The 72,089-nt window shown below is 42.2% G+C and overlaps 1 pseudogene; it reads left to right on the forward strand.

Annotated features, from left to right (window-relative positions):
- The first annotated feature begins 19,399 nt into the window (after window positions 1-19,399).
- LOC138911690 (uncharacterized) lies at window positions 19,400-26,314 on the forward strand (annotated as a pseudogene).
- The last annotated feature ends 45,775 nt before the right edge of the window (window positions 26,315-72,089 follow it).

Here is a 72,089-nt window from a genome sequence, read left to right on the forward strand (position 1 = left end):
CCGGCGGTTAAATTTAAATTCGCTCTTATAACTTTCGTGGCTCCTTGCCTCTTGTATAACTAATACAATTGCTACTTGTAGCATTGGCGGTTTCTAGCCTCTTATATAACTAATACCATCAAGACATAAACACATTGTTGGGTTGTCCCGCAAGCGGCTCCTCGCCAAGAAAACTTTGGGGCGGCGGACCTTAGTAGTCACCTCACAATATTAAATTAGCATTTGCAAGAATAAACAATAAACTGAAAAAAACATTTTTTCTGTTTATTTCAAAAATACATACAACGTATAAACATTATGTATAATGTATGTATAATTTTAAGTAAAAATAACTTCTGTAAATTACGTTATTTTTTCAAAGAAGGGAGATGTGGTATGCGCACATATCGAATGCTCACTGTACTCAAGTACAGGACAATATATTAGACAAATCTACAACTCATAACATACAAACACACTGTAGCATGTATTATAAATGCATAGTCAGCGATCCCACGCTAACCGCCTAGCCATATACATGCATATGTGCTCATTTCATACTCTCTCTCTCTCTCTCTCTCTCTCTCTCTCTCTCTCTCTCTCTCTCTCTCTCTCTCTCTCTCTCTCTCTCTCTAAGCGCTGTAACATTACTATATAGGAGATACATATTGCAGCCGCTCCACTGCTGGCATTACCGGCAGCGCAGCTACGCGGTTTTAGCAAAGTTAACGTCAAGAGAACAAATTAAAAATCACTGAAATAAATGCCAACAACTGAAGCAGACGAGTTTTTTATTAAATAATTTGGCTGGTGGAACAATGGAACCTAGGAATGGGGTATTAACAACTAAGTAATGGATTAGCTAACGATAAAGTTAAATTTCAACGGATGAGGATTCCTGCAGCGGGGATACCGAACCTTTCCCCGGGCCCAGCGCTTGAGGCCTCCAACGCGACTCCCGCCAAGGGCTATGTTTTTATAAGAGGAGACATCGTGGACTTGTTCGATAAAATTGAGGGGTGGGACACGAGCCAGGAAACGGTGCTCGACGAGGCAGTGGACCCGAGCTTGCAAGCATTCTAGTCTTGCTAGTTTTAAGCAGCATAAGTTTTAGTAATAGGAAAGGCAAGATTCATAGTTTCTTTGTTCTGTTATCGAGATCAGACAGTGGGTACGAAGGGCAAGGAGCCATGCAGCCATCAAGAGCATAATATGAAGTTTGAATATATTCGCCGGCCGTCGCAGGCGAAGTTGAGCAACCGAGGCAAGCGCACGGCTCGCTAACGAGCGTGCCGGCACTTTTGCGGTGACGATCAAAGTGAGTATACGTGTGTCGAAAACAACAAAGTGGTAAACATAATCCTATGTGGGTAGCGGAGTGCTGGGGTTTTAGACAGTGCGGCAAGATTTTATAAAGAATGCCTGTTAATCTTTGTCATCTTGTCTTCTTGTCGGGTACCGTGGCCGAACCTAAAATATAGTATATCGAGAAACGAAGCTTCATTACGTCGCTCGTAATAAGAGCCCCTTTCCTAACCTAAAGTGTAGGGTATCGGGGAGGCGACACTTTTTTACGTCAATCATGGTAATTATCCCATGTGGTTGAAGCAAACAATGGAAGTAGAAAAGAAAAAGTCATATCTCGATTATCTATAATTTTTCCACTACAGCTTAAAGCAAAATAAACTGTTAAATAAGTGCATAATTCAAAGATATATGGACTAGAATCCGAATCCATTTCAACGGAAAATTTTTATAAACACAAGCTTAGATTGAAAGACGAATAGCCCGAACCTTCTGTATCAGGATATAATAGCCCGCTTTTGCTAGTTCCGAAAAAATCTTTTCCAGATTTCGAAAAGAAAAATGGCGATTAGTTATCGTTAGCTGTTAGCCGAGAGATCAACAACTAGGTAGAGCGAAATATTTTTCATATCTTGACTTAGTGTCGGGTTTGCACCTCATTAAGCAATGGCTCCTATCGCTTTATGCAATTACCATTTGGCTTAAAAATAGCGCCGAATTCATTTCAAAGACTGTAGCATTCTCTGGACTTGAACCTTCGCAAGCAGTCCTTTATTTGGATGACCTAATAGTAATTAGTAGTTCCGAAAAGCATATGGTTAGAAACCTAACTTATGTTTTTGAAAAATGCAGAAAATACAACTTAAAGCTACATTCTGAAAAAACTTATTTTTTATGCATAAAGTCACATTTCTGGGATACAATCATACCAGACAACAATAAATACGATGTCAATTATATATATGCAAAGTCCTATTAAGATCGGACCACTATATCATATAGCTGCCATAGGAACGATCGGTCGAAAATTAAGTTTTTGTATAAAAAACATTTTGTTTTTCAAGATATATTGACCAAACTCAGCACTTATTAGTTTTACTTTACTCCTCATATATATGCAAAATCCTATTAAGATCGGACCACTATATCATATAGCTGCCATAGGAATGATCGGTCGAAAATTAAGTTTTTGGATGTAAAAACATTTTGTTTTTTAAGATTTCCGATCAAACTCGGCATTTATTAGTTTTACTATGCTCCTCATATATATGCAAAATCCTATTAAGATCGGACCACTCTATCATATAGCTGCCATAGGAACAATCGGTCGAAAATTAAGTCGTATGAAAAAACATTTTGATTATCAAGATATCTTGACCAAACTCGGCATATACTATTTTCCCGGTACTTCTTAGATAGGGGCAAAGCACTATGAGCATTATGAAAAGGTTGGGTCTGCAAGGGTATTAGATCTTTGGCGTGCCGAAGATAGCCCTTCTTTCTCGTTTTTATATTAGTCTCTGTCGCTGAGTACAGCGGCAGAGCGGGAGCATCTATATATGCATACGCATATACATTGAGCATATATATATTGCAAGACAAAGGAATGGAATTCGGCAGAATATGCAGACGTTGCATAGTTATTTAAAGATTATAGTTATTAGAGGGTTCATTTTTTGATTACGATAATGAATTTAAAAACTTTGTTTATTTTTTTTTTAAGCAAATTGAAGTTACAATAATTGGATAGATTTTTTTACTCATTAAAAAATTTTAACCTCTCTTGATGTACTGTTTGTTTTTGTTTTAATTTTTCTTTATAACTATGTTATCGTTAGGTTCTATTTCTATGACCTTAAATGGTCCTATATATGCTGGATCTAACTTATGGCCTGTTTCATTTATTAATAGTACGTTATCTTCTATATTCTTTACTTTACTATCGTATATAAGTTTATTCTTTTGCTTGTTTTGTTCAAGCATTATTCCAGCTGTTTAATATGCTATTTCCAATCTTTATTTTGATTCTCTAGCATAATGCTCTGCATTATATAAAGGTTCAATTTGTTCATTAACATTATTAAATGACTTAATGTATTGGTTTTTGCGAAAATTTAGTTAATATTGGCAGTAGTTGCGCATTGTGGAAGGTGTTGTATTGAAACAGTAAACAAAATATTGAAGCCAAGTAGCCAATCAGTTATGTCCACTGATATGTAGAAACGAATGAATGTTCTCTGGCTTCGCTTTACTGTTCCCAAGGTCTGGTAGTTAAAGTTAGGTTTCCGATACCAAGGTATTTACATAAATCTTTTATAACTGAGTTTTTGTACTTTGTTCGCATGTTCGTAATGAACGTCTTCATTACACTTCATTTTTGCACTTTTTTTTGGTATTGGTATGGCAGCAAGGTATTTTGTTAAGTCCCATTTTTCGTGTGACTGCGTATTCATTACCCTCTGATTTTGGTGGTGGACTAATCGTATCTACTACTACTCTCTCAAAGGCCATAACTAGTGAGTGTGAGTTGACAATTTTGATTTTTAGCATTTGGGACACTTTTTCACATAATTTGTAATATCATGCGTCATGTTCTTTCAACAAAATTGGCGGTTTTTTTTCAATAGTTTTTGTTGGTCCCGTATGCCCTCCTTGAATTGGACTACCATTACATTTCATGACCGTATTTCTTTAATTTCTTTATTACTATTTAATGTGGTCACCGGCTGGAGTAGCCTACTCTTAGTTTTTTCAATTTCTTATTGCCCATTTTTTTAAAGGAATCTATGCAATTCAAGTTGCTTGATACCAAATATACCGGCTTCTTTTTCAAGCCTTTGGAAATATGAATTTAAATTAAAGACTCCAACTCAACAACATCAATTCTGCCAATAATCTTTTTCCATGTTTTTAGAAACATTTGACCAAATTTAAATGAAAGGTCAAATTTAAAGTCAAGGTCATAGTGGGCATCGAAGAGTCCGGTTGCTTTTGCAATTTTGGTCCTGCGCACGATTTATTCTGTCTACTTGAACTTCTTGTAGTGACTTTAAGTATGTTAGTTGCTTTGTTTTTTAATTACATAAGAAAAAAAATGACAATAGTCATCCGTTATAATGCATCACCAACGAAATTGTCTTAACTTTTAAGATATTCTACAGTAAAGTCATACTCTTCTAAGTCGAATCACATTCTTGTTAATTTTAAACTTGGACTTACCATTGAAAACAAATATGTGAATAGTCTATGATCTGTTTTGATTTGAAATGTTGACCATATATATATATGGTAGAAAATGTGTTATTGCCCAATGTATTGCTGCCAACTCTTGTTCGCTTGTATATTTAGTGCATTCCTTTTGTAAATGAACGAGAAGCATAATACTACGGGCAATTGTTTATCTCCATATGTTTGAGTTAAAAATGATCCGCAGGCTAATTAACTGGCACCTGTTATGATGCAAAATTCTTTGCTATAATCTGGGCATTTAAGTTAAGTAGGCTTCATAAGAGCTTTTTATACCCTGAACCCATTAAAAATGGGTTAAAGGGTATATTGTATTAGTGGAAAATCCAAATGTATGTAGCAGTCAGAAGGAAATATTGTTATTTATTTGTTGCCTGTTTGGCAATTATGTTTTACGCTGACGACTTGGTGCCGGAGTACTGACGTGTTGAGCTAACGACGTTTATTTCAGAACTAAATGCATGCGATACAATTCTTAGGGCTTAAGGCTAACAGAATATGATTCTTAAATTATTTCTTCGTTCATTCGTGTCTGCCGGCTATGCAACGACATCCGGCCCAATGCTTATTCAGCAATTGTGGTCGGAGTCATATTCTGGCCAATCGTTCGTTGACTTCGCTTAACTACTCCGCCTTTTTACCAAGGCCGACCTCGGCCGACCCTATTTCTGCGATCACTTCTCTTAACTGTTACGCAGACTTTCTGCCGCTAGTGATTCGCCAAAACGCAAGACCGTTGGGGACCGGGACCTTATTCTGCACGTTGTTATGGATAATGAATAAGGTTCCGTTCACCGCAGCGCGGTCGATGAAGGTGATGAGGTGCGTGCCATGTACCAAGATTTCGGTGCCGTTGTCTACTTGCACTTTCGCTGGCCTGTCATTTACGGATTTCTCTTCTTTCCCCAACCCGAAATATGTAACCACACGATTTTTTGCAGTGCCAGAATTTTGTAGCTGGAAAATTTCGAACCACTTCGTCTTGTATCATCGCGAGAGTGTGCAAGTCGCAGTGAAAGGCGTTTACACCTCTTGGTATGATTATGTCTCCCAGCTCATCTACTAAAGACTCCTTGCATATAATGCTTTTTGTTCCCAAACAGTATAAAACTGCGCTTCAAAGGAAAGCGCGCCTTCTCCAATACTATCTGATTTTGAAAGAAATTCAGAGGCTTATCTGTTTTTTCAATGGTGTGAGTCAAAGAAACCTCACTGTGGATCGTTGCCGCAAAAGACTCGATTTCTTGTCCTACAACGTTGAGTTGTTATCTGGTGATCAGTGAAAATGTTAATGTTAAAATATTACATAGTTTTTGAAATGCACATTGTTGCGTTCCGTGAACTACACCTGAATGTTCCGCGATCTATGCCTACTGATTGTTCCATTTTACCCTTTTAGAATTTCCGAAATAGGCCTTGCTATTGCTGCGAAGTCTTTTATGAAACATCTATAATAACTTGCGAGAACCAGAAATGACCTGACTTCGAAATGTGTTTTCGGCTCTGGGAAGTCCTGTATGGCTTTCACCTTTTCCGGGTCTGTTGTCGCGCCGTTGCAAGTGACTATAAACCCAAGGTAGTTCACACTTTTCTTAAGGAAGCATGATTTTTCTACTGACACCCTCATATTTGCCTCATATAAGATCTTCAGGACCCAGTCTACTTGTCTGACATGTGACTCTTCATACAGACATAGCAAAATTTGCCGATCTGCTCTCGCAAGATATCGTCAAAGGTCCTCTGAAAGATGCTGGCTGCATTTTTCAGACCGAACGGGAGTCTTCGAAACTCATACTTCCCCCCATTTACTGAGAAGGAAGTTTTCTCAAGATCGCGTTCTGCGAGCATGATTAGATGGTAGCCAGACTTGAGGTCCAACGTCGAGAAAAATTTCGCTTCTCCCAAGTTTCCCAATATCATTGAAATATTTAGCATGGGATATTTATCGGGTATCGTTCTCTCGTTAACCTTGCGAAAGTCCATAACTAATCGCATGTTTCAATTACCAGCCTCATCTGTACCTTTTTTATCCACAGGCAAAATAGGATTACATATTGACCTTGTTGGTCAGTAGGGTAAGTTTTTTCTCCACTTCGTCAAAATATTGGAGTAGGGGCAAGCCGCGGGGCCCCTTATTTTGCTTCTTATAATTATAACAACCTAAGAGCTGCCATAATATGCCTTGAAAATGTGGTAGGCGGCTAATGCCGCTTGCCTCCAAGAAACATAAGATTCCTGTATTCCCGCCAACTCAGGTAAGCATTTGAAGGCGTCTAGTGGCTCGTTGCAGCGAATGTCATTTCTAATCTCAATAGCAGCATTCGCTACTACTTGTGGGACAGCAACGTTTGCTGCTGCCATTTGTTCCGATAATTCATTAATTCTCTGCACTAATAGCTGCTCTCTTTGCTGGTTTGCATTGGCTTGTTCTGTTGGGGCATTGCTTATTGCTGTTTGAATTATTTATCTAATTTGCTCTGGATCCATTTTGTTCGAAATTGGGGGGACTGTAGGGGCAAGTCGTGGAGCTGGGATTCTGATGCGGTTGTCACAGTCAGAAGCCGAGTCGCTAGAGTTCATTCGGGGGTGCTATACTGACCGAAAGACGATTTCGTTGGCATTAAGAGCAAAAACAAATAAATGCACGCGCGGTCTAGCGGAAGCAAAAACAAAACAAAAAGTCTAAAGATGGGTCGAATTACGCCTCAGCTCTGAACCACGAGAATCGCATAAGCAAGAAAGTATGTGCCGTTGAAGCATAATTTTTTGAGTGGCATAAAAAGTAACACAGATTATTTTTTGTTTTTTTTTTTTTCATTTGTACAAAATTAGTTTACTGCTATCAAATCGAATTCTCAAAAACTTTTGTTCTTACTCTAGCAGGTGATTTATTGCAAAATATAACGCATGCAAGATTTCTCCTGTCTTTGTTTCTTTTGTTTTTGTTTTTCTTTTTTATACCCTTGCAGAGGGTATTATAAGAATAGAAGGAGACATCTCCGACCCCATAAAGTATATATATTCTTAATCAGCATCAACAGCCGAGTCGATATAGCCATGTCCGTCTGTCCGTCTGTCTGTTTCTATGCGAACGAGTCCCTCAGTTTTAAAGCTATCTTAATGAAACTTTGCAGAACTCCCTCTTTCTGTTGCACGCAGCACATATGTGAGAGCCAGCTGGATCGGACCACTATATCATATAGATGCCATAGGAACGATCGGTCGAAAATTAAGGTTTTGTATAAAAAAAATTTTGTTTATCAAGATATCTTGACCAAACTCGGCATTTATTAGTTTTACTTTACTCCTCATATATATGCAAAATCCTATTAAGATCGGACCACTCTATCATATAGCTGCCATAGGAACGATCGGTCGAAAATTAAGTTTTTGGGCGCGTGGGCAATTGTAACTACCACTAGTTGGGCGCCAATTATGAGTCTTTTGAGTGTATTGATTAAGTTACAGCAATAAAATATACAGTTTGGCAATTATGTTTTACGCTGACGACTTGGTGCCGGAGTACTGACGTTTTGAGCTAACGACGTTTATATCAGAACTAAAAGCATGCGAAACAATTCTTATGGCTTAAAGCTAACAGAATATGATTCTTAAATTATTTCTTCGTTCATAGCGGCCACGCAAATATTTTGAGTCTGCCGGCTATGCAACGACAACCGGCCCAATGCTTATTCAGCAATTGTGGTCGTCGTCATACTCTGCCCAACCATTCGTTGACTCCGCTTAACTTATATATTCTGGATCAGCATCAAAAGCAGAGTCGATCTAGCCATGTCCGTCTGTCTATCCGTCCGTCCGTCCGTCCGTGCATCCGACGAACTTGTTGTTAAGATGCCCAGCAATATGAAATTGGAGTGGGGCCGGCATCGGATGTCAAATGTTTTTTCATAGTGGTTCGATCTTCATAGGATTTTGCATATATATGAGGAGTATAGTAAAACTAATAAATGCTGTTTGGTCAAGATATCTTAATAAACAAAACTTTTTTTCATACAACTTAATTTTCGACCGATCGTTTCTATGGCAGCTATATGTTATCGTGGTCCGATCTAGCTGGCTTTAACATATGTGCTGCGGGCAACAGAAAGAGGAACTTCTGTAACGTTTCATAAATATAGCTTTAAAACTGAGAAACTAGTTCGCATAGAAACAGATAGACTGACAGACGGACATGGCTATATCGACGCGGCTGTTGATACTGATGAAGAATATATATACTTTATGGGGTTGGAGATATCTCCTCTGCATGGGTGTAAATATGGGCAATAAATATTTAAATACATTAAATAAGCGCTACTATCAAAGGTGACACAAATAGACAAAAATGACGAAAGTCAAGTAAAAGCCATATTGTCGAAATATCATGATGATCCTATAGAAGGAGACAGTTTACGCGCAACTTGGTAAAAACTAATTATTATTGGCCCCAAATGACTAAGACAATCACAAAGTATTTGAAAACTTGTGAGGCGGCTAAGGAGACCAGCCACCCCACAGTTTTCACGGCAAGGAGCCGTCATCCCTTTGGCCAAATTACGGCAAGGAGCCGCTGGCGGGACAACGCATTAATTTTCCTTAGTTATAAGTATTAATTATATTAGGTTAAGATCTTAGTGCAATAAGAGGCAAGGAGTCATCAGTAATATAATCAGTTCGATTGGTAGCAAAGAGGCAAGGAGCCGGGAATATTATAATTGATTTAAGTAGGGAATTTGAATTTAACCGCCGACCGCCGCTGCAACCGTTCGTTGTCGATCGGTTGCTCAACACCGTCTTTGAGAGCGCAACTTCAATTCGGCGGCGAAAAGCGAAAGCTCCGAGGCGAAGTTGCGAAAGCTCGCTGCGAAATTCAGCCGAAGCGAGCGCATGGCTTGCCGGCGAGCATGCCGGCACTTGTGATCGAACGTTAAGGGTGAGTAGAAGTGCCGCGCGAGATAAACGAAATCATGGATGGTATAGTGGAGCGCTTGGGCTCCAGAAAACAGTGCGGCAGGGCTTAGCTTAGGATTTACGATAAGGTCGGAATGAATAATAATGAATAAAGTGCCAACGTTGTAATTATCTAGAAAGTATTGGATTATTCCGTGTTTCCTGGTAACCCGGCTTACCTTAACCTCGGAACTAACCGGTGTTCGACCTAACCTCGAACGAGGGGCATGCGGTACGAGATTGTGGCTCCGGGGTGGGCATTGCCGGTTGGTGTTTAGGTAGTGGAGTTGGTGCGAGGCGACGGCCCGCTAGTGTAGTTGGTGCGAGGCCACGGCCCGCTAGTCTAGCTGGTGCGAGGCCACGGCCCGCTAGTGTAGTTGGTGCGAGGCCACGGCCCGCTAGCATAGTGGTACGAGGCCACGGCCGGGCAGAAAGATAGAGTATTTGGGTAGTGGAGTTGGTACGAGGCCACGGCCCGGCAGAAAGATAGAGTCTTTGGGTAGTGGAGTTGGTACGAGGCCACGGCCCGCTAGTGTGGTTGGAGCGAGGCCACGGCCCGCTAGCATAGATGGTACGAGGCCACGGCCCGATGGTGTAGGTGTGTAGAGGTGGATCTGGGTTTGGTTTGGTCAGGATACTCACCCCCCCTTAAGCCTTCTCTCCCAGCGAAATTATAAATAACTTGTAACTCGCTAGACCTGGTAAGACTGAGAACTATAGCCAGGATCGTATTGAATCTGTTCAGAAGCAATTTCTGCTTTTTGCCTTACGAGGTTTAAATTGGGACCCTAATCTTCGGTTGCCGTCCTACTCCAGCAGACTGCTTCTTCTCAACCTTCCGTCGTTAATCAACCGTAGGACAATTCTCGGTGTTGTCCTTCTACATAAGTTGATTATTGGCGACATTGATTCTCCTTTTCTGCTAGGGCGTCTTCAATTCTCTGTTCCGGCTAGACCAACCAGATCGCCCCTTATTACTATCTACGTGCACAACTGATTACGCTATGCACAATTCTTTTCGCGTGCTATGTAAAAATTATAATAGTTTGCATCACGTTTTCTCTACCGAACTGTCTCTACCCCTAATAAAATCGTTGCTTTCAGGATACCTTCGGGAAGTCGCTGACCATTCCCAGCTATGAGCAGGGGCATAGCTAGCCGGACAGGCTGAAAAATTTTCCTCCACCGTGTCGGTGATTTCCCATTACTTTTCTGTTTGTCCTATCCACTTAACACTCTTTATCTAACTTACATTGCTTTACTTTATTAACAATTTTCTTACTTTCTTTTTTCCTATTTATTGTATTTTCTTTATTAATATAGCAAATTAAGATTATTTTTAATTTCACTTGAGATCACTTTTTTCCTACTTACAACCTTCTGCTTAGATGTAGTCTCTAATAGCGTCACTGACAAAATTAGCTGTGAAAAGGGGCACAGCTGGCCGGACTGGCAAATAAAACACCTCCATCGGTCGGTGATGCTATTTAGAAAATTGTATCCTTTAACTAGGCTTTTAGCATATAATTATATTGTACAATCTTTTGAATTATGAGGAAGACACTCGTTTTGTCGACCATTAATAAATAAATAAATAAATAAAATAAATATTTTTGTTAACAACAAAATAAAATAAATACCCCGGCCAGAAGCTACCTTACAAGTGGCGCCCGAACAGGGACAAGAGGCGTTTAGGGGTGTGGCATGTCGGTGGATTAAAGCCCTCAAGCATGCCCGAATAGCTATTTTCCAAAAAAAAAAAACAAAAAATATAGGGTATTTCTAGTCGGGTATATCCTAGAAGGAAGGTAACCTAGTAGAGAGTACGAGAATGAGAAGGTCATGTATGTGCGAAATTTGAAAATAGGGTATTAAGTAGTCCGGTATACCCCTGAGAACATTTCTATACCTCGTGTTAGGCATAGCCAGAAAATGAACACGTGCAGCTGGTGAGTGACAAAAATGCTAGCAGCAAGCCGGCAAGTAAGATAAAGAGACGAAAACATAACGGTCGGTCGTGAGAGTACAGCGCGCGCGCGCCAGCCGGGCGACGTCGAGACCACGCTCGCACGCGGGTGCCCACACGCGCGCCTCAGTCGACGTCGGCGTCGAAGGACCGTTAAGGCGTCGCGGCAGCGGTTGTACAGTGGGGCGAATCCAACTCACGCGCGGTGAAAAGTGAAATTCGCGAGTACAGCTGTCGGGGGCAGTGAAGTGGTCACCCTTTAAGTGTCACTTATGGTATAGCCCTCGACCGTATGCCCAGGGCAATGAGCGAAGTGTTCTGCGATAGGGCTGCTCGTTGGTTTCTGAGCTGTGGGCTAAGAGATGTGCCGTGGGCGGTGTTTAGGAGGGATTTCTTGGAGTTTTTCTTGCCCCCTCGTTACTTCGAGAGGCTCGACGACGAGATCCGATCCCGGAGGCAGCGCGTAGGTGAAGCGTTCAAGGAATATTTGATAGAGCTGATGGCTCTTATGCACCACGCTAAATACGAGCCGGCACAAGAGCTGCATCGGATCTACGAGAACGCCGCTCCGGCTCTATGTGCGACGGCAAGACTTTTCTACCCTATCCCAGCTAACTCAACTGGCTGTAGAATACGAGACCGTCTTGAGGCAGAGGGCGGAGTACTCGGGCTGCCAACCCAAGGGTCAGGGTGTCTCTAGTTCAAATAGTGCAGAGTGGGCGAGGACGGCGCAGTCCTCGGGATATCTCAATCCGTTCCGGTCTGCTTCCAGCGGATACGGGACGACCGTTGTGGACAACAGAGTCTCCACCCCACCCGCTGCAACTCACGCAGAGGTGGCCCATCAGATGATGAGCCAAGAGGCCGGGAACGGATATGATCCGCGACGGGCGTGTCGTAGGTGCGCACAGGAGGGGCATTTTGCCAGGGAATGTCCCAACGCCCCTGTCTTATTTTGTTGGGCATGTGGAAGCCGGGGCCGAAGTAGTCGGGAGTGTTGCCGCCGCGCGGAGACGGGAAACGGGCAACGGCGTCGTCCGCACCAGGATCGGGTCGGCGCCAATACACGCGTAACGCAGCAATAGGACACCCCCTGAAGGTGGACGGTGGCCGGATCGTCGCTACGGTAGAGATTGGCGGACGAACGATGCCCACCACGATCGATACTGGATCCACTCGTAGCTTCATGAGTGAGGACTGCGTACGCAAATGGACGATCCGGGGAAGAGCGGAGGAAATACAGGCACGTACCCGCCTGGCAGATGGGTCCACCCTAGAGGTAGAAAAGGCTTTGAGAGTAGACGTCAGCTTAGGGGGAAAAACGATCAGCATGACGATGCTCATCATGCCCTCAATGCTGGACCATGTAATCCTGGGTATGGATTTTTTGGGGGCGATGAATACCACAATACGCTGCGGCTAGGAGGAACTGCTCCTAGAAGCAGCGACGACACCAGGCGTGAGGCCAGGAGGAAGGCCTCCCAAGGCATGAAGAGGGAGCACCTGCTCGGCTACAGAGCCGGAGGAAGGCCTCCCGAGGCATGGAAAGGGAGCACCTGCTCGGCTACAGAGGGAGCCGGAGGAAGGCCTCCCAAGACGTGGAAAGGGAGCACCGGCTCGGCTACAGAGGGAGCCGGAGGAAGGCCTCCCAAGGCATGGAAAGGGAGCACCTGCTCTGCTACAGAGGGAGTCGGAGGAAGGCCTCCCAAGGCATGGAAAGGGAGCACCTGCTCGGCTACAGAGGGAGCCGGAGGAAGGCCTCCCAAGGCACGGAAAGGGAGCACCTGCTCGGCTACAGAGGGAGCCGGAGGAAGGCCTCTCAAGGCATGGAAAGGGAGCACCTGCTCGGCTACAGAGGGAGCCGGAGGAAGGCCTCCAAAGGCATGGAAAGGGAGCACCTGCTCGGCTACAGAGGGAGCCGGAGAAAGGCCTCCCAAGGCATGGAAAGGGAGCACCTGCTCGGCTACAGAGTGAGCCGGAGGAAGGACTCCCAAGGCATTGAAAGGGAGCACCTGCTTGGCTACAGAGGGAGCCGGAGGAAGGCCTCCCTAGGCATGGAAAGGGAGCACCTGCTCGGCTACAGAGGAAGCCGGAGGAAGGCCTCCCAAGTCATGATGGGGGAGCACCTGCCCGGCTACAGAAGGAGCCGGAGGAAGGCCTCCTCCCAAGGCATGGAAAGGGAGCACCTGCTCGGCTACAGAGGGAGCCGGAGGAAGGCCTCCTAAGTCATGATGGGGGCACCTGCTCGCCTACAGAGGGAGCCAACGCAGGCCTCCCAAGTCAGGAGAAGGGAGTACCTGCTCGGCCTTCGACGGAAAAGGTCAGGAAAAGGGGAGTAAAGTCCTGCCCGAATTGACAGCCTGGAGAACCCAAGAGGTGGCGCATAGAGCTGCAGAGACAGACTTCTAATGGCTACGGAAGCGGCACTGCGGGAACGTGCAAGATAAAGGACGAAGTAGGAGCGATGACCAGAATCCAGACGGACATAGAAGGCCATAGCGACTGCCAGAATCGAGCGGCCATGGAGTTCTGTCTGCAGTCGAAGTGGTGCCAGGAGGAGGCGAGAACGGCATTGAAGAGGCGGAGTGGCCAGCGGATCTGGATCCAGAACTGAGGGAGTTCCTGGAGTCAGAGCTGGCTCTCTTCGAGGGGCTGCAGGGAATCTCGCACATCGCGGAGCACCGAATCCGGCTGAAGGATGACAAGCCGTTGAAACAAAGGTACTACCCCAAGAATCCGGCCATGCAGAGGGTGATCGACGAGCAAGTGGATGAGTTGATCCGGGCAAATGCCATCGAGCCGTCGCGTAGTACGCACAGCGCCCCGATCGTCTTGGTCAAGAAGAAGACTGGCGAGTGGTGTATGTGCATTGACTACCGACAATTCAACGCGCATTCCATTCCGGACGCTTATCCGGTGCCTCGTATTAACCACATCCTGGAGCGGTTGCGCCACGCCCGGTTCATCTCCACTCTGGTACTGGCAGATACCGATCGCAGCCGATAGCCGGGAGTGTACGGCGATCACAGTCTCTGGAAGAGGTCTTTTCCAATGGCGGGTGATGCCATTCGGCTTACACTCGGCGTGTGCGACATTCCAGCGTGCTTTGGATACGGTAATAGGGCCGCAGATGGAGCCTCATGCGTTCGCTTACCTAGACGACATCGTGGTAATAGGAGCGACGAAAACGAAGCATGTAGAGAATTTGAGGGAGGTATTCCGCCGGCTAAGGGCGGCCAATCTCCGGTTAAATAGAAAAAAATGCAGCTTCTTCCGGGAGAGGTTAGTGTACCTAAGACATGTAATTTGCGGAGAAGGGATACGGACCGATCCAGAGAAAGTGGAGGCGATACGAAACCTGAGGGCCCCAACAAATTGCAAAGAACTGCGACAGTGTCTCGGGATGGCGTCATGGTACAGGCGGTTCGTACCCAATTTCGCGACCCAGGTACAGCCACTCACAGCACTCTTAAAGAAGGGGCAGAAATGGGCATGGGAGCAAGAACAGGAGGAGGCATTGCGTCAATTGAAGGAGAGCTTGACGACTGCCCCTGTGTTGGCTTGTCCCGACTTTTCCGCCAAGTTCGTCTTGCAATGGCCAAGAGCGGGTGATAGCATGCGCGAGCCGAAAGTTGCTGAAGGCAGAGGTAAACTATTCCGCCACTGAGAAAGACTGCCTGGCAATCGTGTGGTCGATCCGGAAGTTGCGTTGCTACCTAGAAGGGTACCGATTCGACGTAATAACGGACCATCTAGCGCTCAAGTGGCTGAATTCGATCGAGAGCCCGTCAGAAAGGATTGCGCGATGGGCATTGGAACTTCAGCAATTCCAATTTGACGTTCATTATCGTCGAGGGAAGCTCAACGTCGTGGCCGATGCGCTATCGAGGCATCCTCTAGAGACCTGTCAACAAGCAGTGGTGGCCGAGGCCCCCTGCAAATGGGTCGCGAGGATGCGTGTTAGAATCGCCGAAGAGCCAGCCAAGTTCCCGTATTACACCGAGGAAAACGGACAGCTATATAGGCATTTGCGTCACCGGATAGACGATGAGGACTACATCCCTTGGAAACTATTCGTAGGCAGTGGTCAACGCCAGAGGGTACTGCGGGAATGCTCCTGATGCTCATGATGCTCCTACGGCCGGACATCAAGGTGTCAGAAAAACGGTGGCGAGGTTAGCCCAGCGATACTACTGGCCGGGTATGTTCCGCGATGCCGCCAGATACGTGAAATGTTGCGAAGACTGCCAAAAATTCAAGAGTGAGCAACTCAAACCGGCTGGTCGCATGCTGACGAGGCAGGTGGCAGAGCCGATGGCGGTGCTTTGCGCGGACTTCGTCGGACCCCTTCCACGGTCGAAACATGGAAACACGATGCTTCTGGTGTTCCATGACGCTTTCTCGAAATGGGTGGAGTTGGTCCCTCTCAGAAGAGCCACGGCAGCACACCTGCTAACTGCGTTTCGAGAGAGGATTCAAGTAGGTTCGGGGTACCTAGAAAGTTTGTGTGCGACAACGGGGTAAAATTTACGATTCGGAGCTTCAAGTCATTTTTGGAGTCCCTGGGTGTAGAGATCCATTATAACGCCCCATACTGTCCGCAAGAGAATCCCACTGAGAGGACTAACCGGACTGTAAAGACCATGATAGCGCAATTTATTGAGGGCCACCAAAGTTCGTGGGATGAACTCTTGCCCGAGATCTCGCTGGCGGTCAACAAGCGTGGCAGATTCAACGGGCTTTAGCCCCGCTTTCCTGATACAGGGCAGGGAACCTCGGTTACCCGCAGCTCTGTACGACCACGTAACCGGGGTCCGCAACTAGTGCGCTCGACCCTAGGACAAAGGCGGATAGGCTAAAAGAAATTTTTGATATCGTCCACAGCAACCTCCAGCGCGCATCAAAGGACCAGAGCAGGCATTACAACTTGCGGAGACGAGAGTGGCGGCCCTCGTTGGATGGTCCTGTTGAGGCAGCACCAGTTGTCCAACGCTGCCGAAGGTTTCGCCGCAATGTTGGCACCCAAATTTGACGGCCCCTACAAAGTCGTCAAATTCATATCCCCCAATATTGTGCGGCTGGTGAAATCAGACCACCGCAAGAAGAGGGTGGCCAACATCTCACAATTGAAACCATTCTACAGGAACACGATGAGCGACGAAGAAGACCAAGATCCAGGGCACGCAACTGCCCACGAGTAAGCGAAGGATGAGAGCAACACCCGTCGCCCAATAGGCATAGTAAAGTGTCAGCCGCACTGAGAGAATAGGGCATTCACAAATAAGTCAAGAGTAAGTTAACCAGTAAGCTGAACTTTCAGATGGAACCCGAAGTTATCGTTATATCGTCAGACGAAGACAACAGCAGCGGGGACACCGAGCCTTTCCCCGGGCCGGGAGCCGCAGGCCGTCCGCGTGACCCACGCCAAGAGCGTGAGTACTATAGAAGAGAACGGCAAGAAGGACCGCCTCGCCAGTTCCGCCATACACTATTCTCCCGGCGGACCGACATAATGGAGAGGCTAGACTTGCTAATGGCAGTCGAGGTCACGACAATGTTCGTGGAGGCACCGTTCGCCCGGAACTTCGCCACCGTACGCGGAAGAGCCTGCATCTCCGCCCCTCGCATGCCACCTGGCACAATCATCAGAGCTGGCAGCCCCAACCGCGGCCAGCGAGATGGACGAGGAAGGGTCCGCACCGTTCGGAACGGAGGAGCACATACCACCAGCGCAGGACGTGGAGGCGGTAGGAGAATAGATATCCCCGTCGGCCGGAGACGCGGAGTCGCCACCGACGGAGGTGCCGAACGGTACCCGCGCAAACGACGGGGAAGCAGACCCGCTGAGCCTCGACCCAGAACCCTTAGTGGGAGGGGACCCGTCAACGGAGGACGAGTCGGAATTCCGTCGCCGCTTTACCACCCACCGTCTGGAGGTAGACCCGGGCAGCCAGTTTCCCAGGATAACGCTGCGGTACCTACCAAAAGTCCCCGTGGTAGCCAACAAATCACGTCTGAACCCCGTAAAGCGGGGTGCCGAAAAAGGCCCCGGCGGAAAGCGCCGACGCAGCCGCCATCGTCGACGGAGAGCCGCCAGGGGCGAGCGTCGCCGGAGTGGAGACCATCGCCGACCCAGTCCCGAGGGAGCATCCTCGCCGGCCACGAAGAGGCTTCGCACAGAGACCGAGAAGCCCGAAGGATCGCAGCGGTGCGTGCCGCGTTCGCCCCGCGAGCGCCAGGAGGGTCCTCCCCAGCTCGGGAAGGATAACCGCCGCTGCCAGATCGCTTCTCGAGGAGGACATCCCGAACCCTGGCCGATACCGATAGCGATCTGCCAGATGGTCGTGGAGAAGCACAATCTCAGCACCAAGGACGCGGCGAACTTGGCCGTTTCCCCAAACCGCGCCGAGGCGCCAGACGGAACCTTTCCTAAGGAATCGGAGGAGGAGTGGCTCGACGACGAGGGCGAGATGCCCGCGCTCGTGCCTGTTGCCCGCGCCGAGACACCCGACACCATCGCCCGGCGGGAGTTAGAAGACGCCTGGTTCGGCCAAGAAGGCAAGGCGTCATCCCGAAAAGGTTCTTTCACGGTTCGCCAGGAAGGCCCGGATGAAGTCTGGTCCGAGGAAGAGGACGCGGTGGTGACGGCTCCGTCATCCAAGCTTTCGAGTCCTACCCAGGATTCCTCCCCCATGGCTCTAAAGACTCCCACGAAGAGCGAGTTGTGGGACGACATAGTGGACCTTTTCGACGGCATCGACGGGTGGGACACTAGCCTGGACTCAGTGCTGGAGGAGTGCCGCAGTGCCCGCAGTGCCGACGTGAGGGTCACACCGGAGAGCCACCCCAAGAAACCCGACACCGAGGACGAGGCGATCGCCCACAGTGCTGACGGGGTAAAACCGGAGGGCCCTGTCGAGGAACCCGTGCCCGATTCCGCCCCCTCAGGCTGGAAGGTGTTTCCCCTTGGGACACCGTTGTCGTCGGGCGTGGTGGACCTAATCGCCAGAGAGGCGCGAATCCGCCGCAGACGGGGAGAGCGAGTACAGCGTTACGCTGAGCGCGCATAAAGATAGAGTATTTAGGTAGTGGAGTTGGTACGAGGCCACGGCCATCTAGTGTGGTTGGAGCGAGGCCACGGCCCGCTAGCATAGATGGTACGAGGCCGCGGCCCGATGGTGTAGGTGTGTAGAGGTGGATCTGGGTTTGGTTTGGTCAGGATACTCACCCCCCCTTAAGCCCTCTCTCCCAGCGAAATTATAAATAACTTATAACTCGCTGGACCTGGTAAGACTGAGAACTATACCCCGACCAGAAGCTACCTTACAAACTTGTGTGCAATGCCAATTAGAAAGAAAAAATACTCATACGAAAGCCCCAATGATATTAACGAATACTCCAAATACTGTATTTGACACTGCTTTAATAGGCACATTCGGTCATGTACTGCGTTCTAAGTGCTCTAAGGTGCCCCACCACAAGCTTTTGTCAACAATGAGCTGTAGTGGCGTGGGCCAGAATGGTTAGGCCTACCTCAGAGCCAATGGGCCATTCCTTTGGACCCCATCCCAGATACGACAAGAGAGCAAGGCTCCCTCATTTTCTTTCCTCGTTTGCTTTTCCAAGCTCGATCGAGCCCTGCGATTGTTGGCATACATTTATCGCTTTTTCAAGCGTTGCAAACGATTGTCACTCCCGTCAATTATCGAAATAATACTTACACAATCAATTTCTGTAAAATCTGCGTCATCAAAAAAATAAGTCACATTCGCTCGGCCGTTCACTCACACGGGAGTCGATTTTGCAGGCTCCTTCGATGTTAAAGGCTACGTGTGCATCTTTGTGTGTTTCAGCATCAAAGCCATCTACCTAGAATATATATCCGACCTGAGCACAGAAAAATACCTAGCGGCATTTGCGAGATTTGTAGCACGACGAGGGTGCCCAAGTCAAATGCATTCCGACAACGGCAAAAATTTCGTCGGAGCGGCCAATGTTCTTGCGCGCAATGTTGTGGAAACGCTTAAGATGCAACTCCAGGCCACTTACAGTCACCAGAAACTGTCCTGGCACTCCAACCCCCTTGTGCGCCACAAATGGGCGGCCTGTGGTGGGCAGGTGTAAAGAGTTTTAAAACTCATTTTAATAAGTCTACATCGACCTCCAAATAAACCTACGAAGAGATTTCCACGCTCCTATCCAAAGTTGAAGCATGCCTGAATTCAAGCCTGATATCTCCAATGTCGGAAGATCCTACTGATCTCTTAGCTCTGACACCCCAAAATTATACCTTTGCATGGGTATAAATATGGGCAATAAATATTTAAATACATTAAATTAGCGCTACTATCAAAGGTGACACAAATAGACAAAAATGACGAAAGTCAAGTAAAAGCCATGTCGTAATATCATGATGATCCTATAGAAAGGGACAGTTTATGCGCAACTTGTTAAAAACTAATTATTATTGGCCCCAAATGACTAAGACAATCACAAAGTATTTGAAAACTTGTGAGGCGGCTAAGGAGACCAGCCACCCCACAGTTTTCACGGCAAGGAGCCGTCATCCCTTTGGCCAAATTACGGCAAGGAGCCGCTGGCGGGACAACGCATTAATTTTCCTTAGTTATAAGTATTAATTATATTAGGTTAAGATCTTAGTGCAATAAGAGGCAAGGAGTCATCAGTAATATAATCAGTTCGATTGGTAGCAAAGAGGCAAGGAGCCGGGAATATTATAATTGATTTAAGTAGGGAATTTGAATTTAACCGCCGACCGCCGCTGCAACCGTGCGTTGTCGATCGGTTGCTCAACACCGTCTTTGAGAGCCCAACTTCAATTCGGCGGCGAAAAGCGAAAGCTCCGAGGCGAAGTTGCGAAAGCTCGCTGCGAAATTGAGCAGCCGAAGCGAGCGCATGGCTTGCCGGCGAGCATGCCCTTGTGATCGAACGTTAAGGGTCAGTAGAAGTGCCGCGCGAGATAAACGAAATCATGGATGGTATAGTGGAGCGCTAGGGCTCCAGAAAACAGTGCGGCAGGGTTTAGCTTAGGATTTACGATAATGAATAATAATGAATAAAGTGCCAACGTTGTAATTATCTAGAATGTATTGGATTATTCCCTGTTTCCTGGTAACCCGGCTTACCTTAACCTCGGAACTAACCGGTGTTCGACCTAACCTCAAACGAGGGGCGAGGCCACGGCCCGCTAGCATAGTGGTACGAGGCCACGGCCCGGCAGAAAGATAGAGTATTTGGGTAGTGGAGTTGGTACGAGGCCACCGCCCGCTAGTGTGGTTGGAGCGAGGCCACGGCCCGCTAGCATAGATTTTCACACTTTCACACTTGAAAGCGATTCAATGCCACCAGTTATTACATTATTATTCCACATCAAAGAGAGAGACAAGAATGAGACTAGAATTAAAAGAATACCAATTTACATAGAGACACTATTGATATGAATGGGCAAATATTAATATTTCAAACAAGATCATCAATAAGACAGGAAAACATCAAATATTATTAATGGTCGACAAAACGGGTGTCTTTCTCATTATTCAATAGATTATACAATAGAATTATATGCTAAAAGCCTAGTTAAAGAATACAATTTTCTAAATAGCATCACCGACCGATGGAGGTGTTTTATTTGCCAGTCCAACCAGCTGTGCCCTTTTTCACAGCTAATTTTGTCAGTGACGCTAAATAGTGACGGTACCTAGTACATACATCCGATAAATAAATCCACAAATCATATGTACTATGTGTGTCCACATATAATATTTTTTAGTGCACAATCCACAGCAATATTATAAAACAGCAATATTATAGTAATAAATTGCAATTTCAACCGGCGTATGTGCGTATGTACACACCACACTCATATGTAAAAACAACAGCTGCCGATCCGATCCAATTACACGTTTTTATGCAATTGCACACATTCCCATACAATTACGCTTGTTGCGAGACGCACCAAATAAAAACACAACAATCACAATTAATAGATTCATAATACTACTAATTTATTGTAAATAAACAAAAACAGTACACATTAACTTCGAAGTTCTACATTTGTCAGCGGTGTGTAGTCAGCCACAATATTTTATGAGTACCACAAAAAGTAAAAGTAAACCAACCGTTACCGTATTCAAAGACTAATATAATAATAAAATTATCGAAAACGAGCATCGAATTCTTTATTATTATTTCCCTTGTTTAATAAATAATCGTATTTTTTAAATTACCTAGTCAAATAAAGTTATTAATTAAATTAATTAAATCAAATAAATTTTAATTTTAAGCAAAATTATTATTGTACAGGCATTCCAGTAGTTCTTTGTTTTAAGCATCGCAATCTCTACTACTAGAAACGAGGACCTTTGTTTTCCTACCCAAGCGCTTCCGTCTAGTATGCCAACTGGCAAAGGAGATGAAACAAAGCATCAATTAGCAGTCCGCAAGCACCTCCAGAAATTCTCCGTCTCCAACAGCAGCCCTTAGAGTCGAAAAAAAAGTCGTCCCGGACTAAAAGCGAATCATCCGCGTCCACGCCAAGGGGAACTGTTAAGGCACCTCTTAAAAAAAATAAAAAAAAAAATCGATCGCCGCCGTCCAAAGCAAAAAGCGAAGCATCCCTGACTACTGCAGTCGGACGCACTAAGGCAACCATTAGCACAAGATCTAGTCCGATTTCCACGCGAGCTAATACCAAAACGGCCCAAAATATGACAGACGCGGCCTTAATCAAGTTTATTGCTGTCGCTGATCGGCTAAGTCAGTTTGAAGCAAAAATAAACACTCCTGGAGGCTCTGACCCGTCTCTCTATACCTGCCAGGTCCGTCGGGACCAAGTGCGAGCCTTGTGGGACAAGGTTGAAAAAGAGTACGGGGGTCGGTTCAACAATAATCTCGGAAGCCGGTTCACTGGAAACCATTTCAGGTATGTAGTCTAAGTACGACTATTGTGACATGGTATATGAGAGATGCGCCGCTATACTTAGTGAGCAAATCGATACCGCTAACGCCCAAAATAGACCATCCGCTCAGTCCACCATTCCGACATATGCTCCCACAGGGTGTCGCTAACCTCCTTGCGACACAGAAATCTTCAGCGGAGATTACATACGTAGGCCCACATTTCGAGACGTCTTTACCGCAATTTACATAAATAACCCTAGGTTATCAGAGGTCGAGAAATTATTTCATCTCAGTGCGAAAACCAGCGGTGAGGCTCAGGCGATTGTATCGAAGTCACCTTTGACTAACGATGGCTTCAGCTTGGACCAATCTGACTGAGCGTTTTGAGAACATAAATTGTTAGTCAACAGCCAGCTCAAGATTCTTTCCAACCTGCAGCCAAGCTCCCAAGAGTCTGGAACGGCAATTAAGGAACTTCAGAGCACCATTCAAGGTTGCTTGACAGCTCTGGAGTTATCCGAGATCAACATAGAAAACTGGGACTGTATCTTCGTGTACGTATGTTCCTCCAATTTACCCAAATTAAACCTCTCTCCTTATGGGAACAGTCCATCTCCAGAAAAAACGACATCTCATCTTGGCTTGAGATGAACGCCTTTCTCTTAGAACGCTATCGCACTCTAGAAGCGCTAGAAGAGCTTAAGCCAAGCGCAAATACTCCAGCGGACTCCAGAATTGATCGAACAGAACCTCCTCCACCACTAGAAGGCTTAACTCATTTGAGAATAAGGTCGCTAACAAGCCGCAAGCCTGCAAATTGTGCTCCAGGGAGAATCACCCTATCCGTCTGTGCCCACGATTTCTCCAAATGCCCGCCAGCGAACTGGCAACTCACATCAAACAGCAAAAGGGATTGCACAAGTGCTCACAATTGTTTTACGTGTAAGAGTTGTCACAATACGCTCTTGTATCGTAGTGACACTCCACAATTGAGCCCTACAGTAGTCTCCAAGCCACAAGCAACAGCTCCCTCCAATCAATCCATCCTACCACATTTGGCAGGGAATCTACCATCATGTTCGATACCCCAAATTTTATTGAAAACTTTGCCAAAACTCCAGTTAGCGGAGCCTAATTTCTACAAGAGTTCGCAGATAGATGTGCTGATTGGCGCTGATATCCTACCGTCCATACTAACGGGCGGCTCCCATCCTAATATATGTGGCACGTTGTTGGGCCAGGAAACTATTTTCGGGTGGATTTTAACAGGCCCAGTTTCAAAGACCGCATCCACCGCAATCTCGTAATTCTCGACTCGAATATCTGTCTCTCAAGAAGGGCAATTAGACGTCATTCTCACAACATTTTGGGAGGTGGAGGACATTCCAGTCAAATTGGTAAAGAGCTCCGACTCCTTTTGTGAGAGTAATTTCATCCGAACAACAACAAGGAACGAGAATGGCAGATATGTAGTCACCCTACCTTTCCAAGAACCTAATCACATAGACTTAGGACATTCAAGATCTATCGCACCAGCTCAGTTTCTAAAGAACGAGAATCGTTTAAAAAGAAACCCTGTTTTGAAAAAGCAGTACGACTCCGTGATTCGGGAGTACTTCGACTTAGGTCATATGACACAAGACTCTCCAAACATCAAACCCAATAATTTTTACCTGCCGCATCATGCTGTTTTTAAGCCCGATAGAACCACAACAAAGGTTCGCGTTGTGTTTAACGCCTCCAGCCCGTCTTCCAATGGCAAAAGTCTAAATGATATCCTACACACGGGACCAGTATTCCAATCCGATCTGACGATTCAGATACTAAAGTGGCGATTCTACCGCTACGTTTTCAATGCCGATAACCAAGATGTATCGGCACATCCAGGTCGATCCAAGACATACGCCCTACCAACGAATACTATTTCGCAATGAGAACGAAGAACTTTGCGACTTCGAACTCAATACAGTTACCTTTGGGGTAAACTGTGCCCCATACCTCGCAATCCGGGTCCTCCATCAACTTGCTCGTGATATACGAGAACATTGTCCCATCGCATCCGATATAATTGAAAATTATATGTATGTCGATGATGTTCTAGCAGGGGCACACACGAAGCCACAAGCAATTTCAGCCATTGCAGAACTCCGCATGGCACTCGACAGAGCTGGGTTCCCTCTGCGAAATTGGACATCCAACACAACTGAAGTGTTAAAAGGAATACCAAGGGACCACTTACTGTGTGCGGATTTCTTAGAAATCGAAGAGGCCAGCGTCGCTAAAACGCTAGGCATTCGATGGCAAGCCACAACAGACCAGTTTTTCTTTGCTCCGTCCAAAATGGTATCTCAGCCTTCGCTCACTAAACGTGAAGTACTATCACAGATTGCGAAATTGTTCGATCCTGCTGGATGGCTAGCACCTGTGATAGTTCGAGCAAAGATTTTCATGCAAGAGATCTGGCTCCAAGAGCTGGGGTGAGATGATTCCCTGCCGGAAGATCTCGTTAAACATGACTTCCTAACCGACTATCGCTCTCTCGAAGAGATCCGTATTCCAAGATGGGTTGACTTTCGAAAAAAGGCAAATTTGCAGTTTCACGGCTTCTGCGACGCGTCCCAGCGCGCATATGGTGCTGCACTTAATTTGCGCATCGAGGTGAACGGATGCATCTCCACTTACCTTCTCGCAGCAAAAACGAGAGTCGCGCCAGTTAAGACGGTATCACTACCACGCTTAGAGCTGTGTGGCGCCGTCCTTCTTTCCGAGCTCACCACTGCTCTTATTCCTCAGCTCCCCATCCAGAGTAAAGAAAATTTCAATTGGACAGACTATTGTTCTTCCCTGGTTGGATAAACATCCATGCAAATGGTCTACCTTTGTGGCTAACCGGGTAGCCAAGATATCATCCACCAATGGCAAATGGTCCCATGTTCGGGGGGTTTCTCCTCGGGACCTATTGGGCAGCACTTTGTGGTGGCATGGACCGGAATGGTTACAACTACCACAAAACCAATGGCCAGTTCCTGTTACGGTACTTGAGACAGAGATTGAACAACGCGCAGTGAAGCGCAATGTCTCACAGCTACCCTCCTATAACCTTCTGGAACGATTCTGCAGATTAGACAAGGCATTGCGAGTTATTGCATATGTCTGTCGCTTTATCCAGCGCTGTAGAAATCCAGCGATCCACTTTCCCGCCGAGCTCCGTAATGAAGAACTTACGAGAGTTCAGTTCTGACTTATCGAGTATAGTCAACGCCAAGCTTATCCTAAGGAGTATAACTGTTTGCTCGATAAGAAGCCAATTCAAGGATCAAGCAGCATTCGCAATTTAACCCCTTTCAAAGGGGTATTCTGCGATCCTGTGGACGGGTGAGAGCGTCAACTCGACTCGCGTCGACTTTGCCGGACCTTTCGATATTAAAAGCTACATTGGTCGAGCATGCAAAATTACCAAGGGTCTTCGTGTGTTTCAGCACGAAAGAAATCCATTTAGAAGCCACCACAGATCTAACCACGGAGAGATTCCTGCCCGCATTTTCGCGATTTATCGCAAGACGTGGCCTTCCACAACAGATGTACTCAGATAATGGGAAAACATTTGTGGGAGCGTCATCCGTTCTTTCGAGAGATTTCTTGCAAGCGACCAAAGAGCTCATCTTATCCAAGCATAGCCATCAAAACTTGTGTTGGCATTTCAATTCTCCTGGCGCTCCTCACATGGGCGGATTGTGGGAAGCTGGTGTCAAAAGCCTTAAGACCCACTTCTACAAGGCCACCGCATCCTCAAAATATACATATGAGGAGTTCGCAACTCCCCTCTCCAAGATTGAAGCCTGCTTTAACTCCAGGCCAATCTCTCCAATGTCGGAAGATCCGACTGATTTATTGGCTCTAAGTCCAGGCCACTTTCTAGTTGGTGGCCCTCTTCTGTCAGCTACCTAAGCCAGTAATCAAAGAAGACGCTATTTCTATAATTAACCGATGGCAGCGACTCAAAGCGCTCTACCAGCAATTCTGTTTCCGGTGGAAGAATGAGTATTTAAAAGAGCTCCATAAGCGAAACAAATGGCAGTCCCCTATAGGTGATTATCAAGGAAGATAACATACCAATAAATGAATGGCGCCTTGGCCGAGTCCAGCTGGCTTTCCCAGGCACAGATGACAAGGTCCGCGTAGTGAACGTGCTTACCGCTAGTGGTGTTATCCGAAGGCCAATAGACAAATTGGTCCTTCTTCCTACTGAGGGACATAGCACCACCGACTAATCCTTTAAAGCAACTAATCCCTCTTTGAAAACAAAATCATCACATAATAACACCTGTCCTACATCAGTTTGCATTTTCGAAAGGAAAGCATAATTTACCGAGGAAGTGAACTCAAGCAGATTGGTCGTAGTTGACCGATTCTTTACGAATCCATGTTGAACAGGGGAAACAACTGATTTGCAGAAATGCTGCAAATTCGAAGTGATTATTTTTTCAAATAATTTAGGAATAGCGGACAGTTTTGCAATGCCCCTGTAATTTTATATATCCGACTTCCCACCTTTCTTATGAAGAGGAATGCTATAAGATTCTTTCCAAAGAGATCGAAAGACAGAAGTTTCAAGGGATAGATTAAAAAGCTTTAGCAATGGATAAAAAAGGGAAGAACTACACTCCTTAAGTAGACAACTAGGAATATTGTCCGGCCCAGGCGAGCAAGAAGATTTCAAAGAGTGTATAGCTAATAGAAGAGAGGAGTGTTAAATAATGAAGGGAGGTATAGAACTAGCTGAAGAAATAGTATAAGGGTAAGAATTAGTATTAGGACAGACTGAAGAGTAAGTTGATTGGAAAAAATTAGCAAAGAGGTTAGCAGAATAAGTGTCATTGCTAGCTTTATCCATCCCAAGAGAAAAACAAGATGGCAAACTTGATGATTTACGCTTCAAGTTTACAAAATTATAAAACTGTCTCGGATTTCGGGCAAATTGCCTTTTATAACGAGTTAGAAGTTCGACTTGGCTATGGAATATTTAGCCAAGTCTGTACACGAACCAGACTTTTTAAACTTTTTAAAATATTTGGATTTTACATTTTTTAGATGCGATAATCTGGGAGTAAACCAGGGTGGTTTTGAAAAAGTAGTCGAAGGAATTGACTTGGGAGTACACACATCTAAGAGGGAGTTTAGGGTGGTATAAATAAAATTAATGGCTGTATTCATATCAACTGAGTCATATAAAAAACACCAATCGGTTGAATAAATAAGCTGATTCAGCAAAGAATAATTTCCTTTGCGAAAGCAATAGCGGGGCTTATTGGCCGATGAGCCCGAAATGAAAGGATTACAATTTAGCATTGCAATCTCTAAAGTTGGATGATAGACATCCTCAGGAAGAGATAAAGGAGGGGACCTAGACACATTAGAAATAAGGTAGTCGTTAACAAATACAAGGCCAAGTGTTCTATTCATATGATAAGAAATTGAAGTGATTTGAAACAACGAAAGATCAAGCATGCAGTCTATAAAATCGTGCTGTGCTGAGGGCACTAGATAATAATTTTCAGGAGTGAATAATGACCAAGAGATGTTCGGCAAATTAATATCACCCAACACCATTAATAGGTCATTATCACGCACGTGTGAAGTCACTTCTTTAATACAAGTAATGTGATTCATATAAACTTGAATATCAGAAGAAGGTGGGACATAAGAGCATGTTACATAGATATTCCGTGTAGGAAAAGACACCTTAACTGAGACAATCTCAGCGTCAGTAGGCCAATAAAACAGAATGGTTCAGACTGGAGAGTGGCTTTAGCGGCAATTAACACCCCACCATCTCGAGTCGGCCGATTATTTCTATACAAAATAAAGTTATTCGATAAAATCTCGAAATCAGATATGGTTGAGTTTAACCATGTTTCTGAAAATGCTATTATATCCGAATCGAAGGATGTGCTGGCCATGAAAAGATTTTTGAGCTTTGAAGTGAGACCTCTGACATTCTGATAATGAATAAAGATTTGGTCAGAAGATGAAACTAGTTTTTTGGGGCAGAAATGGTACCCTGTATTGAAGGGACTGGAAGGGTGACAGGTTGGTTACGCCTTTTAGGCTTAAACTCGTGAACAATCATGTGTGGAGGCCAAAATTTGGGATCACAAATGATTGGGAACATATCATGTGAAACATTTATTTTGAATGATGATATTTCTCGAGGGGTGGAGAAATTAAATTTGGTTATTGACACGCTAGCAGAAGATTTGCTAGCAATATTGGCTGTCCGACGAAAGTCGGTACACAAAGACTTGCATACGAGGGTCAACTACCGTTAAAGTAGGAGCTGATGGGGCTGTAGGTAATACAGGAGTTGGAGGAACTAACGAGACACAATGATTGTTTTTAACAATCTGGGCAAGATTGCCTTTGTGGCCAGGAGCTGACGGGGCTGAGGCAATTTGATTAATTGGGACGGGATCAGATACGGGCTCTACTGGGACTAGTACAGGGGTTCAAACAGGGGTAATTAGACAGACGCTTGGAGAAGGCGATAAAGACAACATTGGAGATACCTCCAAGTTGCTAGGAAGGGACAAGAAGGTCGTAGGTGTCTGAACACGCGTAGAGAGCAATTGCAAAAGTTTAGGCTCCAACCGGCGATCGGTTGGGGACTCGAATTTATATTTGCCAAGCAAATCGAAACTCGCGTCAAAAATACTCGAGAGCTGCTTAGCCGATCGTTTCTATGGCAGCTATATGATATCGTGGTCCGATCTAGCTGGTTTTGACATATGTGCTGCGGTCAACAGAAAGAGGAACTTCTGAACGGTTCATAAATATAGCTTTAAGACTGAGAGACTAGTTCGCATAGAAACAGATAGACTGACAGACGGACATGGCTATTTCGAAGCGGCTGTTGATACTGATGAAGAATATATATATTAGTTTGTCTGTTATTTTTGTTGTTATTTTGGTTTTGGATATTTTGATTTTAATTCTGTCCTTGGTTAGAATAGTTGTTGTCAGTGTCAAGTAATACTTTTTGATTTAAATTTCCGTTATTTACTCCGATAAATTTTGCAATTTCTGACCTTACGTCAGATAATGTTGTTTTGGTCATTAATTAAATTGCCATAGGGCCGGATGTCCACTAGTCTATCATTATTTTCAAATACTGAAATATCTGTAACTTCTTCAACAATCTGACGAACCTTATAATATAAATCTCGAATGGTAATAACCATAATATAATTAATAAAGTTATTAATTTTTCTGTTGAGGCCCATGTAGTCTGTTCTGGGGCGGTAATGATGTCTAAGTCTGATCTTGCATGTATCCCAATCTTCTGGTGGGTTACTGCTTAAAATTGATCTTGCCTACCCTTAAATTTTGGTGTTGAATATGACGCTGCATGTCTGGGCATACTCATGCTTAACCTCATGCTTAACCTGGTCCACCGATGCAATAAAGCCATGTAGAGTACCCTCTTCTCCAGTGAACACAGGTACGTATCTGGTTTCTCGTTCAATGCTGTTTCGTTTCGCAATTTCGAACAATACCAGTTCTGCTGATACTGCTGCTTCAGTATTATTGATGTTAATGCATGTTGCATTGTTGTTATATCGCATTGATTTTCCATATTATTTTATTTGTTATAAGTGATGTTAAAATTGTTTTGGTCAAACACTTTATTTATGTTCACACAAGTATATCAATATTTATTAGCACTTTTACTGATTCGTTCACTTCAGTTTTACCAAAGTTTCCTCAGCAATTGTTAGAACAATTTGTATTTTCTCCAAAATTATAGTACTATATGTTGATTGGCACTTTTACTGATTCGTTCACTTCAGTTTTATCAAATTTTCCTCAGCAATCGTTAGCACAATAAATGTATTTATAATTTTTTTTTTTTTAATTTTTCGACACCGGCTGTGCCAAATTATATATGTTTGAAATGTATACCAAGAAATAATAAAACACCCGAATTTAACTTTAAATTTTGTGTTTATTGTGGTTATATATTATACTGGTTAGATCTGTGGTTTTCTTACAACTGAAAGGCTCAGTTGGCGATTTGGGGCTATTGTTTATAGAGAGCACCAGGCTTTGTTTTGTGTTTACAATAATGCATCGGAGCGGCATAGCCACTTATGGTTATTTGTTTATAATATGAGCCTTTAACAGAAATGCAGCGAGGTTCTGGGCTGATCGATTAGGACATGTTTATATAAAGTGGTCACCATCAGTAAAGCTGTTGTGGCGACATAACCGAGTTAACAATGGAATCTATTTCAAAAGAAGTTGTGTCGCATTTATGTGTAAAAATATTTTATAACACTTCGTTCTTAAAGAGTTTGATTTTGTTTACATTAAATTTGGTTTCAGTCCAGCGGATACAGGGCTTGCAAGCTCAACTGGTTTGAACTCGGCATTATATTGGTGTCAATGGGGTGGTGACGCCAAGGGCGTAACTCGCGTGCGTGGAGATACTTCATATACCCGCCGTGTCCAATGAAAAACTGTGTTAGGTGGAGGTTCATTTCGCCATTCCGTCTTCTAATCCATTGCTCCAGATTGGGGATCAGTTTATGTGTCCATCTCCCCTTATTCGCCGTGTTCCATCTCTCCTGCCAAGTTGCCATTGATGTTGTTCTCTCCGACCGGATGACGTCCATTGAGACGGCGTTTCCCGTAGCTATTCGGGCCATCTAATTTTTCTCCATTTCCTTGGCCAGTATATCTACTGACAGCATTCCTGCCAATACTGTGGCTGCCTCGTCCGACACCGTCCGGAATCCAGAAATGGTGCGCAGAGCACTGAGCCTATAGGGGATTGACATCTTCCTTCGGAGGCCTTTCTGGCTTGCAACCGCTGAAGCCCATATCGGTGCAGCATAGAGAAGCACGGAGGCTACAACTCTCGCGAGGAGCAGGCGTCTACCTGCTTTAGGTCCTCCTATGTTTGGTAGCATCCTCGAAAGGCCGCCTGCATTTTGGCTGCTTTCTGGCTAATGTAATCTACGTATACTCCTTGTCTCCCCACGTCCATCTGGTTCCTTCTATTGCTTTAGCGGCAATATCTTCCAACGCCTTTATTGCATCGACCGTAGACCTTGCCTTGCGAAATCCGTATTGCTGTTTGGACAGGGCTTCTTCCTCTTCTACGACACTAAGTAGTCGGTCATACACCTTTCTTGCCGTGTCCAGTAGGGGCAGATTGACCTGTATCCCGAGGGTTCCTCTATTGGCTTCTCCGCTTTAGATGGCGAAGATGTCGGGTTTCGTTAGCATTGCTAACTTTAGCGCCTTGTTTGGCACCCCATCTGGTCCTGGAGATTTTTTGTCGCCTAGCTTTTTGCTTGCCGCTAACACGTCGTCTGCCGACACCTGCTGCACTAGCTCCGTGCTCAGTGAACGGTTGGCTACTTCCAGTCGTGGGTGTTGGGGGAACAGTATCTCAACTATGGGGGCAAGTGCGGTAGGGCAGGTCACCTGGGTTGTTTCCTGGCTTCTTCGTGACGACCTTGTATGCCGTGCCCCACGGGTTAACATCGGCCTCATCGCATATTTTCTGTAAGCAGCTGGATTTGCTTCGTTTAATGGTTCTCTGGAGGTCTCGCTTGGCTGCCCGCAGGTGTTCCAGCCTAGATGCAAAGTCTGGGTGGCCTCGGACACGCTGAGAGCGCCTTCTAGCACGCAGGCAGGCCTTCCTTAGGTCGCATTCCACCAGTAGCAAGGTGCTCCTCTTCTGATTGGCATCCACCTGGGCATGGATAAGTCGCACGCATCCGAGATATTTCCCATGAGCTGCCGCGCCATGTCGTCTGCTAGCTCCGTGGCCCAAGTCCATTGAGCATGACTTGAGGAGTCCATGTAGGTTTCCTCGTCTAGGCCGTTGTTCTTCCATTTGGGGCCTGTTGTTTCGGGCTGCTGTTTTCTCCGTCCTCTCCCGTGGATCTCGAAATGCACTGCTCGGTGGTCGCTGAATGTGAATTCATTACTGACTTTCCATGTAGTTAACCCATAAAGTGAGCTGCTGAGAAGGGTAAGGTCTATAATAGAGCCTCTACCGGCCTTGCAGTACGTGAGCTCCTGCCCGTCGTTTGCAAGGCCCAAGTCGAGCGCCGCGAACTCTTCTAGCAGGGTGGTCCCTCTCGCGTTAGTTTCCTTGCTTCCCCATTCCACGGCCCAGGCGTTAAAGTCTCCGGCTATGACGAGAGGAGCTCTGTTGCGAGCGTCTTCTGATATTTCTTCCAGCATGGTCTGAAATTGCCGCAGTTCCCAGCTTGGGGGTGCGTAGCAACTGTAAACGGTGATTCGAATCCGTCGTTTGCTGCTCTGACCTCCTGGACCGGTGATTTGAGAGACCAAATAGCCGCTTTTCTACATTTACTTGCCACTCAGCCACTTCCAGCGATAGGCTTGTATGGCTCGCAGATTATTGCGACGTCCGTATTTCTCTCCCGTATTGATTGTGTCAGCAAGGCCTGAGCAGCTTCGCAGTGGTTGAGGCTCAGCTGTATCCACTTCATTTTCTGTTGGCCAAAGCGCCCCTAAACACGGGGCATCTGCCGCTGCCGGCAATGTGTTTGCAGTCGGCATTCCAGCATGCACTGTGGCTCTGGTTTGATCACTTTTGCAGTGTCTTGCTAGATGTCCAAGGTCGAGGAATCTGAAACATCTGGTGATGTTTATCCGTTCGCGGATTCTTGAGTTGACCCAGCCTACTTTCAGGAAAGCTACTGAAGAGGCCTTTTTCGCGCTTCCCGCTGGCAGTCTTATCCTCGCCGTCTGTGCTTGGCCGTACGCCTTTCGGAGGCTGATATTCTCTGGGGCTAGGTCCAGTATTTGGATTTGACCCCTCAGCGCCCCACAGACATCCTCCCTGGTCGTGATCTCGTCCAGGTTGCACTCAACGGTCACTCGGTGGGACAGCGTCCGGACCTTGATATGGTAGCCCGGCTACCGGCTGGTCCTAGGATTCGTTTTGTTTGTGGTGTCCGTGCTGTGGCTTGCTTCCGCTTAACGTTATCGTCGTCCTGAACAATGGCGATGTTTGAGACGACTTGTGCGTCCTGATGATCTTCTTGGCTCCTTCGTCGTGCAGTTGGATTGCTGCCAGCTCATAGAGCACTCTGATGCTCTCTATCGAGTCTCGCATTGGCTGGTGGATAGAGCGTCGCTTGCCATCTTTGAGCATGACTACCAGCTTTGATATCTCCTGCTCGAGTTCTCGTAGCATTAAGCTGCTCTGGCTTGCCGTCGTTGGTTTCTGTTCTGAGTTCGTCTCTGTCGGGGCGGCTGTTGGAACACCTAGTGGTGATCTCGCCATTCTGCTGCTCTTTGCAAAAGCATCGCAGCTCTCCTTCTTTTGTGAGGTTTTATTGGTACTCATTTTATTGGGTCCCAACTCCTAGGCCGTTGTACTTGGTAGTTGTACAATCGCGTTTAGATCTCATGGTTGTCTTTGCAAGCACTGAGGCCATGCGTGGGTTGACACCCGCCTTCATGGGGTCGAGTGTTCAGAGCCAGATCCGCGTTAATCAGGAATATCACATCTGAACCTATACTGCCAACTAAATGGTGACGATTCGAGGAGCGTGCTAGGAGATTTAACATGTTTTAAGGGGACGGGGGCGGTAACATTAACCGAGTAGTCATTTCGACCAGATTTCACTCCGCTTACTGAGATGCTAGAATACTGTCAGCCGTCAGCCCAGGAGTCGTCTTGTCATGTAGGGTTGTCCAGAGTTTGCAACCTAAGACGTTACTGGTCTCAGTCTTAGTCGCCTTCTCGTATTAGCGCCTACCCAGGGGATACCTGGCCACTGCCGGAGGCCACGAGTTGCTTTAATTGCCCAGGAACGGATTCGGTCTGGCCGTTGCCAGGTTAATATCAGTCAGAATGTTTTCACCTACTAGAGAGACCTCTCCGAGCAATTACATCCCCGTGTCATTTCAGACGCCTCGTACGACAAGCAATGACCAGCTGTGGTAGTATTCTGTGAGCCGCTTGCCACGGCTGTGTGTGTTTGTGTGTGTGTGTGTGTGTGTGTGGCACTTATTAGTTTTACTTTACTCATATATATGCAAAATCATATTAAGATCGGACCACTATATTATATAGCTGCCATAGGAATGATCGGTCGAAAATTAAGTTTTTGGATGAAAAAACATTTTATTTTTCAAGATATCTTGACCAAACTCGGCATTTATTAGTTTTACTATGCTCCTCATATATATGCAAAATCCTATTAAGATCGGACCACTATATCATATAGCTGCCATAGGATCGATCGGTCGAAAATTAAGTCGTATGAAAAAACATTTTGATTATCAAGATATCTTGACCAAACTCGGCATATACTATTTTCCCGGTACTTCTTAGATGGGGGCAAAGCACTATTCTTTCTCGTTTAGATTTCGATTTATTTCGATTTATGGCTGCAAGTTTAGATAGTCTTAGCTCTAATTTAGAATATAATAATTTCATAACTGTTAAACAGTTTTTTCTGGACGACACACACTTTAATCTAGTACATAGTAACAGAGTTTTCCCATATGATTACTTAACTAAATTTGAATGTTTGCAAGAAACTACTCTTCCACCAAGGGAAACATTTTTCAACAGTCTAGCAAATAGAGAATGTTTAGATGAGTATAATTTGCACGCTCAGAACGTGTGGAGAGTTTTTAATTGTAAAACCCTCAAAGATTTTATGAAGCTGTATTTTAAGACGGATGTACTTTTGCTTGCAGATGTTTTTCGAAAATGATCGTTTAATTTGCAAGAATATTTATTCATTGGACCCAGGCCATTATTACACAGCTCCGGGGCTATCTTGGGATGCTATGCTAAAAACAACTGGAATAGAATTAGAATTTTTTACAGACATAGATATGCAAAGATTTATACAAAATGGTATTCGTGGGGCATTAGTACAATTTTGATTATGATAGCACAAAAGTCTCTCAATATTTAATGTATTTGGATTCGAATAATCTATATGGGTGGGCGACGTCACAATATCTTCCATATGGTGATTTCCAGTGGTTAAGTGAAAATAAAATACGATCATTTCATTTTTTTTTTTAATTTCTGAAAAGTATGAATAACGATAAATTCTTGAAGTAGACTTAGAATACCCAGCATCCCTTCAAGATATGAATAGCGACTTGCCGTGTTGTCCAAGTAATCAAAAACCGACTGCAAAGTGTACTGTTAAAAAGCGTATCGTTCATTACTTCCAATAATGGAAAACGTTATAGAGGTGCACACCTCATATAAAATCAACTTTGAACTTTTCGCTGAATATTTAAAAATAAATAATAATAATACTGATGGTGAAGATTTTGAAATAATGATTAAATCCCATAAAACTGAAATGTGTGTGGTTACGAAGTCTTCTGACTTAGAAGAAATATTCGTGAACCACTCATACATCATAAGTTCAAAGATGGATGAATTCCAAGAGAGTGATAGTGGTTGGACTCTCAAAAATTATAAGTTTGGAAATAAACGTCAATAAGCCGCTAAGAGGCTCTTGTTTTATTCCATTACGACGGAAATTGGGCTTCAAAAAAGCTGTTATTAATATAAAAAACGACGATAACTTCTGCTTTAAGTGGGCTTTACTAACAGCTCTAAAGAACTTGCAACATAATGCTGATAGGTGTGCCCCATATAAAATAGATGATATAAGGAGTTCAATTATTGAAATTGATAAGATATTCTCAATCAAATTTCATAATATGGAATTTCCATTAAAGCTCAGACATTAAAACTGTTGGACCAACAAAATAATAACTTAAGTATTAATGTCTTTGTCTATGATGAAGACATTAATGAGTTATTGGACCACTCTATCTAAAGAGCACCGGGGGAATCATATTAATCTATTGCTTTTGGAAAAGCAAGATATATCCCATTATACCTGGATTACGAATAGGTAGGTAAAGAATACAAAAAAATATACATTTCTTCTTTAATATCAATCATATTTTCTCCACCAGGCTTACACACAATCAGTTGACTTCGCATACAAGGAAATTACATTTCTGTAATGTACGCTTAAACTGTTCGCATAACGACAGGATGCATGTCGAGCAGTGTGGAAAAGTGGTGCCGAAGCTTCCAACAGCGGATAAGGCGAGTGTAAAATTTAAGAATTATGCAAATAGTTTAGGTATACCTTTTATAATTTATGCAGATTTCGAGTGCGTCTTAAAACCTATCAACAGGAATGTGAGCGAGAATGTAATAAGCATTCAAGAACACATTTCTGTTGCATACTCATATTTCATCAAATCTGCATATGATTCTAGCTTAGATAAATTTGTTATATATAGTGGAGAAAATATAGTACTACATTTTGTAACATCTCTCATTGGTGATGCAAGAGAGATATATAGCAAATTTGTATCTACTGTAAAGCCAATCGAAACGAGCTTAGAAGATGGGCATAAATTTAAAAATGGTATAAATCGAAACGTTTGAACTAAGATTTTAAACTTTGTTAGAGTACGGGATCATTGCCACTTAACTGGTAAGTTTAGAGGGGCAACTCATAATGCCTGTAACATAAATTACAAAGTTGCCTCATTTAGCCCCGTACTTTATCATAATTTTTCACACTATAATGCTCATTTCTTTGTAGAAGAGTTGTCAAAAGTTGAAGGTGAAATTAAGGTTCTACCTCTCAATAAAGAGATTTATATTTCCCTTTCAAAATACACATTTTACAGAGCATAATACAAATTTGGAAATACGTTTTTATACCCTTGCAGAGGGTTTTATAATTTTGTCGTGAAATGTGTAACGCATAGAAAGAGACAGCTCCGACCCCATAAAGTGTATATATTCTTAATCAGCATCAACAGCCGAGTCGATATAGCCATGTCCGTCTGTCTGTTTCTATGCGAACTAGTCCCTCAGTTTTAAGCCTATCTTAATGAAACCTTGCAGAACTCCCTCATCTGTTGCACGCAGAACATATGTGAAAACCAGCTGGATCGGACCACTATATTAAATAGCTGCCATAGGAACAATCGGTCGAAAATTAAGTTTTTGTATGAAAAAACATTTTGTTTATCAAGATATCTTGACCAAGCTCAGCATTTATTAGTTTTACTTTACTCCTCATATATATGCAAAATCCTATTAAGATCGGACCACTATATCATATAGCTGCCATAGGAACGATCGGTCAAAAATTAAGTTTTTGTATGAAAAAACATTTTGTTTTTCAAGATATCTTGACCAAACTCGGCACTTTTTAGTTTTACTTTACTCCTCATATATATGCAAAATCCCATTAAGATCGGACCACTATATCATATAGCTGCTATAGGAACGATCGGTCGAAAATTAAGTTTTTGTATGAAAAACATTTTGTTTTTCAAGATATCTTGACCAACCTCGGCATTTATTAGTTTTACTTTACTCTTCATATATGTGCGAAGCTCTATCAATATCGGACCGCTATATCATATAGCTCCCATAGGAATGATCGGTCGAAAATTAAGTTTTTGGATGCAAAAACATTTTGTTTTTCAAAATATCTTGACCAAACTGGGCATTTATTAGTTTTACTTTACTCTTCATATATATGCAAAATTCTATTAAGATCGGACCACTATATCATATAGCTGCCATAGGAACGATCGGTCGAAAATTAAGTTTTTGTATGAAAAACATTTTGTTTTTCAAGATATCTTGACCAAACTTGGCACTTATTAGTTTTACTTTACTCATATATATGCAAAATCATATTAAGATCGGACCACTCTATCATATAGCTGCCATAGGAATGATCGGTCGAAAATTAAGTTTTTGGCTGAAAAAAACATTTTGTTTCTCAAGATATCTTGACCAAACTCGGCATTTATTAGTTTTACTATGCTCCTCATATATATGCAAAATCCTATTAAGATCGGACCACTCTGTCATATAGCTGCCATAGGAACGATCGGTCGAAAATTAAGTCGTATGAAAAAACATTTAGATTATCAAGATATCTTGACCAAACTCCGCATATACTATTTTCCCGGTACTTCTTAGATAGGGGCAAAGCACTATGAGCATTATGAAAAGGTTGGGTCTGCAAGGGTATTAGATCTTTGGCGTGCCGAAGATAGCCCTTCTCTCTCGTTTAGACTCATTTCGATTTATGGCTGCAAGTTCAGATAATCTTAGCTCCAATTTAGAACATAATAATTTCATAACTGTTAAACGGTTTGTTCTGGACGAAACACACTTTAATCTAGTACATAGTAACAGAGTTTTCCCATATGATTACTTAACTAAATTTGAATGTTTGCTAGAAACTACTCTTCCACCAAGGGAAACATTTTTCAACAGTCTAGCAAATAGAGAATGTTTAGATGAGTATAATTTGCACGCTCAGAACGTGTGGAGAGTTTTTAATTGTAAAACCCTCAAAGATTTTATGAAGCTGTATTTTAAGACGGATGTACTTTTGCTTGCAGATGTTTTCGAAAATGATCGTTTAATTTGCAAGAATATTTATTACACAGCTCCGGGGTTATCTTGGGATGCTATGCTAAAAACAACTAATATAGAATAAGAATTATTTACAGACATAGATATGCAAAGATTTATACAAAATGGTATTCGTGGGGCATTAGTACAATTTTGATTATGATAGCACAAAACTCTCTCAATATTTAATGTATTTGGATTCGAATAATCTATATGGGTGGGCGACGTCACAATATCTTCCATATGGTGATTTCCAGTGGTTAAGTGAAAATAAAATACGATCATTTCATTTTTTTTTTAATTTCTGAAAAGTATGAATAACGATATATTCTTGAAGTAGACTTAGAATACCCAGCATCCCTTCAAGATATGAATAGCGACTTGGAGTTTGTCCAAACAATTAAAAACCGACTGCAAAGTGCACCATTAAAAAGCTTATCGCTCATTACTTTCAATAATGGAAAATGTTTTAGAGGTGCACACCTCATATAAGATCAACTTTGAACTTTTCGCTGAATATTTAAAAATAAATAATAATAATACTGATGGTGAAGATTTTGAAGTAATGATTAAATCCCATCAAACTGAAACTCCAGTTTTATTCCATTACGACGTTTTGGCTTCAAAACAGCTGTTATTAATCTAAACGAGAAAAAAGGGCTATCTTCGGCACGCCAAAGATCTAATACCCTTGCAGACCCAATCTTTTCATAATGCTCATAGTGCTTTGCCCCTATCTAAGAAGTACCGGGAAAATAGTAAATGCCGAGTTTGGTCAAGATATCTTGATAATCAAAATGTTTTTTCATACGACTTAATTTTCGACCGATCGTTCCCATGGCAGCTATATGATAGAGTGGTCCGATCTTAATAGGATTTTGCATATATATGAGGAGCATAGTAAAACTAATAAATGCCGAGTTTGGTCAAGATATCTTGAAAAATAAAATGTTTTTTCATCCAAAAACTTAATTTTCGACCGATCATTCCTATGGCAGCTATATGATATAGTGGTCCGATCTTAATAGGATTTTGCATATATATGAGGAAAAAAGTAAATCTAATAAGTGCCGAGTTTGGTCAAGATATCGTGACAAACAAAATGTTTTTCATACAAAAGCTTAATTTTCGACCGATCGTTCCTATGGCAGCTATATGATATAGTGGTCCGACCTTAATAGGATTTTGCATATACATGAGGAGTAAAGTAAAACTAATAAGTGCCAAGTTTGGTCAAGATATCTTGAAAAACAAAATGTTTTTTCATCCAAAAACTTAATTTTCGACCGATCATTCCTATGGCAGCTATATGATATAGTGGTCCGATCTTAATGGGATTTTGCATATATATGAGGAGTAAAATTAATCTAATAAGTGCCAAGTTTGGTCAAGATATTTTGAAAAACAAAATGTTTTTTCATCCAAAAACTTAATTTTCGACCGATCATTCCTATGGCAGCTATATGATATAGCGGTCCGATATTAATAGGATCCTGCACATATATGAAGAATAAAGTAAAACTAATAAATGCCGAGTTTGGTCAAGATATCTTGATAATCAAAATGTTTTTTCATACGACTTAATTTTCGACCGATCGTTCCTGTGGCAGCTATATGATAGAGTGGTCCGATCTTAGTAGGATTTTGCACATATATGTAGAGTAAAGTAAAACTATTAAATGCCGAGTTTGGTCAGGATATTTTGAAAAACAAAATGTTTTTTCATCCAAAAACTTAATTTTCGACCGATCATTCCTATGGCAGCTATATGATATAGCGGTCCGATATTAATAGGATCTTGCACATATATGAAGAGTAAAGTAAAACTAATAAATGCCGAGTTTGGCCAAGATATCTTGATAAACAAAATGTTTTTTCATACAAAAACTTAATTTTCGACCGATCGTTCCTATGGCAGCTATATAGTATAGTGGTCCGATCCAGCTGGTTTTCACATATGTGCTGCGTGCAACAGAATGAGGGAGTTCTGCAAGGTTTCATTAAGATAGCTTTAAAGCTGAGGGACTAGTTCGCATAGAAACAGACAGAGGGACAGGCGGACAGACGGACATGGCTATATCGACTCGGCTGTTGATGCTGATTAAGAATATATATACTTTATGGGGTCGGAGATGTCTCCTTCTATGCGTTACACATTTCACGACAAAATTAAAATACCCTCTGCAAAGGTATACAAATAAGTACTAGCCCAGCAAGGTATTATCATTTGCTATTACAACATGCATTGTTTGCTGCAGCTCCGACCATAAAACTTTGCATTAATTGCCATCATCGTTGTCGAAGCTGCAAGCATCGCCATCACACGCTACTTGCAACAGCCTGCATCATCACCGTCTACATAGCCATTATCCATAGCGCAAATCTCCTTAACATTGACTTCTGCTGTGACGCAGTCTCATATAAATCAATATCTAGGCGGACCAATCATTCTTGCTACTTTAAAGGTACTCGTTTGGTTTCTAACCAGTCTCTACTTTTTATACCCTTGCAGAGGGTATTATAATTTTGTCGTGAAATGTGTAACTCATAGAAGGAGACATCTCCAACCCCATAAAGTTTATATATTCTTAATCAGCATCAACAGCCGAGTCGATATAGCCATGTCCGTCTGTCCGTCCGTCCGTCTCTCCGTCTGTCTGTTTCTATGCGAACTAGTCCCTCAGTTTTAAAGCTATCTTAATGAAACTTTCCAGAACTCCCTCTTACTGTTGCACTATATCCACTATATCATATAGCTGCCATAGGAACGATCGGTCGAAAATTAAATTTTTGTATGAAAAAACATTTTGCTTATCAAGATATCTTGACCAAACTCGGCATTTATTAGTTTTACTATGCTCCTCATATATATGCAAAATCCTATTAAGATCGGACCACTATATCATATAGCTGCCATAGGACCGATCGGTCGAAAATTAAGTCGTATGAAAAAACATTTTGATTATCAAGATATATTGACCAAACTCGGCATATACTGTTTTCCCGGTACTTCTTAGATAGGGGCAAAGCACTATGAGCATTATGAAAAGGTTGGGTCTGCAAGGGTATTAGATCTTTGGCGTGCCGAAGATAGCCCTTCTTTCTCGTTATTTTTATTAATGATGCAAATTTTGAATAGATATCAATGCAAGATAAAAATTGTTTATCTCCTACTATGTAAAAATCCATTACATATTTTTCTCGGATATTAGCGATTTCCGGAAATTCGATAGCTAATTTTGTATCCCTGTGGTCTGTTTTTGCGATGTTGCAAATCTCTATTCATTTATTAGATTTTGAATTAAATTTTGATAATCTAGGAAATAGTGGGTTTCTTTGAACCAATCGATAGTTTTTTCAATTCCTGGATGTAATAATTCTTTGTGTTTTTTTTTTAATATTAGTTCTTTGAATTCTGCGTATGTTTGAAGGTCTATTAATTTTGTTCTAGTTGTACCCTTGCAGAGGGTATTATAATTTTGTCGTGAAATGTGTAACGCATAGAAGGAGACATCTCCGACCCTATAAAGTGTATATATTCTTAATCAGCATCAACAGCCGAGTCGATATAGCCATGTCCGTCTGTCTGTTTCTATGCGAACTAGTCCCTCAGTTTTAAAGCTATCTTAATGAAACTTTGCAGAACTCCCTTTTTCTATTGCACGCAGCACATATGTGAAAACCAGCTGGATCGGACCACTATATCATATAGCTCCCATAGGAACGATCATTCGAAAATTAAGTTTTTGTATGAAAAAACATTTTGTTTATCAAGATATGTTGACCAAACTCGGCATATATTAATTTTACTTAACTCTTCATATATATGCAAAATCCTATTAAGATCGGACCACTATATCATATAGCTGCCATAGGAACGATCGGTCGAAAATTAAGTTTTTGTAGGAAAAACATTTTGTTTTTTAAGATATCTTGACCAAACTCGGCACTTTTTAGTTTTACTTTACTCCTCATATATATGCAAAATCCTATTAAGATCGGACAACTGTATCATATAGCTGCCATAGATCTTCGGCGTGCGGCAGATACCCTTTCTTTCTCGTTATTTTTCAAACCGGCATTAATTAACTCACTATCGAAGTATTCATAAGTTATTTCATGATAGTGGGGTTTTTAAATCAGAAAGTTGATTATTTCCCTCGCGTAAATATCACGCATTGTTCTTTATGAGGTTACTTTTCGTCTCTATTTTCTAATTATAGGAAACAAGTATAAGAGGTGGAAATATTTGGTACTGATTCCGGAGTCAGAGCCAACTTCGAATTCAAATAGCGACAGCTAGATAAAATCTTGTGAAAACATGCCGCCGCCTTGAAGTATTGCAAAAAATGTGATGGTAGTGGCTCTGTTGTATTGGTGAGCGCAGATCAGTGCCGGTAAGGTTCGGCAGGACTCCTTGGAAATTTAGCCCGGAATAAATGTCCGAGCCCGATTTGGCTGTCTATAAGCGCTCCTGTGGCAGGGAACCCATGAATTGACAGAGTAGAACTAGACGATGTCTGACTCAGTGTATACGAGAACGAACAATGCAGCGCGCATAAGTTCTTGCGTTTACGACCCATAATTGAAGCCGCAGCACACCAATGTATGCCTTTGGTCCTGCATGGTATTTGTGAAAGTGTAAATGGGGACGAGTAAAGGGTATTAACCACCAACCTTGATAATCTCTTGTTGAGAAGAATCATCTATGAAGAAGCTGCTTATAAATTTCAGATTGCCTAAATCTCTTCGTTTCCCCAGCAATTGCTTGAAGTAGTGCTGTTGGATGATTCTTCCGTTTTTAAGCATCGATAATGACCTTGTCCATCAGTGGCGAATTGTTCGCACTATTGATTCTCAGAATCTCGCAGAAACGCAGGTCCTGGTAACCAAATTGATTACTCGAGCTCATTAGCTGGACATCCACGTGACAGGATGATAGCGGGGTTCAATAGCTAATCCAACTAATGTCGACAATGCGATAGAGTGTCGTCTCACCCAGTGCTAGTCGATCAGACCAGATATTCACACTGTGCGGCTTGAAGATGAATATGTTTTTGACCGTTGTATATAACTGCCACAGAAGTGGAGCTCCGCTTAACTCTAATCTAAGTGTGCGAGATTATGGACGTTGCGGTAAGCACGTATTGATACGTCGCAGAAAGCGTGCAGTTGTACGTCTGCTCAGCTTGAGAGCAAAACCAGGATACTGAGATCGACAACAATTCTATGTTTGAAGGAATGATTGTGGAACAGATTCTGATTGGTGCTAGCAACCCCAATAAATCGAACAGAGAAGACGCAGTCAAGAGAGTAGTCCTCTTTGTGGCTGTAGTTGAAAACAATTTCTGGATCTTATTTCAAAAAGTAGCATATCACTACGTTGATCCCGAGCTACGCCAAGTGCGCTATTGACAGCGTTTTTATTCAATTTTAAATCCTTTACCGATTCATCGTCTCTGGCGGCGGGATGATTGGAGTGCCACTTAACGAATGGGAGGTGTCCTTGGCGAAGTATTTCGGTGACCTTGTGTTTACTGTTCTGCACTCGGTAAGCTCGTTTGCTCCGCAAAGTATATCATCAACATAAAAGATTAGAAACTCGTTCACATGCAGTTCTGCTAGATATTGCAAACTGCGAACTGCTAAGTATGGGGCCTTTAAGTTAACACATAACACTTAATATAGGATATTTCATAAGTTATAATCAACCCTCTCTATCGCGTGCTTCATAAGTTAAGGAACAGCCCCCGCAATTGCGACACTGTATACTTTGTATCAGCGCGCAATAGCTGCAATGGTCAGCGGCGGTAACCGGAGACTTTTGTTTTGCTGCAAGAGTTTCCGTTATTGCTTAAGATTTTGCTGAGTCGGCTTTCCGACCATGACATTGTGGCGTGATGCGAGCTTTGGCTTAGCTTAAGTAAAACTTTCTGTGCATTAAGTTTCTTTAGTTTGAATTCAGCGCTCTTCCAATAAGTCGCTTAAAAAAATATTCACTCCGGCACTTGGCCGTTAAATAATTTGTTTTATTGTCTGAGCCCGAGGCCAGCAATAAGAGGCACAGACGCCTCTACCTAACCTAATCTTAAGCCACTACAGGACTGAAGGATGTTATTTGGCGCCCAACGACTGTGACATTCGCATCAGAGTCCCGGCTACAAGACTTCTCCCTGCAGTTCCCCCACCATCAGGTAAAATGGATCCAGATCAGCTTAGGGAAGTATTAAGGACGGCTATCAGCAATGCTTTAGCCGAACAGGCCGCTGCAAACCAGCAGAGGGAGCAAGCGTTGACTCAAAGAATTAATGAGTTAGCTGAACAAATAGCAGCAGCAAACGTTGCTGCCCCACAAGTAGTAGCATATGCTGCTATAGGAATTAGAAACGACATTCGCTGTGACGAGCCGCTAGATGCAGTCAAGTGCTTACTTGAGTTTGCAGGAGTACAGGAATCTTATGTATCTTGGAGGCAGGCAGCATTAGCCGCTTACGAGATCTTCAGACCACATAATGGCAGTTCTCGTCATTATCAGGCTGTTATCATCATAAGAAGCACTCTCGCCATTCACGGCGAGACATTAATTACACACAAATGCTTTGTTTCAATGTTTGGGTTAAAAGCAACCTTTTTTATTCTGCCGGACTTGTCAACTTTTGATGGGATTGTAGGCCTTGACCTGCTAAAGCAGGCAGCTGCTTCGCTTTGTCTAGCTTCAGGACAACTTAAGTGGGGTACGGAGTTCGAACAAATCACCTTCCACACGTGCAAAAATGAAAATTTAACAAGTGTAGACTGTGCAGAGGCATCCCCATTAGCTAGAAGTTTTTTTTTGAAAATGCTAAAGACCAGACAAAAGGCCTTTGCAGACCCAGACGAGGCGTTGCCGTATAACAGTCGTGGCTACCATTAGGACCACAGATGAGCAACCGATCTATGCCAAGGTTTACCCATATCCAATGGGAGCAGCTGATTTCGTTAACAAAGAAATAAAGGATCTGCTAAAAAATGATATAATTCAAAAGTCCGTCTCTCCCTACAATAACCCAATATGGGTGGTAGACAAGAAGGGCACTGATGAAGCAGGCAATAGGAAAATGAGGTTGGTAATGGACTTTCGTAAACTTATCGAAAGAACCGTGCCTGACAAATACCCTATGCCAAATATATCAATGATATTGGGGAATTTGGGGAGAGCCAAATTCTTTTCAACATTAGACCTCAAGTCTGGTTATCACCAGATCATACTCGCTGAACGCGACCGTGAAAAAACCTCTTTCTCTGTGAACGGGGGGAAATACGAGTTCAAAAGACTCCCCTTTGGATTAAAGAATGCAGCAAGCATCTTCCAAAGAACCATCGACGACATACTGCGAGAGCAGATTGGCAAATCTTTCTATGTTTATGTCGATGACGTAATCATCTTTTCAGAAGATGAGGAATCCCACATTAAACACGTGGATTGGGTCCTAAAAAGCTTACACGAAGCAAACATGAGGGTCTCCGTCGAAAAGTCACGTTTTTTTAAGAAAAGCGTGAACTTTCTTGGTTTCATAGTCACCAGCACTGGCGCCACGACGGATCCTGAAAAGGTTAGGGCAATACAGGAGTATCTAGAACCTAAAACACTGTTCTAGGCCTCGCAAGTTATTACAGATGTTTCATTAGGGACTTCGCCGCAATAGCAAGACCCATCTCGAATATCTTGAAGGGTGAAAATGGAACAGTCAGTAAGTATAGGTCCAGAAATATAAAGGTTCAATTCTCTGAAGTGCAGCAAAGGGCGTTTCAGAAGTTGCGCGATATTTTCTCATCCGAGAATGTAATGCTCAGGTACCCCGATTTTAAGAAGCCATTCGATCTAACGACCGATGCTTCGGCTCACGGCAAAGGTGCAGTTTTGTCTCAAGAATCGTCCTATAACAATGATTTCAAGAACATTGAACGAGAGCGAGGTTAACTATGAAACAAATGAGAGAGAGTTATTGGCCATCGTATGGTCACTTGCCAAGTTAAGGCACTATTTGTATGGGGTGAAAGACATTAATATCTTCACTGACCATCAACCCTTGACCTTCGCAGTTTCGGAATCCAATCCAAATGCGAAGATTAAAAGGTGGAAAGCGCGCATTGACGCGTCTAATGCACGTATCTTCTATAAGCCTGGCAAGGACAATCTGGTTGCGGATGCCTTGTCAAGACAGTAAGTTGAGTCCTGCGCAGCAACAATCCACAGTGAGGTATCTCTCACCAACACCATTGAGACAACAGACAAACCCTTGAATTGTTTTCAAAACCAAATAGTGCTAGAAGAGGCCCTTAAAACGACGTTTTATTCTTTTTGGAAATAAAAAAAGCTACTTGATCAGCTATACTTGCATCGAATCGCTGCTAGACGAGCTCGAAAACTACATCTTGTAGTTTCACCCAAATGCGTAAATGCTCTCCACTGTATTGATGCATTGGTTCGAAGATACCCGGCCACAAAATTCTGGCACTGCAAAAATCGCGTAGTGGACGTATTTGCGGTTGGAGAAAGAAGGGAAATCCTCACAGCCGAGCATAATAGGGCCCATAGGTCTGCACAGGAAAATATTAAGCAGGTACTCTCGGAGTACTACTCTCCAAAGATGGCAAAAATAGCCAATGAAATAGTACAAAACTGCAAAACATGTGCTAGGGCTAAATATGGTAGATACCCCAAAAAACAAGAGCCTGGGGAGACACCGTCCCCTCACATGTAGGAGAGATGTTACACATAGAGATTTTCTCCACTGACAGGAAATACTTTCTCACTTGCATCGACAAGTTCTCTAAGTTTGCTATTGTCCAACCGGTCCCTTCAAGAATCATTGTGGATCAGAAGCCAGCTTTAATGCAACTAATGAATTTTTTTCCAAAAGCCAGATCCATTTACTGTGACAATGAACCGTCATTGAATTCAGAGACCATCGTGACTTTGCTCGCAAACAACTATGGGGTCAGCATTTCAAATGCATCACCATTGCATAGCATCTCGAATGGACAGGTTGATCGCTTTCACAGCACTCTGTTAGAACTTGCCAGATGCCTAAAGATCGATAAAGGCATAAGTGACACCGTAGAAGTCATTTTACTGAGTACAAAAAGTCGATCCATTCGGTCATCGACCAGAGACCAGTCGATGTGGTTCAGGCGCACCCAGATGAGCCACAAGAAAAGATACAAGAAAAGATCAGAAACGCTCAGACGACGCTCAGAGCTAGGGAGAACGCAAATCGGCAGAATAGTGTCTTCGACGTTGGTGACAAATTTTTGGTCAAGTCCAACCGACGGCTCGGAAACAAACTCACATCTTTATGTGATGAGAGGGCCGTGGAAGCAGACCTGGGAACCGAGGTCCTCATTAGAGGGAGGGTGGTCCACAAGGACAATCTAAGGTGACTCCTTTGTTTTTTCACACCTTTTTTTTTAGCCACTTGGCATAGTTTTTATAAAACATTTTTGGTGGTGGGCAAACGTCTTTAAAAAGGAAAAAACAAAAAAGTTGCTAAAAAGAAAGAAAACAACTTCATTTCACAGGTTTGGATCCATATTACTCCTTTCCTTATCAGTGGCTTCGGCATATGTCACCGACTACTCGCGTGCCAAGTACATTCCCATCGTCGACGGTGAAATCTTGGTATGGGAAAATACGCCTATGTTAGGCACTCGGCAAACCTCTCAGAGAACGTGCGAATGGTGGAAGAAACGGTCAAATTAATTAACATGTTCCCGCTATCCCACATGAAACAACTTCTAAGTGTGGACACGGCACATCTACAAGACCTATTGGAGGCGTTAGGCACACACCATAGAGTCGCCAGGAGCTTAGATTTCCTAGGATCCATACTGAAGGTTGTGGCGGGTACACCCGCTGCCGGTGATTTAGAGCAGACTAGGTTCACTGAAAGGCAACTAATAAATGCCAACAATAGACAAATAGAAATAAACACTAGAGTTCAAGGCCAGCTTAACCAGTTAACAATCACTGTCAATAAAATTCTCAAGATAACCAAAAACTTACAGTTGACACTAGCCATTTATTTGAAACACTACTGACTAGAAACAGAATGCTGATGATGGAGTTGCAAAATTTAATGCTTGCTATTACTCTTGCGAAGGCTAACATTGTTATGCCAAACATTTTGGACCACTCAGATTTGAAATCAATTTGGCTACCCACCAACACTCCCATAGGAGATCTTTTGTCCATTGCGTCCGTAAAAGTTCTTCAATCCATTAACACTATACATTTTATAAATAAATTCCCAAAGATTAAAAAAGCTTGCAGAAAAATTACGATTTATCCTGTCGTCCACAAGAACTTCATATTGCGATTGTTTGACAACGTCATAGCCGAATGCGATGGAGAAACCCACACACTGCAGAGTTGCGCCGCTTCACCTGGAGCTACATTTTGTCGTCTGGCATTAGAGAGTTCATGTGCCAAAGAGCTCCATGCAGGTGGCACGGCACACTGCGAGATCCAGCCGAGGAACCTGGAAATAATCACCCATGTAGATGACGGAATCATCATCCTCAACGACGGGTCCGCAAGGATTCAGGTGGACAACGGCACTGAGATCCAGGTACAAGGCACGCTGTGAGATCATCACGTTCGGAGACCGAGTCGCAATTAACGGGACTCTGTTTTACAATCACAACAACGTACGCAATAGAGTCCCGGGTATTGCCAATTCTCCCTTGCTGAACATCGCTGCCAGCCAAGATGTCCTCAGCCTCCCTTACCTTCATCGTTTGAGTGAACGTAATTTGGAGGTGATACAGCGATTCAAGAAAGACGCCGGAACTGATCAAGCTTATCGTGTGGCATTCATCATTGGAGCCATATGCTGTGCTTTAATGTGCGGACCATCGACGCAAAGAAGTCTGCGAAGCAGTTACGAGAAGTCGTCGCCGGGATTGGGTCGGCCGAGGACGGCCTTATAATTGAAGGGGGAGTAGTTAACACAACACTTAATATAGGATATTTCATAAGTTATAATCAACCCTCGCTATCGCGTGCTTCATAAGTTAAGGAACAGCCCCCGCAATTGCGCCACTGCATACTTTGTATCAGCGCGCAATAGCTGCAATGGTCAGCGGCGGTAACCGGACACTTTTCTTTTGCTGCAAGAGTTTCCGTTATTGCCTAAAATTTTGCTGAGTCGGCTTGACATTGTGGCGTGATGACAATAAGTCGCTTAAATAAATATTCACTCCGGCACTTTGCCGTTAAATAATTTGTTTTATTGTCTGAGCCCGAGGCCAGCAATAAGAGGCACAGACGCCTCTCAACCTAATCTTCAACCACTTCAGGATTGGAGGATGTTAATTTATATACTTAAATTTCCGATCCACTGGACCGATTAAAACTTGCTTTAGTATTGTCCGCTGTGATGACGCTACGAACCAATCGAAAAAGAAGAAGTATATACACATATTCTTGGAGTGTTGATGATGTACTGCACGAAGCGTCATACCCAAATACATATCTTCACAAAGCCGATGTTCCGGATTGATTGACTTTGGAGAATTTTGTATAACATCAATGCCCCACAGTATTGACTCCTCCACAGAAAGCAAGCACGTTGAAGACTTCTTAGCCGACTGATGGCGATACTTGCCAGACACAACCCATCCAAACAACGTTTTCTGAAAGACTGTCTCCGAGCTTGATCTGTCCAACAGCCATCGGAAAATGCCTCTGTATCAAGAAGGAGAACAACCCGACCGGACCTGTGGAAGGTTTCATCCGCAAGTGGTATATTCGCGGGCAACCTTCGACCTGACGTGTCGATTTCATAATCCGGCTGCTAGGCAATGTGAGACGTTAAGCAGAACTGTAGTGTTACTTCAAATGATGACAAACGAGATATAGTTTCAGTCGAGGACTCGCCTATGTGACCCATAACTATTGCTCGGTCACATCGGTGATCACAACATTCTCGACACACAATGACAGTGAAAAAAGATTGTCACACGGCGAGCCACAATTACGTTTGAATATGTGCAATATGTGAGAGTGCAATCTCAAATTGAATTAGAGGATCCTTGAAAAACTGGAATATCAAATTGTACAGCATAGCACCTAATTTGCTAACGCTGCTGTAATTCGCAGCTCGCCGCCGACTACTCTAAATTGTTAACAGTCTCACTTTAATTTGATAATGTCACTTTCACCGATGTGAGCGACCGACAGTTCAAATGCTGATATCACTGTTACCAGAACAACTGAGACTTGCAAATGTTGCGCTCGTCGATCTGAGGGTCGCTTGCAGCAACGGAGCAAAATGTAGTAACGTAATTTTCGACCGATTGTTCCTAGGGCAGCTATATGATTTGGTGGTCCGATCTTAATTGAATTTTGTGTATATATGAGGAGCATTGTGAAACTAAAAACTTACTCTACAGTATGTCCTAATACTAATTCTTACACTTATACTATTTCTTCCGCTCGCCCATTATTTCACACTCCTCCCTCCTATTACTTATAAACTCTTTCAAATATTCTTACTCTCCTGGGCCGGACAATATTCCTAGTTGTCTACTTAAGGAATGTAGTTCTTCCATTCTTTATCTGTTGCTAAAACTTTTTAATCTATCCCTTGAAACTTCTGTCTTTCCATCTCTTTGGAAATAATCTTATATCATTCCTCTTCACAAGAGGCGTAAGAAGTTTGATATACAAAATTACAGGGGCATTGCAAAACTGTCCGCTATTCCTAAATTATTTGAAAAAATAATCACTTCGAATTTGCAGCATTTCTGCAAATCAGTTATTGCCCCTGTTCAACATGGATTCGTAAAGAATCGGACAACTACGACCAATCTGCTTGAGTGTACTTTCTTGGTAAATGATGCTTTCCTATCGAAAATGCAAACTGATGTCATTTACACTGACTTCAGTAAGGCGTTGGACTCTGTGCACCATGACATTTTACTTTTTTAACTTGACCATATAGGTTTCCCTGCGTCTCTTTTACATTGGATTAATTTTTATTTAAAAGGTAGGACCTAAAGAGTAAGGCTGAGGCTGACTACCTCTAAACGGGTTCACGTTACTTCTGGTGTTCCTTAAGGTAGTCATCTTGGATCTTTACACTTATTACATAAATTTATAATACCCTCTGCAAGGCTATAAATATGGGCAATAAATATTTAAATATATTAAAGTAGCTTTACTAACAAAAGTGACACAAATAGATAAAAGTCACGAAAGTCAAGTAAAAGCAATACTGTGGAAATATCATGATAATCCTATAGAAGGAGACCGTAGAGGTTACTTGTTGAAAATTATATATTACTAGCCCCAAATGACTAAGATAATGACAAAGTATGTGGACACATGTGTGAAATGCCAATTAGCAAGATCCCATACACCTACTTAAGCCACAATGATATTAACGAATACTCCGAATACTGCGTTTTACACTGCTTCAGCAGTGCTTCACACAATCGGCCAATTAAATCGTTTATATCTAGTTACAATACCAGTAACAGATACAAGTGCAAAAACAGTAGCTAAGGCAATATTTGAATCTTTTGTACAAAAGAACAGTCCTATGAAGGCGTTCAAAATAGACAATTCTAACAGACTTATAAAAAGAATAACGAAAGATGGAGTACATAATTTATTTCTACCCAAGAACGACTCAGCCCATAATTTACAAAGTAAATATTTAGGTCCTTACAAGGTAATAATCATGGTAGATAAAAACAACATTAAACAATTAAGATGTTCTAGCCTAGTCTAGCACAAAAAAAAAAAATACTTTCCCCGGTAAGGCTCGAACTCGCAACAGACCGCACCAATTACTAAGCCTCTACTCAGCAGCCACACCAACAATTAAATACTTATTATAAAAAAATGAACTAAAATAACATTACAGAAAACGAGAAAGAAGGGCTATCTTCGGCACGCCAAAGATCTAATACCCTTGCAGACCGAACCTTTTCATTATGGTCATAGTGCTTTTCCCCTTTTCCCCTTCTAAGAAGTACCGGGAAAATAGTATATGCCGAGTTTGGTCAAGATATCTTGAAAAACAAAATGTTTTTCATACAAAAACTTAATTTTCGACCGATCGTTCCTATAGCAGCTATACGATATAGTGGTCCGATCTTAATAAGCTTTTGCATATATATGAAGAGTAAAGTAAAACTAATATATGCCGAGTTTGGTCAAGATATCTTGATAAACAAAATGTTTTTTCATACATAAACTTAATGTTCGATCGATCGTTCCTATGGCAGCTATATGATATAGTGGTCCGATCTTAAAAGGATTTTGCATATATATGAGGAGTAAAGTAAAACTAATAAATGCCGAGTTTGATCAAGATATCTTGATAAACAAAATGTTTTTTCATACAAAAACTTAATTTTCGACCGATCGATCCTATGGCTGCTATATGATATAGTGGTCCAATCCAGCTGGTTTTCACATATGTGCTGCGTGCAACAGAAAGAGGGAGTTCTGCAAAGTTTCATTAAGATAGCTTTAAAACTGAGGGACTAGTTCGCATAGAAACAGACAGACGGACAGACGGACATGGCTATATCGACTCGGCTGTTGATGCTGATTAAGAATATATACACTTTATAGGGTCTGAGATGTCTCCTTCTATGCGTTACACATTTCACGACAAAATTATAATACCCTCTGCAAGGGTATAAAAATGAATACATTCTTTGTCCAATTGGGAGAAAAGATATGTTGACGCCGAGCAGTAGGACTTAGTGACAAAAGACATTTTCACATCGCCCATTAACATTCTCCAACCAGCAATTGGCTGGCGACTCGGAAGCCTCGTGCCAAGCTAGTTCCGTCCCGCTCCCGTGAGCCTATCTCATGTAATCCGCTTGAATGACCTATATAAAAAAGGGTTCGCAGTCAGGGCTTCGGACTCTGAAGTCTCCAAGCGAACATAAGTGAGCGGTTGAGTTGAGCATGCTTTCTACGTCTGCCAATGGTGCTCGTAGCATCTCCTCTCGTAGCCCAGAGTCCGGCAGAATATCCGCCAGTATTGAATTTGAAGAACACACCATTCGTTTCCCCGATCCTTCCATGTGGGGTGATCCTGGTAGAATGAAGGTAAACTCCAGTTCCAGTTATTGTCGCTCGATCAGCGCCGGCGATATACGTTTATTTACATCTTTTAATATTCTACTAGTACCTCTGAAATTTGTGCCATTGTCCGACAGCAAGCGGCGGGGGCAGCCGCGTATGGCCACGAACGACTTCAGAACGTGAGGAACTCACGACACCGTCCGTACGGCACGCTGGGCAAGCACTGGAGACTCACCAAAGCATGCAGGCTACAAACCCAGTACGGCTGACGTAGTTCATTTACGACAATTTCGTTGTGCAGATGATGATATTCGCGGTAATAAAACTCAACAAGCATATACGTCAATCGATGTCGTTTTGGCAGGATTATCAGGCGATTTACGCAGACTACAACTCCTTCTATATTGTCTATCCGTCCCTTAATACGTAGAATGCCCGAATCATCTATATAATGAGCCTGAAGAGCAGGCTTTTGCGACCGGTTAAGCGGCGCCCCGACTTTAAGGAGGTAATCTAACTATAAACCTCCTCATCTTTTCATATTCGAATGAAAATCACATCCATTTCTTTGCTGTGTTACAAGAGCAGCATCTTCTCCAGCTCTAATCGTCCGTCCCATTTGGTCTTCTTAATAACAATCCATAGGAAATCCAGTACATATTGCTGTGCGGCTCTCAATTTCTCCAGCTTCCTAAAGCGCTACAGATTCGAAGGGTACATCTCCCAGAAGACGTGTAATTTGCTTGTTCTTCAGCATGGTATAACATGTTTATTGCTGGGCCTTTTTCTGTGCTTGGCCACAGCGATTCTTCTAGATACAAAATTGGTGGTCCGTTGAACCACCTGGTTGAGCCGTGAATTTCGGGCGCCAGCTATCCACATCTGATTCTTCTAAAATCTCTCCGATGCGAAGCGCTACGAATTGTTGGAACTTTCGAGAATCGAACTGAATCCAGTTGAGCGCGTCCTTTGAATCTGTCCAAAATATTCCTCTATGTAAGCGTACCGACACTTCCTTTTGGATACATTTGGCCAGTCTCAGACCTAAGACTGCGGCTATTAGTTTCATACGAGGCGTAGACACGGGCATCAAGGGTGCTACTCTCGTTTTCGAGGCGGCTAAACTGCAATGTACTTGTCCTTGTTCAGCTCGCAAAAATACAACTGCTGCATAAGCATTAATACTGGCGTCCACGAATGTATGACTCTGAACTGTCTGGGTTCGGCTCACCCACTTCATACACCGTGGATTACGGACGGTATTCAACTTTGAAACTAGATCTTGCCAGTGTCGCCAATCCACTTCGTCTTCTTTGGTAAGGTCGTCATCCCATCAGATGTTGGATCGCCATATGTTCTGAAGGATGATCTTGGCGCGTATATTAAAGAATCCTAGCAGCCCAAGCGGGTCGAAAATAGACATGACCACGCTTAGAACACGTCTTTTAGTTGGGCGCTCCTTATATGCTTTCGCAAGCAAATTCGGCTTTACCACAAAGGTCAACAGATCTTGTTCAGGTAGCCACCACAGGTCCATTTTCTTACGCTTCGATCTGAGCGCTGATACGCTTGTCCAAGCCTTCATAGTCGTGTTCCAGCGCTTGTATAACTTGCTTCGAATTTGATGTCCAGAGGCGCATATCGAAGCCGGCACTAGCATGATTCCTTTTTACAGCCTTAGCTAACTGCATCATTTGGGATTCTGAATCTACCGACTGCAGCCAGTCATCTACAAATATGTTTTCGCAAATCGACCTTAGCATCCGGATCCTCCGCTACGAAACCGCTCGTCATTGTGATTTACCTTACCCTTGGACCAGTAGCTGCAGTTGACGTAGACGGACAGCCGCTATAAATTTTTATGTTTGCTGCTCCGGTACCCTCTTCTACGCCAGCGACTTTATCAGGAACTCCAGCGAGGACAGGCGATCAGTCAGCCTATCCCCTTGACCATTCCGTTACAAGCGTTGCAGTTCCACCGGGTTGATTACTACTTGTCTTGTTTCTCGCACTTGCATCTTGTTCATCACCGTCAGTCATCTCGACACCCCAATACTGTGAAGTCCGCATTGGGGTTATGTCAACATTTGTCTCTATAGGCAGCTAAGGTTGTGACTTTGCGAGTCGCTTGCTTCGCAAATATCCCCGCCGTAGCAGGCACTCTCTGCAGCAGAGAATATTTCAGAATATTTCACCTGCAAGCACAAAACGAAAGTGAACCTCGACGAGAAGGCAAATTGTGCAGCTGCGTGATATCGTAAGGAGCGAGCACCGCTTACAGAAAAATGCAAGACCCAGTAGTTATGCTAAGTGTATGTTCTTATTCTAGGTAACAAGGCTTGTTGAGCCAATTTCGACTTCAAGTAGCGACGGCTGGATACACTTCAAATCATACCGCCCGTCTTGCAATATTTCAATAAAAATGATAAGGTAGTGGCTCTGTTTCATTGCGGAGCGTAGGTGAGTGCCGGTAAAGCTCGGCAGGACGCCTTGGAGAATTAGTTCGAGATAAATATAGGAACCCAACTTGTCTGTCTATAAGCGCTCATGTGGCAGGGAACCCCTGACGACGAAGTAAAACTGGACGGTGTGCTTAAGTTCTTACGTTTAAGACCCAGAATTGAAGCCGCAGCACTCCAATGTATGTCTTTGGTCCAACATGGTAATTGCGAAAGCGTAAATTCCGCACATAATGAAGACAAATTGCGATTCCTTGGGAACGAGCTTGTAGATGAAAATGTTTTTGTTTGACCGTTGTATATAAGTTACTCAGAAGTGAATCTCCGCTTAACTCTTATCGAGAAAGTGTCCGATTCTTGATGGGACATTGCCATACAAGTCCGTGGAACGCACATACTCGCAAAAGCCGTAAGCACGTATTGAGGCGTCAAAGAAAGCATGCAGTTGTATGTCTGCCCAGCTAGAGAGCAAAAACGACGACAGTTTCATGTTTGAATGAATAATTGCGGAACAGATTCACCTATGTGAGCTATAGCAGAATAGCTCCTGTATGATGATTTTCGAAACGATTATGATTGGCGCCAGCAACGCCAATGTGGCTGTTGTTGAATACAATTTTTGGGTGTTATTTCAAATAGTAGCACATCATGAAGTTGATCCCAAGGTACGCCAAGTACGCTAGTGACAGCGTTTTCACCAAATTTTCATTTCTTTACCGATTCATCGTCTCTGGCGGCGAAGTATTTCGGTGACCTCGTGTTTATTGTTCTGCACTCGATAAGCTCGTTTGCTCAACAAAGTAGATCATCAATATAAAAGGACTGGAAACTCGTTCGTATGCAGATCTGCTAGATATTGCAAACTGCGAACTGTTATGCATGGGATCGATGCCGTTCCATACGTAACTGTATTTAGTTCAACGGTATTTAAAATATATATTTAAGTTTCCGATCCACTGGGACGACTAAAACTTGTTTTAGTATTGTCCGCTGTGATGGTATTACGAACCAATCCAAAATGAAGACGTATATACACATCTTGGAGTGTTGGGCCAACGAGAAGTGGTTAATTCAATGAATGTTGGGATGATGTAGTGCACGAAGCGTCACATACGACTCGTAACTTCGTTGATGCACTGCTGGGCTTAAAAACACAGTGGTGAGGTGTCTAAAAGTGTGTGTTAAGTCATATGGCCGAGATCCTCATATTCTTTCATAAAAGATACATGTTGCGATTAAACATTAGGCTGCTGACTAAGGCGATCGATATAAAACGATATAAAACATCGTTTGAATTGCCAAGGCACGTTGGATCTACATTGTGTTGTACTTGAATACATATCTTTACAGAGCCGATGTTCCAAATTCCAAAAAAGAATTTTATTTAACGTTACTACTCCTCAGTATTGACTCCTCCTTAGAAAGCAAGCACTGCTTAGCCGACTAATGAAGATACTAGCACTAGTACCATTAAAGTTGTAAGAATGATTTGTCCGCCTGGGTAGAAGTCAATGTTGAGAGCATTGCGCTATGGATGGTTTTACTTTACTCTTCATATATATGCAAAATCCTATGAAGATCGGACCACTATATCATATAGCTGCCAAAGGATCGATCGGTCGAAAATTAAGTTTTTATATGAAAAAACATTTTGTTTTTCAATATATCTTGACCAAACTCGGAATTTATTAGTTTTACTTTACTCTTCATATATGTGCAAAATCCTATTAATATCGAACCACTATATCATATAGCTGCCATAGGAACGATCGGTCGAAAATTAAGTTTTTGTATGAAAAACATTTTGTTTTTCAAGATATCGTGACCCAACTCGGCACTTATTAGTTTTACTTTACTCCTCATATATATGCAAAATCCTATTAAGATCGGACCACTCTATCATATAGCTGCCATAGGAACGATCGGTCGAAAATTAAGTCGTATGAAAAAACATTTTGATTATCAAGATATCTTGACCAAACTCGGCATATACTATTTTCCCGGTACTTCTTAGCTAGGGGCAAAGCACTATGAGCATTATGAAAAGGTTGGGTCTGCAAGGGTATTAGATCTATGGCGTGCCGAAGATAGCCCTTCTTTCTCGTTTTATAATGTAAAAAGGAAGTGACAATTTTTATTTAAACAAATAATGTTCCAACCGTATGTGTAAGTACACAGCGTCAGTGGATTGTATTTTGCAAACAGTAATAAATGCATTTTGGGTTAGTTTTTGTTCTTGCCCATCTGAGAGCCCGGCGTATAGGTTGCCACAGCATAATCCACACTCTCTAGCGTTCTGCGAAATTTGCAAAGGCGAGATCCTTCAGCGTCTCTTCTCACTTTTACTGCGAAGCAGCATCCAGTTTTTGTAGAAGCACATGAAGAAGGATGCAACCAGCAATTCGCTCCTTGCTACCCAAGCTGGCGAGAGCGCGAATATAGGCATTAAACTTATCTAATAATTTACGTAGTATTCCAGCGGAGCCGTTCTCAACCTTCTTGAGCCCCAGCAGTTGAACGATGTGTGCTATCAGATCGTTTTTGTAATAAATATGGAATAACCAGCCCTTGATATTTCCAATGGCCGAATGGTATCCAGCGCAGAGTCCTTCAAGCAGAGCCGCAAATGCTTCATTTTTTCAATGTTTGTGAGCTTGTGTTGGTTTTCGATTAAAGTTGTGAATATTGAAAAGCAATCTGACTTGATGAAAAGCGATCTCCGTATAACCTCCAGAGAACGGTGGCAATTTCATTGGCGGTAAGGTCGGTAACGCTCTGGATCTAGTCATTGACGCAGCAGGAATAGGCTCATTTACAAATGTGGACCTGGGCGGCTATACTCTACAGCCCTTAGCGATTTCAAACCGAACCGAAGCCTCGTATAACTCACTGCCGATTTCGTCAACGGCTTGTTTTTCCAATTTGTTTTGAGCGTTTTCGAATGCAGACTCCATTTTTTTAATCGGCTTGAGCAGCACCGACAATGCCATTTTAGTTTGGTTTGGTTGAGGCTAGATTCAAGCGCCTGAAACCGCTGATACGTGGACGCCAGCATAAAAACAGGGTGTCATTTTTAAAGCGCAAGGACACCCTGTGTATAAGCTGGGCCGCGATGCATCTCTAGAACTCACCATTGCAACCGAAGAAAAAAAAAGGTAAAAATAACGAATTAAGACTGAACACTTAAGTTCGTTGACCTTGACTTATTGTCAGCACTTAAGCGAGCGTATCATTTAGTCGAATCAAAACACAAATGAAAAAAATAATATGTAACATAATGTTAAATAAAAAGAAATCACGTCGGTGTCACCAAAATGTTAGGATCACAACCTTTTATATTATCATTTAACAGCGAAAAGTTGAGGATGTTATAAAACTGCCGCTTTTTCTTATGGGCTCACGCTACGGGTTTATTTATTTATATTCCTATTGCGAGCGTATTAAAAATATGCGACAATGTACAATTTTTAGTCAAGCGATTGATAAGAGTAGATGTAGATATTAGATATTTGCACAAGTCGTTTATGATTAAATTCTTATATTCTGTTCCCATGTCCGTAATAGGCGTTTTTATTGGACCGTACTTCAAAATAAATAAATCCAATATAGTTTTTGATACAGTGATTGTGCTTTTGCTTGCAATAGGTATGGCAACTAGATATTTAGTTAAGCCACATATTCGCGTGGCTGCGTATTCATGGTCATTTTCTGATTTTGGTGGTGGTCGAATGGGGTCCACTATCTCTCCGTCGATTATATGTGTTTCAGTTATTGTGAATGAGGACTTATTGTGCTTATTTGATTTTGCTTTTTGGCGTTTTTCATATTTTCGGATGTACTCAGTTTTATACCGAGTCATATACCCTTCCAAAAATAATGTCTTTTAACGTTGGCCAAGGTTTTTGTAATGCCTTTGTGACCTCCCTGTATAGGATCGTCATGGTTTGTAGACAAAATAGCTTTTTTCATGTGTGTTTATTATTTGGGTCACCGTGTTGAGTAGCGCTACTCTTTATTCTTTTAATATATTGTTGTCCAATTTCTTCAAATTTTTAATTACAACATGTACAAACATATTTTCCCACGTTGCCACTTTGAGTTGGCTGATTTTATGTATAACGGCTTGCGTTTCAAGCTTTTCAAAGAACTGACCAAAGCCAAGAGATTCATTAGTATATAAATCGCCAACATCAAAATAACATAGCACATTGTTTATATACAAGTTAACTACTTTATTTACTTAATAGCTTCATATACGTTGAGCTTCGTCTGTAGATTGCCCAAACAAGGATTTTTGCCTACTTTGGTATCTTGTAGTGGCTTTCTTGTCATTCCCTGTTATGTTTTGTATTTCTTTAAGGGTTATTCCTGATAACGCAGCTACATAATTTTTTATTCCCTTCAGATACTCTACCGTAAAATTATCTTCCTCTAACTCAAGCGTCATACGTGTTAGTTAGGAACTTGGATGATTCATTCAAAATAGATATATAAGTGGTCTACGATCTGATTTTACAGTGAAATGTCGACTATATTGACTATCGACTATCAGAAATGTGAATTGCTGCTAGTTCCTGTTCGGTTGTACTCTTGTGAATGATCTGGATGCGTCTGCAACTGGATGTTGTAGGATTTATATATGTATATATATGTATAGATTTATACTAACAGCATAGGAATAACTGACAATTTGTGTGTAAACAATTAATGGTATTAATGGTAATGGTAACCGTATGTGTTAGTACGTAGCCTATCAGTGGTTAGTATTTTTCAAACAGCAATAAATGCATCGTTTAGATAAAAGCTTCTTTTTATTGGCTAACATAGGCATTGGCATAAATGGAGCCCGTTTGCGTTACTTTGCTCTTTTGCAAAGTGTTCTGTTCTCTTGGTACGAGCGCTCCTTGTAGGTGTTTCGTTCTCCCTCGTTGTTTGTTGTCTTCAGTAAATCCGGATAAGCCTGCGTTGTTGCAGTAACTTCTTTTCTTTCTCGCCTTTTGTTTTGGCTGTTGACGGGTCCGATACTTAGCTATCGTAAGTGGGACTCTAGTCCCAGACCGATTTTTAACTAGATGTCCACTTTTAAGGCTGTTGAGGCATACAGATAATGGGGTTAGCTACTGGGGTTAGTCTTTATGTTATTGCCCACCTGAGCGCTCAGCGTATATGTATATGTGGGAATTTGAGACGACGATGTAATATAATATGCAAAGGCGGCTTTTCTTTCCACTTCGCCTGCGTAGCAGGATTCAGTTTGTGCAGTAGCACCTGAACGAAGATGTAACCAGCAATTTGCTCTTTTCTACCCAAACTGATGAGAGACGAAAATGGGCATTAAACTTATCCGACAGTTCACGCAGCATGACAGCGGAACCATTCTCAACCTTCTTGAGCCTCAGCAGTTGAACGATGTGTGCCTAAAATACTAATCGATGGTTGTCAAATCGTTTTTGTAATAAATTTAATCTTATGGAATAATTAGCCTCTGATATGCAAATGCTGCAATTTTTCAATGTTTGTGAGTTCCTGGTTTTCAAATAAAGTTGTGAACATCAAAAGAAATCTGACCACTCCAGAAAACTTTGGCAATTTGTTTGGCGGTAAGGTCGGTAACCAGCTGGATCTAGTCATTGACGCAGCAGGAATTGGCTCTACCGCCGTTAGCGATTTCAAACCGCACCGAAGTCTCCATTGTTACTGAAAGCTCAATAAAAGCCTCGCGTCACTCACTGCCGATTTCATCAAAGTCCAGGTTTTCCAATTGGTTTTGAGCGCCTTTGAATGCAGATTCCATTTTTTTAATCCACTTGAGCAGCACCGACAATGCAATATTATCATTATTGGCAAGGGGCGATTGGTTAAGGCTAGATTGAAGTGCATGCACCACTCATACGAAGATGACACCTTGCGCTTTAAAAATGACGATTGTTTATAGGCTGGGCCAGAGATTCAGCACTAGAAGATTCTATGGTATGTAGATGTCTATATGCTTATGTAAGTTAACAACAAATATATTATATACAGTCCCTATAAGAAGCATTGCAACACCTCATAAGAAGTGCAGCAAAATGCTGACTTGGTGTCTGTTCCATTTTCTCCACCCGCCGACTGGCAACCGTTGAAAATTCCAAGAAGAATTGCCCAACGGGCCAACAAGATCAGCAGCGACGCCGCTACCAACGCCGCTGCCACTACGCCACAGGTTACTAGGGCTAGAATATATTTAATTTTATTCAGTTGCAAATTAACATCAAATAAAGGAAATCTTGCTTCCATAAAAATTATATTTTTTTCATCGTTTAATAAACCTTGGAATTAACTGGCGCCCGTGCAGGGACCGGCTCGTGTCAAAAGAGAACAAAACGCTTCTACGTGCGCGTTAGTCGGTTATACGCGAAAATAAAAATCTCGTCGATTAAATTCAGCAATTGGTGAAATTCGCGAAAGGCAATTTGAACTTAATTGTTCAATTTTGCCCATCGGTGGACAACGCATCTTGTAAGGCCCGCCCGCAGGATACTCTCAACGAAGACTGTTCGCAGGATCTCCAGTATATACACAAAGGCTTAAAAAAGGATGAAATCGGGACCACCAGGGGAGGTTGCCACATCAGGAATACTACTGTAAGTTAGAAATTAAGTGAAACTCAAAAAAACAAACGAACAACTAATACAAAATCTTATAGAACAATAAGCAAGATAAGGAAGTGTAAAACGATAAACAAAGTAGAAGGAAGAAACCAGCCACTGTTTTTAAAATAAAAACGATCAAAAATTCAAGCAAAATATAGAATAAAAAATTAGTTAAAAAATTAAAAAAATAAAGGGAAAAGACCTCCAGCACCAACAAACGCCACGGACAAAAACAAAGAAATTTCAACATACAAACAGGAGAAGAACAGACCAAGACAGAAAGCACTGACAGCTATGTCACCATGGAGGAATACATATAATCAATGCTAAATTACGAACAGCAGACTGAATACGAGCAGCCATTAAACGTATACGCCCAACAAATTGAAGAAGCAGATGACGGACAAAATACCCAATACGAACACTCAGAAATGAATTTTTTAGGATTAAGAGCTCCTCTATTCCAAACAAAAAACCCTTCGAAGCCGTCACAGTCGGCGGAAGCATTAAAATTACACACCACAATAGAAACAATATAGAAAAAAAAAAAAAGTTTTCTTAACCACCCCAAATCTAAAGGAACTAAATGCTGTGATACAAAGTAGCAAGAATCTACTAATAATTAAGAACAATATTTGAATACCCATTAAACAGAAAAAATAGAGGCGGAAAACACAGTAATACCACGGACAGAACATATGACAAACAAACAAAAAAAATAGCCTTCTTCAACTAGTTAAAATGCATCCACACCTACTCGGCAATCTGGATGAAAAACTGACATACATAATGATCAGCAGAGATTCGAACAAAAGCCGACTCCCCCATATTTTCAAAATTTAACCAATTTCCAATGTCTTTAAAAGATGAAGTACATACCCAAATTAAAGAACTTTTAGAGGACGGAATCATCCAACCCTTCCGATCGCCATACAATTCACCTGTGTGGATTGTTCCGAAAAAATGATGCCTTCGGGCAAAACAAATTACGCATGGTTATAGACTACAGGAAACTAAATAAAGAAACTACCGCAGACAAATACCCTATACTCGAAATCAACGAGGTACTAGCACAGTTAGGCAATAACAAAGTTTTCTCTGTCTTAGATTTGAAAAGTGACTTTCATCAAATACCCCTTAAGGAGTCAGACATTGAAAAAACAGCCTTCTCCGTTAACAACGGAAAATACGAGATTACAACACTCGAGGATGCGTCCTCCATTTTCCAGAGAGCTCTTGACGACATCCTTCGTGAGCATATTGGAAAAATATGCTTCATTTATATTGACGATATCATTATCTTTAGCAAAGATGATGTATCGCATGCGCACCACCTTGCCGCCATATTCAGAACTCTACAAGAAGCCAACATAAAATGTCAGTTCGATAAAGCGGGTTCTTTAAAAACAGAGTAAAATTCCTGGGATATTTCATCTCAGACAAGGGGTTAGAAACTAATCCAAACAAGATTGAGACAATAAGAAAGTACCCACTTCCAAAAACACTCAAAGATTTAAGATCGCTTATTGGCCTTGCCAGCTATTATTGACTTCTCTAAGCTGGCAAAGCCCCTTACCTCTTTTTTAAGAGGGGAAGATGGACGTATGTCCAAAAATCAACCAGGTAAAAAGCTAATTAATCTCAACGAAGAGGCGATCGAAGCATAAAATAAAAAATTCCCTAGTTTCGAATGAGGTAATATTCCATTACCCGGACTTAGCAAAGTATTTCATCTGACAACAGATGCATCCAACTTTGCTATTGGGTCTGTCCTATCCCAGAACAAGCGACCCATTTGTTTCCTCTCTAGAACTCTCTCTAAAACAGGAAGAACTACGCTACCAATGAAAGGAAAATGTTGGCAATAATTTTGGCCCTAAAAGCCCTCAAGAATTAACTCTACGGTAAAGTGAGTGTAAAAATATACACCGACCATCAACCTTTAACCCACTCTCTTAGCAGTTGAAATGGCAACGCTAGGATAAAGAGGTGGAAAGCTTACCTAGAAGAGTTCGACTACGAACTCCTCTATAAGCAGGTTGAGATAACATTGTAGCCGATGCGCTATCACGTATCCCTGTGATCATTAATATTGGATCAGAAGCCTCCACCCAGCACAGTGCAGACAGTTCAAGTCACAACTTAATTCCGAGCATAGAAGGTCCAAGAAACGTATTCAAAAACCAGAAAACCAGAGCCAACGGAACAAATTACGAATTCCATGTCCCATTCCCAACATTCCACAGACATACGATTACGATTACTCAAAACACGACCTTAGGCAAATACTGAAACACTCATATAAACCCATCCGTAATCAACGGAATAATAACCTCAGAAGAAATAATGAACCAAATTCAGCAGATATATCCCCAACATTTTAGTAACTTCAAGATTAGATTCACACAGTCTTAAGTAAAAGATTTAACAAATGAAACGGAACAAGATGATATTATATTATTGGTTACACACAACAGAGCTCACCGCAACGCACTAGAAAACAGCATTTAACAAACTGTTTCATTGCAATAAAACAATCTATGGCATACACAACAATTGTAAAAGAGAATATAATATTAAAATTTGTATCAAATCAAAAATTGTAAACTTGAATACTAATAATTCTATACCTAGGTTAGTTAGTGGAGAGCAGGCGCCTTGTGGCTTTAGCAATGCAGGTCATATCCCGGAGATCGAGGAAATCAACGATGGACTCATACTAGTGAACGACTTCAACGGCACTATTAGATGGCAAGAAGAGGAGAAACGTGTGAGAGAAACCTACATGATTAACTTCTGGAACGAAACCTTATTCATTAACAAACAAGAGTCACAGTCATGGCCCCAGGAAATCCCACAATTCAAATAACCTACAATAGAAAACGAAAGAATTAAGACTCTTTTCCTGAAAGCATTAGAAGAATTGCACATCAACAACATAAAAAACATGCAAAAAGTTCGGACGCACTCTATAGCAAAAAGAGTCGGTTTCATAACTCTGTCTAAAGTTGCCATCCTTTTTTCCTGTGTATTACACGTAATGAAGAAAAATCAGAAAAACATAACACTGCAACTGAACAAAGAGCAATAGAGACCCAAAAAAAACCAGCACATATCCACATACAAAGTACAGATGCCAACAACCTCAGGTTCAACAACATACCTTTCTTCTGACGATCGCTTGAGGACAAGCTTAAATCAAAGGGGAAAGAGTTAACAGTCCCAATAAGAAGAATAGCAGCACCTCATAAGAAGTGCAGCAAAATGCTGACTTGGTGTCTGTGCCATTTCCTCCACGCGACGACTGGCAACCGTCGAAAATTGCCCAACGGGCCAAGAACATCAGGAGCGACGCCGCTGCCGCTCAGCCACAGTTTACTAGGGCTAGAATTGATTTTAGTTTATTCAGTTGCAAATTAACATAAAATAAAGGAAATCTTGATTCCATACAAATTTTATTTTTTTCATCGCTTAATAAACCTTAGAAGTAGCTTGTACAGAGACTCCGATTTACTGAAATTTACCGAATGACACTTGCTCCTACATAAGTATGTATATAAGAGCGGTTTTTAATTGCTGCCGAAACTCTTAACAACCAGCTCAATTTTAGTTTAAATAATTTTATGCAACACGTAATGTTAAATAAAAAGAAATCAAGTCGGTGTCACCAAAATGTTGGGCTAACAAGCTTTATTATTAAAACTCAACTGTGAAAAAATCTTGATGCGCCAGCCTCTTAAGACAAAGTGCAAAAGAGCGCAATAACATAAGCTACGATGAGTGCAAAGCGATAGGCGCTAGATAGTCAACAGCATATAATACTAAGCCATTTTATGACGTGCGAGAAGCGGCAATTAAACAAAATAGTGACATTGCTTGCCTCGCAGTGAATGATGTAACTGAAATCCATCTGTCTGTCTATATGTATGTATGAACGCAAGGATCTCAGAACCTATAAGAGCTAGAGACTTGAAATGTAGGTGCTCTTAGTGCCCGCGCAGATCGAGTTTGTTTTCGATTATCGATAACTTATTCCGTTTCCAAGCAATCGATAAAAATCGATATCGATATCCTGTTTTTTTGGGCAATTTTGGTACTTAATAAGAGCTAGAGTCACCAAACTTGATATATACCTTCTAAAATAGAATATATATATGCATTTGATGTTGGAAGAAGAGGTTTCAGGGTATCCCCTAGACGGGAGCTCCTGACTAGAACCTCTTGTTAATTGTTAGTTATGTGATTTGTGATTCAATTCTTATATTCTGCCCCATGTCCGTAATTAACGTCTTCATTGCATCGTACTTCAGAACAGAAGACTCCAACATAGCTTTTGCGACAGTGTTTGCGCAATGGTTTGCTATAGGTATGGCAACTATATATTTAGTTAACCCACATATTAGCGTGACTGCATATTCATTGTCATTTTCTGATTTTGGTAGTGGTCACTCTGGCGAAAGCATTTATAGGTGTTGCAGTTATTGTTAATGAGGTCTTATTGTGCTTATTTGCTTTTGCTTTTTGGCGTTTTTCACATTTTCGGATGTACTCACTTTTATCCCGAGTCATACATTTCCAAAAATAAAATAGCTTTTTTTCAAGTGCGCTAGCTAGCGCTACTCTTAATTCCTTCAATATTTTATTGCCACATTTTTTGAAATTTTCAATTGCAACATGTACAAAGATACTTCCCACGGTGCCACTTTGAGTTGGCTGATTTAATGCATACCGGCTTGCGTTTCAAGCTTTTGAAAGAGCTGACTAAAGCCAAGAGTTTCATTAGTATATAAATCGCCAACATTAAGAGAAACATAGCATATTGTTTATATACAAGTTAACTACTTTACGTACTTTTCATTCTTGATAACTTCATATATGTTGGGCTTTGGAGCTTCTTCTGTAGATTGCCTAGACAATTCCACTTTTTCATATCCTGCGCAGGAATTTTGTCTACTTTGGTATCTTGAAGTGACTTTCTTGCCATTCCCCTGTTATGTTTTGTCGTTCTTTGATGGTTATCATGATAGCGCAGCTACATAATTATCTATTCCCTTCAGAAACTCTACCGTAAAATTATGCTCCTCTAACTCAAGCATCATACGTGTTAATTTAGAACTTTGATTAATCATTAAAAATAGATATATAAGATCTGTTTTGACAGTCAAATGTCTACCATAAATATAGGTCAGAAATGTGAATTGCTGCTAGTTCCTGTTCGGTTGACCTCTTGTGAATAATCTGGATGCGTATGCAACTGGAAGGTGTAGTCCGTTGTGGTTTTAAGTTAAATCCGTTCTTGTACAAAATTCCTAAAAACATATTCCGACAATCATCCGTCCATTCAAATGGAACATTCTTTTTATTGAATTTAGTTATGTGCCGTGCATAGTCGGCGAAGTTTTTAATAATTCGTCTATAGTAATTTCAAAATTCAACAAAACGTCTAGCGCTGTTCGCGTTATGTGGGACTGAGTAATTTTGAATGACGTCGTATTTCTTGTCGTCTGATAAGATTCCTTTGTCTGTACATTTATATCCCAGATATGTGACTTCATGCATAAAAAATGAACATTTTTCAGGATGTAGCTTTATGTTGTGTTTCCTCTCGTGAGTTATTGTCAAATTCAATTTGGTGCAAACCCGACATTAAGTCAAGACATGAATAATATTTCCCTCTACCTAGTTGATCTAAAATATCATCAATTCTGACAGTGTGAACTTATCGGCTAAAAGCTTTTTGTTAATTTAACAATAGTCAATTACCAATCTCCATTTTCTTATTTGATTCAGAATGAGATTTCTTTGGGACTAATATGAGTGGGCTATTATATCTGACACGGATGGTACGACAATTTTGTCTTCAATTATTTTTACTTTCGCTTGGATTTATTTTTACAGCATACGGTTCGCTGACAATTTGTATTTAAACAATTAATGGTCCAACCGTATGTGTTAGTACGTAGCCTATCACTAGTCAGTATTTTTCAAACAGCAATAAATGCATCGTTTTGGTAAGAGCTTATTTATATTGGCAAACATAGGCATTGGCATAAATGAAGCCCGTTTGCGTTACTTTGCTCTTTTGCAATCTGTTCTGTTCACTTGGTATGGGCGCTCCTTGTAGGTGTTCCGTTCTCCCTCGTTGTTTATTGTCTTCAGTAAATCCGGATAAGCCTGCGTTGTTACTGTAACTTTTTTTCCTTATCGCCTTTTGTTTTGGCTGTTGACGTGCCCGATACTTAGCTATCGTAAGTGGGTGGGGTCCATCGCCTGGACACACCTCAAGCGCCTCTCTCAGCGTCGGTGCGTCCCTTTGCCCGACAGGAGTAGCACTCGAGAAGTTTGTATTTCTGTCCGTTGGTTGTTCGTCCTTTGGTTGCCTTTGTTGTTGATGTTGTTGTATGTTTATTTATATTGCATATATTGTAGTTTGTTTCGTAGCTGTAGATCATTTGATGCCTCTGCTGCAGCTTGCCTTTCTGGGAACCGCCACCCGCAACTATCCATCCAAAGGTTGTCTGCTGCAGAGTAGGCAGTCCCGGTAGTAGTTTATTTGCCCGACACACAATATCTCGCGGCGAATTGTAAAACCAAAGATCTTCGAGGCGAATATTTCCAGGCACATTCCAAGTAGTTGTATTAAGGGCGATGCTTAGCTGGCGATCTGCTATAGTGGAAGCTACGATGGCTGTGATGATTGCAGAGTACTGTGACGTTTGAGATTGTAGATTGACGGTCACAGTGCATCCATCAGTAGCGAGAGGAGCATTTCCCAGGAGGCATCCTTGCTACTGGGGCTAGTCTTTATGTTATTGCCCACCTGAGAGCTCAGCGTATAGGTTGCCATAGCATAATCCACACTCTCTAGGGTTCTGCAATGTTGCTCCAAAAATGTGAGAATATGAACAAAGATGTAACCAGCAATTTGCTCCGTCCTACCCAAACTGATGAGAGACGAAAATGGCCATTAAACTTATCCGACAATACACGCAGCTTGCCAGTGGAGCCATTCTCAACCTGTTTGAGCCCCAGCAGTTGAACGATGTGTGCCTGAAATACCAATCGACGGTTATGAAATCTTTTTTGTAATAAATTAAATGCTATAGAATTATTAACCTCTGATATGCAAATGCTGAATTTTTTTTTTTTTTTAAGTGCTTGTGAGCTCGGGGTTTTCAAATAAAGTTGTGAATATTGAAAAGAAATCTGGTCGGTAACTCTCTGGATCTAGTCAGTGACGCAGCAGGAATTGGCTCATTTACAAATGTGGAGCTGAACGGCAATGCTCTACCGCCCTTAGCGATTTCAAACCGCACCGAAGTCTCGAAAGTTCCTGAAAGCTCATTAAAAGCCTCGCAGTAACTCACTGCCAATTTCTTCAAAGTCTAGTTTTTATACCCTGAATCCATTAAAAGTGGTTATAAGGGTATATTGTATTTGTGCAAAATCCAAATGTATTTAACAGGCAGAAGGAAACATCGCCGACCCCATAAAGTATATATATTATTGATCAGCATCAATAGGCAATAGCCATGTCCGTCTGTCTGTCCGTCCGTCCGTCCGTCCGTCCGTTCGTTCGTCCGTATGTATGAGCGCCACGATCTCAGAACCTATAAGAGTTAGAAACTTGAAATCAGATGTAGGTTCTAGTGCCTACGTAGATCAAGTCTGTTTTTGATAATCGATAACTTACTCCGTTTCCAAGCAATCGATAAAAATCGATATCGATATTGTTTTTGAGCAAATTGGGTATATAATAAGAGCTAGAAAGACCAAACATGATATGTTGCCCCTAGAATATTATATTTATGTCAAGTATCTTTCATTTTATACCTATCGCCACCTCCCCGCTACTACCTCATACATATAAATGAAGTTAATAACCCAATTTTAATTGCCAACCGAAATCGATAAGCCGTTCAAAGCAAGTTTGGTAGTTAATAAAAGCTAGAGTCATCAAACGTGATATGTTCCTTCTAGAATATTATATATTAGTCAAGTTTCTTTCATTTTATACCTATTGCCACCTTACCGCTACCAACCCAGAGCTATAAATCAAGTTAATAACGCAGCCTTAATTGCAAAAGAATTAAGCCACTATTTAAATGAAATTGACTATTTAAGAATACACAAATATTCTATGGTCGGTCTAAGATCGGTTAAGAAAAAACCAAAGTTATATATCTGCACAATTGGACAATACAACTAGCGAAAGCAAGTGGTGCGGTCTGTCGCGAGATCGAGCGCTACCGGGGAAAGAATTTTTTATCCTGGTGTGGCTGTTGAGTAGAGTCGACAGCAAGTACTGCTGTCAGCTGCGAGCTCAAACCCTGCCAAGGGAACTTTTTTTTAAATTTATTTGGTATTATAATAAGAGGGTTTAGGCAAAGACAGTATAAAGAACAAGATGAGTAACGCCATAGAACAAGACGTTTCTATGCTGATTGATATTTTGAAAATTGATAACGGAAACGAAATCTGTATCAGTGCGCTCTCATAGCCGAGAGAGCAAAAAAGATAAAAATAGAATAGAATAGAAATAAACTATCCCAAATTTGTGTTGACATATGTATGAATGCATGTTTTGTACTGAGGATGGCTGCGTAGAAAATATGTATTTTTAAGTCGATGCATTGATATGTGAATACAAAATTAGGGTAGTTCATGATCAGCGCTAGAAAACTAACAAAGCTAAAGCCAGAGCAGTGCATACATAATTCATGAGTCAATCGTAGGTTTAAAACTTTTTCGCTCAATGTACTTTTAAAACGAAGCGACGCAAAACACCAACAACTAGCCTTGCTGAAGACAGGCTCGCGACTAAATTCGCTGCTCGTATCAGAATCATCAAACCGCGACTTCGGCGTTCGTTCGTCTAAATGAACAGCAGTCGGCTGCCAAGTCGTGCGAAATCGTAAAAGCCAGTTAGGAGGCCAGACTAGAAATTTTGCTTCGAATGCAATATATGGTTCAGGGTATTCCCTAGTCGGGAGCTCCCGACTAGAATCTCTTCCTTGTTCCAATTGGTTTTGAGTGCGTT

The sequence above is a fragment of the Drosophila virilis genome, unplaced genomic scaffold, assembly GCF_030788295.1.
Source record: "Drosophila virilis strain 15010-1051.87 unplaced genomic scaffold, Dvir_AGI_RSII-ME tig00002018, whole genome shotgun sequence".
Classification (NCBI taxonomy): Eukaryota; Metazoa; Arthropoda; class Insecta; order Diptera; family Drosophilidae; genus Drosophila; species Drosophila virilis.